General features: G+C 47.6%; 1 protein-coding gene across 3 annotated transcripts; it reads left to right on the top strand.

The window, feature by feature from the left end:
• The first annotated feature begins 9,194 nt into the window (after positions 1-9,194).
• MAP1LC3A (microtubule associated protein 1 light chain 3 alpha) lies at positions 9,195-50,898 on the top strand. Of its 3 annotated transcripts, XM_084645344.1 has the most exons (5): positions 9,195-9,293; positions 10,364-10,532; positions 32,859-32,914; positions 47,772-47,878; positions 49,714-50,898. In XM_084645344.1, exons 2-5 carry the CDS (start codon positions 10,364-10,366, stop codon positions 49,874-49,876), a joined length of 495 nt encoding a protein of 164 aa, XP_084501470.1. In that variant the 5' UTR covers positions 9,195-9,293; the 3' UTR covers positions 49,877-50,898. The 3 variants fall into 3 exon arrangements, with proteins under 3 accessions (XP_084501470.1, XP_084501471.1, XP_084501472.1); XM_084645345.1 differs by lacking the exons at positions 9,195-9,293; positions 10,364-10,532 and adding an exon at positions 14,018-14,081; XM_084645346.1 differs by lacking the exons at positions 9,195-9,293; positions 10,364-10,532 and adding an exon at positions 17,131-17,381.
• The last annotated feature ends 10,050 nt before the right edge of the window (positions 50,899-60,948 follow it).

Here is a 60,948-nt window from a genome sequence, read left to right as displayed (position 1 = left end):
TGGCTGCAAAATGATAGAGTCTGCAGGGCTCTTTGCAGTGAGATGACTCGGGTGGTTCACACCTCTGAGAACCATTTTGGGGGGCTCTTTGCAGACTCAGGCTGGCATCAATTTACAATTTTTGAGATTATCTTTGCAAAGATAAGGGCTAGAAACTTTTTTTTTTTTTTTAAAGACAAGCTGAGATTCTGTAGCTCAACACTGCACGAAGGGGCAGATGCTGCAGCAAATTTCATTATTACAGAATACATGAAACTCTGGTCTTAGTAGTTTGCATTTGACTATACTGAATGTCTCAACTGCCATGTTGTTGTCTTGCCTTGTTTTTCTATGTCCATCAGCTGGTCCCCATGCATCATAATTCTGACCAAACATGTTTAATCTAAATAATTTTTTTAAATCAAATTTTGGGTCAGGTGCGCAACTAGGTGAATGTTGTAAACAAGGGTCTTCTATGTACCCAGTCCTGCCTAGGTAGCTTACCAAATGTGTTGCCTGTTATCTTTGATTCCTACCTCGGATGTGATGGGAGCTCATTTACAATTTGTTAGGAAACCTGGTTGCTAATTATTGTAGAGTATGCCAGTCCTCAAAACTCAGTACCCCTCCTCTTTAATGAGTCTCTGTAGCTTCAACCATGCATCAGGCAGTGGCTTCATAGAAACGGTTACATTACATTTTGCAGCTAGAGCAGCTCCTAATATACAGCAGAGATTACATACTGCATGTAAATGGTCATAACTTATCTGAATTGAATTTTCACTCCATAAAACAATGTTGAACAGACTGGAGTCTCAGTGTTTCAACTGAATGTGGAGACAAGATAGAAGAAAACAATTTAGTACAAGCCTCATGAATATGCGTTATCGTTCATAACCAGATAAATGTTTCTGGCTGGAGATTATGGCCTGTTCTTTGGTTTTCACACATTGTTGGCAATGTTACTGCTGTGCATAGTAAAAAATTTCTTTAATGCAGTATTCAGTAACTTGGTTTTAGTATGTTCCCTTAGGATAATTAGCCTTTCTGATGGTCTTGCATCTGTTTTAAAAAAAAAATACCCAGTAGCTCTGCTGCAGAATTAAGGGCCCAGTCTGACAAAGTGATGCACACTTCTTGTGAGGTGCTGAGCACCAGCAGTGAAATCAATAGGGTCCCTCAAAGGGCTTTTGGTGCCTAACTCTCACTGATTTCAATGGGCGTTAGGTGCCTAAATCTCTTTGAGGATCTAGGCCTCTGTGTTCAAAGGCAGAAAGAAGGTCTCAAAGGCAGGAAAGAATGTTCAGTGCAGGTAAAGAACATCACAGGTTATGGGAGTGACACCTCGTTTCCTGGCTTTGATGATAGTTCTTTCACAAGGGCTGTTTCCTGTGAAAAGTTAGCAGCAGCTGCAAAAGGAGGAAGATAAATATGAAAATAGGTATTGTAGCCCCAGTCCTTGACTCTGGCTGAAAAGTGGTTGATGCATCTTGGGTGGAGGCACAAAGGTAGGATTTACCTTGTACTCCCCTGCACCTACAGTTGGTCTGTGCTAGGCTAGTCCCTGGGGATAAATTGCTGTTCTAATTTGTACCAGCTACAAGAGCCACAAGTGGCAATTATGGCAGCCTGAGATTGCTGAGGTGCAAGGAAGACCTACTCCAGGCCTACACTAGCAAAGTACTCCTAGTACGGACACAGATTATCAGCAAAACTGTACCTTTGCCGTATAGCTGCGTCTGCACTACGGGCTTCTGCAGCCCCAACCATGTTGGTTAGGGACCACATCACCTCACACCCCTGTCCAACGTAGCTTTGCTGATAAATGTTTCTAGTGTAGACCTGGCCTTACTCTCTCCTCCTCTCTTCTGGTTTAAGGAGGTGGCGTACAAGGCCCAAAGGCCTAATCTACACTCAAATTTTAACAGCATAGCTAAATCAGTGAGGGTGTGATTTTATTTTTAAACTGGGATAGCTCTATCAGTAAAAGCCCCCGTCTAGATGCAGTTATACCAGTATATCTGCTTATAACGGTGTCGAAAAATACAGCAGTCCCCTGCACCAGCATAAATAGTACTGGTATAAGCAATTCACAGACAAAACTGCGTCCAAACCAGAAGGTTCGCCCATATATAAACAAAGCCTAAATTGGTTCTAGGTCACCCAAGGATCCTCCTATACTAGCTAGTAGGAATAGCTGGACCCCTCCCTCCTATACTTTTGTGTATTTGTTTTTAATCTAATCTCATTCCCACTGAAGTTGTTGGGAGATTTGCCGGTGGCTTCAATAGGAGCAGAACAAAGCCTTGGATTACTGTACTGCTTTTCAGGAAGGCTGAAGGCTATTGGAATTTAGAGATGCAGAAATCACTAGAAATGTTATACTGTTGTGTTAGCAGTAGAACCTCATTTATCTGAGCCTCTCTTATGCAAAAGCACCCACTATAGGAAGCTGGATTGTCATCTCCTGGCATGCCTGAATAAATATCAGGTCTCCTGATTTATTTGGATGGAGCTTTATAGAATTACTGTCCCAATGCCACAACCAGATCTGCATGGGTGGACTTTGGGGCACTGAAAGGGACTGATTACATAGATTTGACTGCGGGATCAGGGACCAAATCAATAAGCAAGAAAGCTAACTCCTTCCTAATGAAAAGAAGAAAACTCCACACAAAAAAGGAACTTGCCTGTGTATGCAGGGCATACAGCTATTTAGTTTGCTTGGTCAAATTCACTACGACTAGTTTGCTTTTCTGTGTTAAGGTTTAAGGAACCTCCAACTTTAAATCCTATATGGGGGAGGGGAGGTCTTTGCTTGTATTTTTAACATCACCTTAGGTTTAGTCAAACTCAATTCAAAGAGTCAAGCTTACTTTTCACTACTTAAGATTTTTTTTTTTTTTATATTTTATCTTGGACATTGAAAATCAGTTATGTCAGTTTCTTCTGTTTATAATCAATTTCAGTTCATCTAATATAAACACTAGAAGAGATCATTTGTTTTAAAACAGCTGTTCCTTTGGGATTTTTTTTTCTGTTAATGGTAACATTTTTACTATTTTAGGTTTTGCCAGCTTTGAGAAGTGTCCGTTTTAAAAAAGATTGGGATGTTTAATGGAATGGCTTTAGTGTCAATATTTTTATCCTTGAATACTATACACACACACAGAGTTCTTGATGAAGATAGTTTGTAAACAATGATACATTAAAGCAGCATAACATTGCCTTTGCTGCAGCATATGCTTACAAGGAAAATTAAATAGCTTAATTTTTCAGGAAGTAGCATATTTTCCTTTTTAAATGTAGTTATATTATGCTCTTTATAATGTTCAAAACAGAAGTAGCTGTAAACTTACCAGGCAAAATAAAAGCATGACAGACTGATTAGTTCATAAATTGTAGAGACACGAGGCAGGTGAAATAATATCTACTCCTGAGGGAATTCTGCTCCAAAAGAAATTTAAAATTCTGCACCAAAAAAAAAAAATTCTGCACACGATATTTTAAAATTCTGCATATTTTATTTGTCAATAAATAAATGTGGAGGCTCCCGCATGGCAATGGGAAGCACAAGCCACTGGCTGCTCACGAGATCACCCTACAGGCCCCCCCGCCACTTTCCCAGACAGGGACTTGCTGGTGAGACTGCACACAGTGCAAGGGCCAGGCCTCCCCCAGAAACACTGTGGGGCCCTGCCCCTCAGTGCCAGGCACGCTAAGATAAAGAGCGTGAGGGACAGAGTCTCGCATGCACACCAGCCCTGGCACCTGATCCAGCTGTGGGCAGGCAGGCTCAGTCCCGCAGGATCCAAGTGTGGAGGGGCTTAGTGTGAGGGCATCCCAGAATGTGGTGAGAGGGTTCTGTGTGGGGCAGTCAGAGTTTGGGGGTGGATCTGGATGCACAGGGGCTTACTGGCGGGGTGGGGGGGTGTTCTGAGTGCAGGGGGAATGGGACTCTGCAAGGTGAAGGTGGTTGGGGCTCAACAGGGGGGCAAGGGCAGGGTATAGAAGGCTGAGCGGGGAGGGGGTCTGGGTGTTAGGGGAGTGGAGCTTGGTAGGGTGGGGATCTGAATGTACCCAGTTGGGACTCAGGAGGTGGGGGTCCAGGTACAGGGGACTTCTCAGGGTGTTCCAGATGTAGGGGGTGTGGGGCTCATTGGGGTGGTGGTTTGAGTGCAGGGTGGTGGTCTGGGTGCAGGGGGAGGGGCTCAGTAGGGGGTTTGGGTGTGGGGTGTGTGGCTTGGTGGGGATTCTGGGTATGGGGGGGTCTGGATGTACGGTAGTTGGGCAGATGGGAGAGCAGCTCCCCATAGATTGGCTCCTCCACCTGCAGCTGGGGAGTGATGGGGGCAGGAAGCAGGGGAGATATGCAGTGGGGGGGAAGATTCTGGGGGTGGGTCTGACCTTGCCCACATTGCTCCTTGCAGAGGAAGAAGTCCCATCCTCCCCTGCCCCCAGCCCAGCCCAGCCCAGCCGGCCAGAACTAGCAGCTGAGGGGACATGAATTCTGTGCACACGCAGTGGTGCAGAATTCCCCCAGGAGTAAATATCTTTTATATGTTGGACCAATAAAAGATATTACCTTGTCTCTCTAATATCCTGCAACCAACACGGCTATAACCCTGCAAACATAAATTATAGATGAATGCATCCGATGAAGTGAGCTGTAGCTCACGAAAGCTTATGCTCAAATAAATTGGTTAGTCTCTAAGGTGCCACAAGTACTCCTTTTCTTTTTGCGAATACAGACTAACACGGCTGTTACTCTGATATCTGTCATGAATTATAGAGACAGCCATGAAAAGTACAAATATTTGAACAGATCGACAACCCTAGTTCATGTCTTGTTTTATCAAGCTCAGGGGTTCCCATACTTGCTCAGTCTGGACTGCACTGCAATAGATTGTCTCATGGACGTTTCATCTCCCCTCCCCTTCAGAATCACATCCATCCCTGTGCTGACTACAGCAATTACTTAAGTGCAAAAGCAATCTTCTTCTTCTCCTATGAATTTCTTTGGCAAAGTTTGACAGCTGGCTGCCAGCCTGATGTCAACCCCCCTCCTTTTTCAACTGGTGTTGGTACTAGCCATGACGAAGTTAATTGTGTGTGTGGGGCGGGGTGGAAGCAATAACGTTATTAATGTATTTGGGCTTGAATTTTCAAAGGTGAGGGAGGAAGTCAGGTACCCAATTCTCATTGGCACCTTGCTCCTTGCTGATTTCCAGCCCAAATATCTTTAGCTATCCCTACAGAAGAAGCAACGTCAGCTTTCCATAGACTGCAGCTTGGGAACCATTGATCTTCCTGGTCTGTCTTAATAAATAATACAGTGTGGTTGATAGTAAAGAGGCTAGATGAACAATTTACCAATCATATTATTGACTGGAAATGACCTTACTGCCAACTTCAAAGTAGTTATCTATGGTATTTATAGAAGTGCCAGTCACTGTAATATCTAGGCATGGATTAATAACAATACTTCTCTCGTGCTTTCCATCTGGTGAGCTCGAAGCACCCTGTAACTATTAGTGAATTAAAGCCACATCATCAGAAAATGTACCTACTATTGTTACAAGAAGCCTCAAGGTAACTAGAACAGAAAGAGATCAGAGACAAGAATTATTTCACACAAACACCCCCCATTTGACACACTTGATATATAGTCAGTATCACTCTCTTGTTGATGGTCAGTTGCACTTCCTGTCTCTTTTGCTAGCCTGATGACCTTGCTCCCATACTCTGCACTTGGAGTGAGTTCACATTCATACTCTTCTCCGAGAATATTTCCCACTAACAGCAGCAGGCAGCTGTGTGCACAGAGTAAGAGAAGTGGGGAGAAAGGACGAATCAAAGAATGGCCCTGCAGAGAAGGGCCCATCTTTTAAAGTGTTTGCAGGGTTGAGGCCTGTTTTGGTGGTGGTAAGCTCAGGGCCAGCCAGAAGAGCTTCACACTTCAACGGAGGAGGGGAACCCCCCCGGAATTTGTTAAATTACTTTAAAAAATGTTATAAGACTACACTCATTAAAGAAAGCACTATCAGAAAGTAGAATTATTTCAGCTTAGTCTGTAATGATGCCTCTGGGTGGGTCATCTACGAGGATTGAATGCAGGATCTTTGGATCTAAGATCAAAAGCATCCATTGCGTGAGCTGAAGAACTAGGTCTGCTAGCCCAGAGGCAGTCACAGGATCATAAACTGCAGCGTGCTGTCATCCACTAGGAGACAAAGAGCTATGCTGTGTCAGCATGAGTTGCAAGTCCAAAATTCAAGATGACAACGTCCCTTTGAGGTTCACAGTTGTACTGGTGAGGCTCAGAGAAACTGAGGGTTTTGTCCCAGGCCACAGGACAAGAGTGTGGCTGGGCTGGAATGTCATATTGCTCATCCTAAGCATATAAAGAATATGAAATCTAATAATAATAATGATGATGATGAATAATAATTTCCATGGGATCTTTTTTGCCATCCTCCTGAGTTTTGAGTTTATTAAGTGGCAACCACCTGCCCCCAATTTGGGTCTGACCATTTTAGCCTTCAATACGCACAAAATGTGGGCTGCTCAGAGAGGATTCATCCCCTCCCACTAAGGCCATGTCTACGCTACCATTTTTGTCAGTATAACTTATGTCGCTCGGGGGGGGAGGGGGGTGAAAAAAACCACACCCCTGCGGGACATAAGTTCTCCTGACAGAAGCACTGGTGTGGAAGCTCTGCCGCCGACATAGCTACTGCCACTAGTGGAGGTGGTTTATTATGTCGATGGGGGACATAGAGCAGCTACCTGAGTGACCTCACGGTGATGCAGCTGCATCGGGACAGCCGTGCTGCCATAAGCTCACTAGTGTAGACTTGGTCTAAAACCCCTCTCTTTCCCCTTCTGCCCTTCTCCTCCTCAGCCTCCTCTGTGTCACACCCACTTTCCAGCTGCACTCAAATTCTTGCTCCAGTAATCTCCTGTTGCAGACTTGCCCCATTCTCTTCAGTCACCTGCCAGTCCCTGTCCCATTCTACTCCATCTCAACAGCCTGCCTTCTGGGCCCCCACATTTCCTTGCCCCTATTCTCTGCACTTCCTGTCCGACTCCTTCCTGTTCCCCATCTGCCTCGCAGTTTCCAAACCACGGAGTCCAAGGGGCAGCCTGGCTTCAGTCCCACAAGAAGCAGGGAGAAATGGTGGGCAGCTGCAGTAGGATATAAGCCCAGGCCTGCTTGGCAAAGGAGGTATGGAAGCAGCAGCCGCCTTAACTGAGGACACGATGGATGTGAGGTCATCATGCTAGCGAATGCCCTTAATATGAGGGTAGCTTGGGCCTCCAGTCCCCTTGAAAGTAATGGAGCCTGTGGCCATTGTGAATCACCTGTGCAGGGAAGAGATCCCTCCCCCCAAAAAAGAGAGACAAGAGGAGAAACAGAAATCTGTGACCCAGCAGGAGACAGATGGCCAGGAAGAGGAGTAGAGGCCGGGCGGGGGTCTGTGGCCCAGCAGCAGAGGAGATAAGAGTGGGGGAGAAGAGACCTGGGGGGGAGAAGAGACCTGTGGCTCAGCAAGGAAGAAGCACTAGAGTGGAGTAGAGGCCTGGGGTCTCAGGGGGATGGGGAGGGGGGGAAACAAAGGCTGTGGGGGGATTTGGAGGGGGGAAGTAGAGGTCGGGGTGGGATATAGAGGGTGGAAGTAGAGGCCTGGGGAGGTATGGAGGAGGGAAGTAGAGGCATGTGGGAGGGATATGGAGGGGGAGAGTAGAGCTTGTGATTGGGGGTGGGGGGAGAATATAGAGGGGTGAAGTAGAGGCCTGTGGGGGGGAATTTGGAGGGGGGAAGTAGAGCCTGGGGGGCAGGGAATATAGAGGGGGGAAGTAGAGGCATGGGGAATGTCAAGTTTCCTTTCCCACTCTGAACTCTAGGGACCTGCATGAAAACCTCCTAAGCTTATTTTTACCAGCTAAGGTTAAAACTTCCCCAAGGTACAAACTATTTTCCCTTTTGCCCTTGGACTTTATTGCTGCCACCACCAAGCGTCTAACAAATATATAACAGGGAAAGAGCCCTCTTGGAAATGTCTTTCCCCCCAAAATCCTCCCCAAACTCTACACCCCCTTTCCTGGGGAAGGCTTGATAAAAATCCTCACCAATTTGCATAGGTGAACACAGACCCAAACCCTTGGATCTTAAGAACAATGAAAAAGCAATCAGGTTCTTAAAAGAAGAATTTTAATTGAAGTAAAAGAATCACCTCTGTAAAATCAGGATGGTAAATACCTTACAGGGTAATCGGATTCAAAACATAGAGAATCCCTCTAGGCAAAACCTTAAGGTACAAAAAGACACAAAAGCAGGAATATCCATTCCATTCAGTACAGCTTATTTTCTCAGCCATTTAAACAAAACAGAATCTAACGCATATCTAGCTAGATTACTTACTAAGTTCTAAGACTCTATTCCTTTTCTGTTCCCGGCAAAAGCATCACACAGGTAGAGAGAGCCTTTGTTTCTTCCCCCCTCCAGCTTTGAAAGTATCTTGTCTCCTCATTGGTCATTCTGGTCAGGTGCCAGCGAGGTTATCCTAACTTCTTAACCCTTTACAGGTGAAAGGGTTTTTCCTTTGGCCAGGAGGGATTTTAAAGGTGTTTACCCTTCCCTTTATATTTATGACAGGGAGGTATGGAGGAGGGAAATAGAGGCCCGTGGGGGGGATTTGGAGGGAGAAGTAGAGCCTGTCTGAGGGTGGGGGAATATAGAGAGGAGAAGTAGAGACCTATAGGGGGGATTTGGAGGGGGGAAATAGAGCCTATGGTCTGTGGGGGGGAATATAGAGCGGGGAAGTAGAGGACTGGGGAGGGGATATGGAAGGGGGAAGTAGAGACTGTGGGAGGATATGAAGAGGGGGAGTAGAGCCTGTGGTCTGGGAGGGGTGGGAAGTAGGGTCCTGGGGAGGTAGGGAGGAGGAAAGTAGAGGCCTGTGGGGGAGATATAGAAGGGGAAAGTAGAGACTGTAGTCTGGGGTGGGGGGGAGTAGCTCCCTTTGATGGACACCCAGCTGGCCAGTTAGCTCTAAAATCCCTCGTGGTCTTTTCTCTGCTTGCTTTACCTGTAAAGGGTTAACAAGCCCACAGGTAAAAGAAAAGGAGTGGGCACCTGACCAAAAGAGCCAATGGGAAGGTAGAACTTTTTAAAATTGGGAAAGAAACTTTCCTTTTGTCTGTTGCTCTCCTGGCTGAAGAGAGAGGGCAGCAGGAATGCTGTGTAAAGTTTGAACCAGATATGAAAATCATCAGATCATATCTAGAACTACTTTTAACAACCCAAAGGTGTAAGTAGATCAGAATGTTTAGCTAGACGTGATCAGGTTTATTTCTGTGTATTTTTTAAGGCTTGTGGATCTCCTCTGTGCTAACCCCAGATGCTTTTGTTTGCTTGTAACCTTTAAGCTGAACCCCCAAGAAAGCTATTTTGGGTGCTTGCTTTTTGGAATTGCTCTTTTAAAATCTAGGAAAAGCCTAAGTTCCAGATGTATTTTCTTTGTTTTAAAAAAAAATTACTTTTTTTTTAAGAACAGGATTGGATTTTTGGTGTCCTAAGAGGTTTGTGCATATGTTGTTTGATTAGCTGGTAGCCACAGCTAATTTCCTTTGTTTCTTTCTCAGCTCTTCCCTGGAGGGGTGGTGAAAGGGCTTGAGGGTATCCCACAGGGAGGAATTCCCAAGTGCTCTTTCCTGGGTTCAAAGGGTTTTTTTGCCTTTGGGTGGTGGCAGTGTTTACCACAACAAGGTCAGAGAGAAGCTGTAACCTTAGAAGTTTAATACAAGCCTGGAGTGGCAAGTATTAATTTTTAAAATCCTTGTGGGTCCCTACTTCCTGAACTCGGAGTGACAGAGTGGGGATTGAGCCTTGACATGGTGGCAGAGCAGTGGGATCATTTTGAACCAGAAGCACAGACCTCAGGATTTTTTAAGGACACATTTTTCCTTTTGTCTGCTTGAAAGCCAGGGAGGTTTTTGCTTTGCTTTGCTTCCTGTGGGGGAACAGGCACACCAAAGGAGCGAGGGAGTCCAACAAGCAGTTATTTTGTCTGTTTTCCAACTTTGTGGCAACGAAATAATTAGGCTAGAGTAGGGCAGTCTGTGCATGAGGTTGAGGTTAGGCACTGAAACCCTAGAGAAACCAGTCTTCCCAAAGCGGCACGCCACAGAGAAGACAGACCCAGCTCAAGCCCAGACATCCAGCCCCATGTCAGAAATGAAGGGTGGGGATGGGGGACCGGGAACTTCCCATGAGGGAAGGGTCAGCCCTCCCCCGACCAAGATCCAGGTGCCGAGCTGGAGGGATGCCCCTAACCCAGACCAAGTTCTGACTGCGGAAGACCGGGATTTCTTCCTACAGATGATGCGCTTGGAAGCGGAGGACAAAAGAGTGGCGAAGCGCTTGGAGTTGGAAGCGGAGGAGAGGAGAGAGGCAAAACGCTTGGAGGCGGAAATGCAGGCGAAGCGCTTGGAGGTGGAGTTAGAGATGACGCGCTTACAGCTGGAAAAGGCTAAGCTGGGTCCACTAGGTAACTCTAACAGTCCTTCAACAGGTACCGCTCCCCATTCCAAGGTAGGCCATGATACAGAGGCCTTCTTAGAAAATTTAGAAAGGACCTGCCTTGGGTACAACACCCTTATAGACCAGTATATGGTGGAGCTGAGGTCGCAACTCAGTGGCCCCTTAGCAGGACACATGAACGTGTACGAACTTGTTAAACAAGAGGCCAGAATTAGAATGGGGCTAACACCCGAGCATGCCCGTCAGCGGTTTGGAGCCCTAAGGTGGAAACCAGACGTGGCATTTTCCCGACACGCTGACCACATTGTAAAAAATTGGGATGCCTGGATATCAGGAGCAAGCGTTAAATCTTGGGAAGATCTGTCTCTCCTAATGCAAATGGAGCAGTTCTCAGAGGGTGTCCCTGAGGAAATAGAAAGGTACATCCTAGATGGGAAGCCCAAAACTGTAATTGAGGCAGGGGAGATCGGACCCAAATGGGTGGAGGTGGCGGAGAATAAGAAAGCTAGTAGCAGTTGGAGTGGATACCAGAAGGGGCAACCTGAGACAACACCCCACCATTGGGCTCATCCCAAAGCACCACTTCGCAAGGAGGAGGCCTCCACACAGCCATGGAGACCCCAGATGCTCTCTCGTCCCACCACCCCACTCTCCAGCCACCCACCTCGCCACAGTCAGCTGGGCGATGCTTTAAATGTAATGAGCTGGGGCATGTGAAGGCCAACTGCCCCAAGAGCGCCAGCTGACTACAGCTCATTGCCTCGGAGTCCCACCAAGAGCCTTCAGGCCCAGATGTCTCGCAAATACCCCAGAGTGAAGGGAAACTGTGAATGTCGGTAGGAGGGAGATTACTGCTTGGAGAGACATTGGGCACAGGTGTCAGCTATCCACCAATCCCTGGTGGACCCCAAATTCATTGATCCAGAGGCCCAAGTGATGGTGCAACCCGTTAAGTCCAACTCTTTTAATGTGCCTACAGCCAAGTTGCCTGTCCAGTACAGGGGCTGGTCAGGGATATGGACTTTTGCAGTCTATAATGATTATCCCATTCCCATGCTGCTGGGAGAAGACTTAGCCAACCATGTGAGGCTAACAAAAAGGGTGGGGTTGGTCACCTGCAGCCAGGCTAAACAGGCCTCCACACCGAACTCCATTCCTGAGCCTCCTACAGAAACCCAGCCAGAGGTGGTGGAATGAGACTCCACACCAGAGTCTATGGCAGCAGTTGTAGATCCAGTTCCTAGAACCCAGCCAGAACCAGCCCAAGGATCAGAACTGGTGGAGCAGTCAGCACCAGAGCCCATGCTTGCAACTCCACCAGAGTCAAGGGAGCCAGCACCAAAGGGCGCCACAGAGCCTGCACCTGCAGCAGCAGCTAGACTGGTGCAAAAGGCTTAGCTGGAGCCTGAAATACCACCTAGTGTACCAGCGGAGAGTGGTTCACAGTCAACAGAAACAACCCCATCACCTGCATCACTTCCAGTGGGACCAAGCCCAAGTCCACAATCCAACGAGGAACTAATGTCCCCAGCATCGAGGGAGAAGTTCCAGGCAGAGCAGGAAGTGGATGAGAGACTCAAAGGAGCTTGGACGGCAGCACAGAAGGACCCACCACCTCTCAGGTCTTCTAACAGGTCCAGGTTTGTTATAGAAGGAGGACTCTTATACAAGGAGACTCTTTCTGGTGGGCACAAGGAGGACTGGCATCCTCAGAGACACTTGGTAGTTCCAACTAAGTATAGGGAAAAGCTCTTGAGCTTAGCCCACGATCGCCCTAGTGGCCATGCTGGGGTGAACAGGACGAAGGACCGTTTGGGGAAGTCATTCCACTGGGAGGGGATGGGCAAGGACGTTTCTACCTATGTCCTGTGTCCAGTCTATCATTTTTGCCAGGGTAGGTTGGCCCTCCAACATCCTTACAGATTTGGGAACTAAATGCCTGGCAGGGACCATTAAAAGTCTTTGGGAAGCTCATGGGGTGAACCATTTGGTTGCCACCCCTTACCACCATCAAACAAATGGCCTAGTGGAAAAGTTTATTGGGACTTTGAGGGCCATGATATGCAAATTTGTGAATGAGCACTCCAGTGATTGGGACCTAGTGTTGCAGCAGTTGCTCTTTGCCTATGGGGCTGTACCACGTCCCAGTTTGGGATTTTCACCCTTTGAACTCATTTATGGCCACGAAGTTAAGGGGCCATTACAGTTGATGAAGCAGCAATGGGAGGGGGTTACATCTTCTCCAGGAACTAACATTTTGGACTTTGTAACCAACCTGCAAAAAACTCTCTAGCCCTTGCTCGAGAAAACCTACAGGATGCTCAACAAGAGCAAAAGGCCTAGTATGATAAACATGCTAGAGAGCATTCCTTCAGAGTAGGTGACCAAGTCATGGTCCTGAAAGCACTCCAGGCGAATAAGATGGAAGCATTGTGGGAGGGGTCATTTACGGTCCAAGAGCTCCTGGGAGCTGTTAATTACCTCATAGTGTTCCCAGACCCTACCCTCAAATCAAAAGCATACCATGTTAATTCTCTAAAGCAGTGTTTCCCAAACTTGAGACGCCACTTGTTCAAGGAAAGCCCCTGGCAGGTCAGGCCGGTTTGTTTACCTGTCGCATCCGCAGGTTCAGCCGATTGCGGCTCCCACTGGCTGCAGTTCGCCGCTCCTGGCCAATGGGGGCTGTGGGAAGCGGCGGCTGGTACGTCCCTCAGCCCGCACCACTTCCCTCAGCCCCCATTGGCCTGCAGCGGCGAACCGCGGCCAGTGGGAGCCGCGATCGGCCGAACCTGCAGATGCAGCAGGTAAACAAACCGGCCTGGCCCGCCAGGGGCTTTCCCTGAACAAGCGGCATCCCAAGTTTGGGAAACACTGCTCTAAAGCCCTTTTATTCCTGAGAAATCAAAGTTCTCCAGTTTACAGCCCAGGAGAGAGACGACGCTGAGTGGCCTGAAGGGGTCTACTATGATGGAAAAAGCAGTGGTGGCTTGGAAGAGGTGAGCTTTTCCGTGACTCTTGGGTGTAAGCACTGACAGCAAATTCAGGAGCTGTGCACCAGCTTTGCACCAATGTTTCCAGCCACCTCAGGATGGACAGAACAGGCATACCACTCCATTGACACAGGTGATGCTCGCCCAATTAGAGCCCAACCCTACCGGATGGCTCCTCAAGTATGGCAACACCCATTTTTTTCATGTTCTGTTTGTGTGTGTGTGTGTGTATATATCTATATCTATCTATCTTCCTCCTGTATTTTCCACTGCATGCATCCGATGAAGTGGGTTTTAGCTCACAAAAGCTTATGCCCAAATAAATTTGTTTGTCTCTAAGGTGCCACAAGTACTCCTTGTTCTTTTTGCTGATACAGACTAACTAGGCTACCACTCTGAAAAGGGAAGGTAGAACTTTTTAAAACTGGGGAAAAAAAAACTTTCCTTTTGTCTGTCTGTTGCTCTCCTGGCTGAAGAGATAGGGCAGCAGGAATACTGTGTAAAGTTTGAACCAGATATGAATATCATCAGATCATATCTAGAACTACTTTTAACAACCCAAAGGTGTAAGTAGATCAGAATGTTTAGCTAGACGCGATCAGGTTTATTTCTGTGTATTTTTTTAAGGCTTGTGGATCTCCTCTGTGCTAACCCCAGATGCTTTTGTTTGCTTGCAACCTTTAAGCTGATACCCAAGAAAGCTATTTTGGATGCTTGCTTTTTGGAATTGCTCTTTTAAAATCTAGGAAAAGCCTAAGTTCCAGATGTATTTTCTTTGTTTTTAAAAAAAATTACTTTTTTTTTAAGAACAGGATTGGATTTTTGGTGTCCTAAGAGGTTTGTGCATATGTTTGATTAGCAAAAAGAAAAGGAGTACTTGTGGCACCTTAGAGACTAACCAATTTATTTGATCATGAGCTTTCGTGAGCTACAGCTCACTTCATCGGATGCATACCGTGGAAACTGCAGCAGACTTTATATATACACAGAGAATATGAAACAATACCTCCTCCCACCCCACTGTCCTGCTGGTAATCACTTTAGATAAGCTATTACCAGCAGGACAGTGGGGTGGGAGGAGGTATTGTTTCATATTCTCTGTGTATATATAAAGTCTGCTGCAGTTTCCACGGTATGCATCCGATGAAGTGAGCTGTAGCTCACGAAAGCTCATGCTCAAATAAATTGGTTAGTCTCTAAGGTGCCACAAGTACTCCTTTTCTTTTTGCGAATACAGACTAACACGGCTGTTACTCTGAAACATGTTTGCTTAGCTGGTAGCCACAGCTAATTTCCTTTGTTTCTTTCTCAGCTCTTCCCCAGAGGGCGGTTGCAAGGGCTTGAGGGTACCCCACAGGGAGGAATTCCCAAATGCTCTTTCCTGGGTTCAAAGGGGTTTTTTTGCCTTTGGGTGGTGGCAGCATTTACCACGCCAAGGTCAGAAAGAAGCTGTAACCTTGGGAGTTTAATACAAGCCTGGAGTGGTAAGTATTAATTTTTAAAATCCTTGTGGGTCCCTACTTCCTGAACTCAGAGTGACAGAGTGGGGATTCAGCCTCAAGGGGGAGGAATATAGAGGGGGAAAGTAGAGGCCTGGGGAGGCATGGAGGAGGGAAGAAGAGGCCTTGGGTGGGAGGGATATAGAGGGGGGGAAGTAGAGACTGTGGTTTGGGTGGGGATATAGAAGGGGGACATAGAGGACTGGGGAGGTATGGAGAGGGGGAAGTAGAGCTAGAGGGGGGATGTAGAGGCCTGGGGAGGTCTGGATGGGGGGAAGTAGAGCCTGTGGGGGGGAGGGGGATATGGAAGGGGGGAAGTAGAGCCTGTGTTCTGGGGGGGTGACGGGGATGTAGAGGCCTGGGGGGGGGTATGGAGGGGGGGACGTAGAGGCCGGGGGGGATATGGAAGGGGGAAAGCAGAGCCTGTGTTCTGGGGGGCTGACGGGGATGTAGAGGCCTGGGGGGGATATGGAGGGGGGGACGTACAGGCCAGGGGGGATATGGAAGGGGGAAAGCAGAGCCTGTGTTCTGGGGGCTGACGGGGATGTAGAGGCCTGGGGGGGGGATATGGAGGGGGGGACGTAGAGGCCAGGGGGGATATGGAAGGGGGAAAGCAGAGCCTGTGTTCTGGGGGGGTGACGGGGATGTAGAGGCCTGGGGGGGGGGATATGGAGGGGGGGATGTAGAGGCCTGGGGGGGGGATATGGAGGGAGGGACGTAGAGGCCAGGGGGGATATGGAAGGGGGAAAGCAGAGCCTGTGTTCTGGGGGGTGACGGGGATGTAGAGGCCTGGGGGGGGGATATGGAGGGGGGGACGTAGAGGCCAGGGGGGATATGGAAGGGGGAAAGCAGAGCCTGTGTTCTGGGGGGCTGACGGGGATGTAGAGGCCTGGGGGGGATATGGAGGGGGGGACGTAGAGGCCAGGGGGGATATGGAAGGGGGAAAGCAGAGCCTGTGTTCTGGGGGGCTGACGGGGATGTAGAGGCCTGGGGGGGGATATGGAGGGGGGGACGTAGAGGCCAGGGGGGATATGGAAGGGGGAAAGCAGAGCCTGTGTTCTGGGGGGCTGACGGGGATGTAGAGGCCTGGGGGGGATATGGAGGGGGGGACGTAGAGGCCAGGGGGGATATGGAAGGGGGAAAGCAGAGCCTGTGTTCTGGGGGGCTGACGGGGATGTAGAGGCCTGGGGGGGATATGGAGGGGGGGACGTAGAGGCCAGGGGGGATATGGAAGGGGGAAAGCAGAGCCTGTGTTCTGGGGGGTGACGGGGATGTAGAGGCCTGGGGGGGGATATGGAGGGAGGGACGTAGAGGCCGGGGGGGATATGGAAGGGGGAAAGCAGAGCCTGTGTTCTGGGGGGGTGACGGGGATGTAGAGGCCTGGGGGGGGATATGGAGGGAGGGACGTAGAGGCCGGGGGGATATGGAAGGGGGAAAGCAGAGCCTGTGTTCTGGGGGGGTGACGGGGATGTAGAGGCCTGGGGGGGGATATGGAGGGAGGGACGTAGAGGCCGGGGGGATATGGAAGGGGGAAAGCAGAGCCTGTGTTCTGGGGGGGTGATGGGGATGTAGAGGCCTGGGGGGGATATGGAGGGGGGGACGTAGAGGCCAGGGGGGATATGGAAGGGGGAAAGCAGAGCCTGTGTTCTGGGGGGGTGACGGGGATGTAGAGGCCTGGGGGGGGATATGGAGGGAGGGACGTAGAGGCCGGGGGGATATGGAAGGGGGAAAGCAGAGCCTGTGTTCTGGGGGGTGACGGGGATGTAGAGGCCTGGGGGGGGATATGGAGGGGGAAAGCAGAGCCGGGGGGGGGGGGAGATGGAAGGGGAAGCCGAGCCTGTGGTCCAGCAGGGGGAAGCCTTGAGGGGGGAGTAAGGGCCAGGGCTACAGCGGAGGAGGCGAGGGGAAGTGAATCGTGGCCGGTGGCCCAGGTCGAGGGGCCCCTGGGCCAGGAGGGAGGCGCGAGTCGAGGGCCTGTGGCCTTGCAGCGGGAGGGGGAGCAGGGGCCTGGCGGAGACCAGGAGGGGGCGTAGGGGATGAGGAGGGGCGGGGTCACTGCAGGCGAAGGGTGTCGGCCAAACGCGCTTTGCGCCTCCCCTTTAAGGGCCGGCGGTGACGTCACCGCCGCGGGCTCGGGGCGGGCAGTTGCTCCCGGAGCCCGGGTGCCGGACGGCGGCTGAGGTGCTGAACGGGCGCCCCGGGCACCTGCACCAGGAGCCCCCCCCTTCTCCGCGCGCCCCGCTGCCCCTCGCGCCGCGCCCGGGGCTGTCGGGCTCCCGCCCCGAGCGGCTCTCGCTGCAGCGCTGCGCGGAGCCCGGCCGGCCGCGATGCCGTCGGACCGGCCCTTCAAGCAGCGGCGGAGCTTCGGTGAGTGCGGCGGGGGGCGCGGCCGCGGGGGGGACCGAGCCCCGGGGCCCCTCGGTCCGAGCCCCGCGCGGCTGCCCGCGCCGCGCCGCGCCCCGGCCCGCCGGTGGGAGCAGGGGGTGGATGAGGGGGCTCAGCCGCCGCTCGCCCGGGGAGCGACCCGCGCCAGGGGCGCTGGGACAGTTTGTGGGAGGGGCTGAGAGCCACTGACCCAAACTGTACCCCCGGGATAGGCTGGAAACCGCTTCAGCCCCCCAGGCCCAGCACCTGTGCGCCGCGACCCCCGCCCCTGCCGGTCCGGCCTGGGGCAAGATCCGCCCCCCCGGCCATGGGGCCGTCCGTGGGACCCAGAGCAGGGGCCCGAGAGCCAGCCAGCCAAGCTCCTGGGGTGCCCTGCCAGTGCGCGGGGGTGCGGGCGAGACCCTGCGCTGATCTGCCTCTACGGTGCAGCCCTGGTGTCGCTGAGTTTTCCACTTCGAAACCCGTGCAGAGCCGGTGCTCCATGGGCAGCCTGTCGCCTGTCCTAAGGGACCACCCTGTTCTCTCCCCCGCATCCCAGGCAGCTCCTCTCCACCTTTATTGTTATTAGAAGGCCACCTCCGATGAGCAGCCATTTATTTATAATTTTTTCTGGGCTGGTTCCTGCAGTGGTGGTTTAAGACAGGTTTTATTGTCTGTTTATCCTTTAAGAGCGCTGTGCGTTCAGGGGTTCAGCTCTTGGGGGGGCTGGGAGCTTGGCTGCGGCGTGGCTGTAGCAAGGTGGTGTGCCTCTTTGTTTTGTTTTCAAATTGAAGTTCAGTTGTGCAGAGAAGGGGATGAGAAGGGAGGAAGGAAGCCAGAGGTAATTAGCAGCTGCAGCCGTGCCCTAGTGGTGATGTAATCCCTGCAACAACAACAAAAAAAATGTTGATTTGCTCAAGTCACTGCAATGGTGGGGCATGGAGTGCCGGCTCCGAGTGCCAAGTTCATGAAGCAAGGAACCTAGAAGGAGCCAATATTTAATGGGTGGTCTCCAGCACATTTTTTCAGGGGAGGTAGTAATGATGCTATAAGCGGTTTGCTTTTCCTTCAGTGATAATCTTCCTGTTCCTGTTGGATCAGGGGGAGCAAACGTGGTTCCTTTTACTGTTTGTCATTTTTAAAGACTCTATGCTTTCCTTGATGTGCACTTAGAAATCTGTGTGCAGTGTAGGGAGTAATGTTTTTTTTTTTAAAATCCATTGTATTGTGTAGCTATTCCAGTTGTTGCTTCTTTTTAGAGGCTCACAAAAATACCCACAAATCTGCAGCAGTTATCTCTCTTAACAGTCGCTCTTGATGGATAATACTGTTCCTACGTCCTTAATACAGCACACGAGTATTGCTACATGTCCAGTAACTTGTTTTTTTTTTTCTCTGCCACCTCCTTTCAGAAAGAGAGGTTTTCTTAAGCAAAGATGATGTCAAGACCCCAGCCCATCTATTTATGATGTATTCCGAAAGCTTCCTTTCTAATCCCAGAAGGCAATCAGTTAAGGTCTAAAACAAGCTTTCCAAATCATGGAGTCTGTCCTATTCAAAAAAGAAGGGGATTGCTGCCTTGCGGTCTGTTGTGTCACTGATGTGGTTGGCAAAATGCGTGAGAAGCAGTAATACGTTCTTATGTTCCCTTGTGCACCATGTAATAAGTATAGGAAACAAATCTGTGATGTAAATGAGTATGCTGTAAATATATTGACAGTAATGGAAGGCATGCTTGGTTTTACATTTGAGTGAAATTTAACTTCATGTAACTTAGTGTTGTATTGTAAGAAATAAGTGATAGTCCTGATCTTATATTTCCATTCTTTTGAGGAAAATACTGATAAGGCGGGCTTACATTTCATCCTGTTTTCTCTGCTAGGGGATAAAGAATTGCTGATGTCAGATCAGTAATTTTTCTTTTACCTTAAATGTTCTGCTTCAGGGAGGAGAGAGTTAATAATTGCTGTACGTAGAGTTTTCATAAACCTCCATTTATGACCTTGTATTTCCCAATTCTGACAGATAAATGGAACCCAGGAATTTTGATGATGGGCACTTTAAAATGCAAGTAATAAATACAATGAGAGTATATGAAATGTAGGCCATGGTGAATGTACCAGGCCCCAACTGGCATAGTGAACGAGGCTTGAGAACACACTGGCCTGGAAAAATTTAGTTTTAAGATGGGCCTTAGTTGTAATTTTCAGCTCCAGCTCTTACTTAGCTCATGGGAGTTGTTCTGGCTTGGGGCCCATCGCTAATATATAAACAAGCCTTGGAGGACCAGACTTACAAAAATGTTGTGCAGAAATGCATTTTGGTACAATTATGACAGTTACGTGTGCAGAACAGGTATCTGCAAAAACAGATGACAACTGTGTGTTTGAAATTACACACATGCACCTACCTTATGTGTGAATATGGTGGGGGTAATTGCATGTGCAAATTAATCACACCCACATTCTTGTATACATGTTTTAAATGTGTGCCACTATTTTTAAATATCTGTTCCAAAAGGGTAAAGGTGGTTCTCTCTTTATGCAATATCTACGTATATATTTTATTTGAACTTAGCTCTTTGTATTTGTCCTTTTGAAAAACTTTACCATGCAAGTCCCAAATCGGGGGCTTGGGCGTGGTTTACCATGAGCAAAAGAGTCCTGTCTTGAAGTGTGTTCTAGTGGATAAGGCACTGGATTGGGACCTGAGACTTGCATTCTGTATTCAGCTGTACCAGCAACTTGCTGCATGACTTTTTCTTCAGTGCCTCAGTTTCCCAGTTGGCAAAATAGGACTAATGCTGCTTACTCCTCTTTATAAGGTTTTTTGAAATTTTTCCATCACTTTTCATCAATACATTTAGCCTTTATGACCTGGGTGCCTTTTCCAACCGTTCAACCCTAGTGAGATGAACAGAGCCTTCCCTTTACTTTTAGAGATCCTGTTGGTACTGTTCTTCCTGAAAATATTTTTGAAGTTCAGAATGTATATTGCTCAAACCATACAGCTGTTTTTTGTAACAATGCACAGAAGGCGCTGTGATGATGCAGATATTCAATAATAATAAGAAAATTAAAATAAAGCGATAGGCAGACTGAAGGAAGGCAGAAAGCAAGAGAACAGTAAAACTGCTATAAACGTGTAATGTTTGACCAGAATGTTATTTATGGGTATCAGTGGAAGCTGTTGAAACTGTCTCAAACGTCTTTTTCTTCAGCCTTTTTCCATAGGCAGAAATTTGTCATGCTGTAGGTTCACGGAAGTTTTCCATGCTGGCGTGCAATATCGACTGTTTGTTTTTATATTTTTATTATGATAATAGAGGCCTCTGTCAGGAGTCTTGTGCTAGGCACTGCAGAAACATGCATGAGGAGACAGCCCCACCTCATAGTTTACACAATAAACTCCCCCCTGCCCCCAGTCAAAATGCTGATCTGACTCTCAAATCACCAGACTCTTGGGAACTATAATTTTTTAAAAATAGCTTGTTATCACAAAACCTTATGTTCTTGGACACTTGCCTGCTCTTTGTATAATGCAGCTAATCAAAGGTGACTCTAAACAAACAAGAATAGCATACATGATATGTGCTTGGTTGGGCTGTTGCTGTATTTTATACTCTTTCTTTAATTGCATATCAAAAGCTGATAAAGTCCTTCAGAAAAACATGTTGATTCCTTTAGCAAATGCCTGCTTGTAATGTGTTGGGGGCAGCTGCTTATGCTTCAGAAACCATGGACAGACCTGCTAACTATAGTTTGCTCAGCCTTAATGAAGGCCCCCCCAAAAAGGCTCCTTGTGTTTGAAAGAAAACAGGATTAAAATAGCCGGGTAGGGGTAGGGGTGGGGTAGGGAGGTTGGATCAGGCAGCTTCAAGTGCTGCTTGTTTCTGTGTACTTTCCATTTGCCCTTTTGCTCCCTCAGCTGACTGGCTGACTGAGCACTTTGGGAGAGGAGGATCGGGTGGCCCATGCATCTGCATTGGTTCAGGGCTGGAAGTGTCTGTTGGAGAAAGTAAATACAGCATGTTTTCTTCTTGGAATCCTTGCACAACTGGAGCAGGAAGCGATTGTTTACAGTGTAGGGGGGGAGGATGTTATGGAAAACATCTCCACCCAAGCTATATTCCCAGCATGTCTCTCTTCAGAAGACTCAAAGTTACAGAAGTCTACCAGTCTCAAAAAGTGAGGAGCAAAGTTATGAAAATAACTGATTACTAAACACACACACACTGTCCTTCTAATCTAGTGCTTTGCATGTGATTTTGCTTTTTGTGACATATCGCCCTTGCTTGTTGACATTGGTTGTATGATTCCTGGATGCGATCTTGTGGAGTATTCCACCGCCCCTTGGGTCATATACCACTTTTCCTATAATTTATTTTCCCCCTTTTTAGTGTTCTTAAGATTAAGGTTTAATTTTTCCACAAATTTCCTCTTGTTCCTAACAGCTTGCCAGACTGTTTTCAACTATAACCCTGGGAGTGATTCTGCAGTTCTGGACTGATGGATTATGATGGGGAATCTTGAGTGACTGGACAGAGGTCCCCAAAGCCATTTTGGGGTAACCCTGAGAGACTTTTGGAAACTAACAGACGTTACATCTCTGCTATCAACTGGACTTACAAAGGCTGACTCACCTGTTATATACTTTACCTTCTCATATTTTTCTTAGCTAATAAATCTTTAGTTTAGTTTACTAGAGAAATTGGCTGTCAGCATTGTCTTTGGTGTGTGTGATCTGGAGCATCTGTTGATCTGGGGTGAGTGACTGAACCTTTGGGGTTGGAAGAACCTGAGGTGAGGTGATTTTTAGTTTTAGTAACCTTTTATAAAGAAGTCCAGTTTGTCTGAATGGCAAGATGTGCTGGAACGCCAAAGAGGACCCTCTGTGGTAAGGCTAATGTAGTAATCCAGGAGTGCATGCTTTTTACTGGTTTGATAAAATCTAATTATCGAATATACCACCAGTTTGGCTGTCTGCCGTTTTCTGCCAGCCTGACCTGAGTCTGGCATCTCAGTTCTGAGTCACATATCCGACTGCATGACAGAGGTAATGGACTAACTTCTCTTGGTGAGAGAGACAAGCTTTCAAGTTTACACAGAACTCTTCTTCAGGTCTGGAAAATGTACTCAGAGTGTCACAGCTAAATATAAGGTAGAACAGATTGTTTAGCATAAGTAGTTAAAACGTAAAAAGTGAAGTGGCCAGTTAACACCGTTCTAGTCATAGTAGGAGTGGCAGTTCATGGTATATCAGGTCTTTCCTTTAGACTTACTTTTCTTTCCAGCTAGCAAATTCTTTAAGATATACACTCAGCTATTTTAATAAAATAAATTTAGTATTTTCTTTTCTTTCTGCCATTCTGCCTCCCTGCTATTCCTGCCTTCCTCCTGGAAGCTTGAAAACATCACTTTTTCTTATTTAGTTCATCAGTTTCCCTTTGGATGGCTGTGTCTTGAACAGAATGGCTCCCACTTAGAAAAGTGTTGAACTTGTCCCTGTATGCAGGCCTGGTCCTGCATGCCCTTTCACAGACTCCAGCAGGGTGTCTGCAGGTACAGGACTTGCAGAGCCAGGCCCTGAGAATTGTTTGCTTTGCTGGTGAAAGGTATTGGCGTCTGAAGGCCTCCAAGCCAAGGTACAGCAGCTGTGCAAGCTTCTCCCACTCCCACTGGCAGGGCAGCCTCAATCCTGGTCTGGAGGGACTATCCTTTGAATACTTTTGTCATTAATCTCCTTAGCCCATTGACTCCTTGGTACATCTGCTGAAGCAGCCAATGTAGGTGCCCTACAGGACCAGCTCTAGGCACTAGCAAAGCAAGCATGTGCTTGGGGTGGCACGATTCCAGGGGCGGCGTTCTGGCCATCCTTTTTTTTTTTTTTTTTGCTTGGGCAGTTGCGCTCTTGGAGCGGCAAATTTTTTGCTTGGGGTGGCAAAAAACCTAGAGGCGGCCCTGGTGCCATACGTAGGTGAGGTGGACGCTTGGAAGAAGGACCTGAAACTAGTCCGCCAAATTCAGTGTAGTAGTTTGGCCCAAACTTTGGTTACTTTTATTAGTTGTGTGGTTCTCTTATGTATGTAGCGTAGTTGTAGCCTTGTTGGTCCCAGGATATTAGCGACAAGGTGGGTGAAGTAATATATCTTTTATTGGACCAACTTTCAAGCATTCCAGCCGCACAGAGCTCTTCTTCAGGTCTGGAAGAGGTGCTTCCAGTATCACCGCAAAATGCAAGATGGACAGATTGTTTATCACAAGTAGTTAGCACATATTGTAAGGGACCATTCAAGGTAGAGTGGCTCGTTAACGTCTCTGGACACAAAAAACGCATCACAGATAGTGAAATATGATCCCTCTCCCTCCCACCCCCGTAAAATCTACTCTTCTGTGTGTTTTTACCCTATACTGTACAAATTTCATGGGGGAGACCAGGGTTTATCAAATTGGGGGTCCTGACCCAACGGGGAGTTGCAAGGGGGGGTGTCGCAAATTTATTTTAGGGGGGTTGTGGTATTGCAACCCTTACTTCTGTGCTACCTTCAGGCCTGGGCAACTGGAGAGTGGCAGCTGTTGGCTGGGTGCCCAGCTCTGAAGGCAGCGCCCTGCCAGCAGCAGAGCAGAAGTAAGGGTGGCATTGCCATATGATGCCATCCTTACTGCCGCACTGTTACCTTCAGAGCTGGGTAGCTGGAGAGTGTCGGCTGCTGACTGGGCCCAGCTCTGCAGGCAGCAGCACAGAAGTAAAGGTGGCAATACCATACCATGCCATCCATACTTCTGTGCTGCTGGTGGTGGAAGCTCTGCCTTCAGAGCTGGGCTCCTGGCCAGCAGTCGCCGCTCTCCAGTTGCCCAGCTCTGAAGGCAGCGCCGCCGCCAGCAGCAGCCCAGAAGTAAGGGTAGCAGTACCACAAAACTCTCCTACAACAACCTTGCAATGCCCCCCCCCTCTCCCCCACACCTCTTTTTTGGGTCAGGACCCCTACAATTACAACACTGAAATTTCAGATTTAAATACCTATGACCATGAAATTGACCAAAAAGGACTGTGAATTTGGTAGGCCCCTAGTCATAGGACAAAAAGGGGGTGTTTGGGTGACAGATTGTTGAAATGGATTTATGGTTTATTACATCACATCCATTATTGCAACGATCTGTTGGTCTAATAAAAGATATTACCTCACCCACATCCTGCAGGGGGTAACCAGAGCAAGGTGATAGCCACATCAGCAAATCACATCAGACTACCTTAGCCATATTCCAGGCTGTGGGTCACATGTTCCCATCCCAGATCCATTTCTCTGGCTGATCATCAGCCTTTAGCACTGGGAATCCAAACCCTTCTTTTATTTTTGTTTGGTGAAAAGGTAGTTGTTGATACAGAAAACATGTAGGGTCAAATTCTGCCCTGTGTGGAGTGGTAAGGATCCTGCTAACTGGGACAGGTTTTCCCATGGTGAGGTTGAAGGAGGTGGCTGGGAGGAATGGTGAGAACTAAATGTAGCTCCCTGTCTTTGAATTAGCTTTCCCTTGCTTTATATGTTGCACATGCGCGCACACACTGAAAACTCTGCTATAGAGAAATAGCTTGATTAGTTGGAGCAAGGCTCACTGTTATTTTCAGTTTAGGCAGGACTTTAGTTGAGTGCAGAATTTTAAAGCCATGCTTGTTTATATAGATCTGTTAATAGCAATGACGATAGAGGTTATCTCCACCACAGTTTTATGTTGTATGTTGCAAGGTTGATGATTAATGATGCTAAGAAAATACTGAGTACAAGAAAAACTAAACACATCTCTCTCATTCCAGTTAAATCAATATCCATGTTCCAGAAGTCTGTCTGATAACAAGAGCACAGGACACAAACTACAAACTTGACAGACATTCAAGCCTTATTTTTCCTTGCAGTCATTTGTTCTTTGGAGGCGTATGTTGCGGTCAGACAGATCTATTGCTCCAGTGACTCAGCAACAGGAAAAGGGTGATCCAATGAATGGGGCTCCAGGCTAGGAGGCAGGAGACTTGGGAGCTGTTCCTGCCTCTGCTACTGGCTTTGTGTGCCATAGGGGAAGTGGCATCACTTCCTGTCTGTTTCTCCATCTTGGAGACACATTCCCACTTCTGAAAAGCATGGTCCGTGGATGAATGGTGCTGTATAAGGGTACTGATGATCATCAGTTGTGCAGAAATTATTTGATGCCTTTTGTGCTCAGTTAGATGGCTTGGAGATATGTTGGCAAAGGCAAAAAAGAAGAGTAAACTTGAGACTTTAAAGGCTGGATTTTTCAATAGGTTTACCCAGAACAGGCCCTGAAAATGTGAGCATGCAGTCTGGCATGTTTGTGTGCAAAGCAAATAGTTCAGATCCTCTCTAGTAATTACTAAATGTGAGTTTTTGCACATATGGATTTGAGCTGGTCTGTGCTTAAAATATTGCCCTAGAAATGAAACAGTTTCTTTGTCCATTAGGTTAGAAGCTGTCCTGGGCACTGGGCCTCTGTGCTACTGTTTGTTTTGCTCTTGATATTGGTAAGTTTTAAAGCTGTCTGTTTGGAAGTGGTTTTCTGCTTTGAAGAAGTAACCTTTAAGTTTATAAATATCTTGAAAATAAAGAGACAGAGGAGCAGTCCAGCAAAAGCTACAGAGAGGCACTTGCAGATGACAACCTTTTGTCTGTTTTTCAGGGAGGGAACTTGCTCTTCCCCTGTCTTTGAAATAGGAACAATGATATCGACTGAGTTAAAGCCCAGCTAATCTGTATCCAGAGCACTTTTGTAAATTATCCAAACCCAGTTCAAACACTGCAGAGACCATTAGCTCTTGCCATCCCTGCTTAGCAAGATGGGCTGGAGATACTGCGTTCCAACTTTGGTTTTCCACACGTTTGTCGTCTTGTTCCACAGCCCATCCATGTCTTAAACTTCCTTTGCTCCCCACTTTTCATGGGAAAAGTCTGTGTTTGCCACGCAGATTAGTTCCATGCTGTCTCTTGTACTGAGGCATGTGGGGATTTGGTGAGAGGAATGAACATATATATTAGGAAAAATCATTTCTGGTTGAGAATCTAGTGGTTTTTTAATGTATCTGAGCACCACACACCCATCCTTTTCCTAGCATGAGCCTAGATGCTGCCAGCTCCACTTACCTAGAGTGGCTCCAGGGTGGCAGCAGTATGCACCGAGGCCAGGGCAGACTCCCTGCCTGCTCTGGCCATGCTCCGCTCCAGGAAGCAGCCGGAACCAGATCCCAGGGGGAGGGGGCAGAGGGCTCCATGTTGCTCTCACTTCCAGGTACCTCCCCCGAAGCTCCCATTGGCCAAGGTTAACCGTTCCTGGCCAATGGGAGCTGCAGTTGGCGGTGCCTGGAAGCAAGAGCAATGCATGGAGTCCTCTGCACCCCCCACCCCCCGGTTGCAGGGACATGATTCCACACGGGGGTGATCCCATGGCTGGATTCGGCCCGTGGGCTGTAGTTTGCCCACCCCTGGCCTGGAGGTAGGTAGAGGAGCACTGGGAGGGGTGGGGGGCAGAGGGAGCTTGGCGGGCCGCACGAAAGAACCCTTTGGGCCGCATGTTTGAGACCCCTGATTTATTTCATTGCTGAGAATCCGGACTCGTGATGCTCCCACTACCACCACATGCCCTCCTGTTGTCTTCTGCTCTTTTACTCTTTCCTCTCCTTTCTACTTGCAGTCTAATCACTTTCCACTGAGAAAGGTAATAGCTACAAGACGATGATGGATTCAGTTCCAGTCTGTATCTGCTTCCCTTCATTCATCCCTCCTGATTTCAGGCTGCCTGACTCATGTGGCAGCATTTTGTAAATTGCCTTCTGCAAAGAGGCAGGTGAGCGTTTTCCTCTGCTCTCCAGTAACTTATGTAGGTTAAGCTTTTATATGGTCGTGTGAGAAAAATGGAGCAGTAAAGCTTCAACTACATTGAGCAGATGTCACTTAACCACAACTTGGTGCAGAACCCCCGAGGGATAGATTAAGAATCCTTTTCAGAGGTATATTAATAATGACTGATGTTTCTGTAATTCCTCACATCTAAATGGATCCAGAAGTGCTTTTCAGAATGTACTGTCTCGGTTCATATTTTAAAATGCATACTGGAACATACAATATTTATGTGGCTATAAATTAGTTATAGGGGTTCTGTGACACGCATACAGTAGTGTGTAGAGCAACTATGTGAATTGTGTTGGTGTAAAAACACATACATGTATAGTGCCTGTGTGTATTCTCTATATAATGTTAGGGAGAATACGTGATGGAATGGTGTGGTACAATGGTTACAGTGACATGAGTTTGGGTTGCACGACTTATTTGTGAACTGGCTCATTATTTATGAGCAAAGCCACCAATGTAGGTTTGCCAATTCTAAACATTCAAAAATCATGTCTGGCCCCCAAAATAACAAGATTGGCTTAAAGTCCATGAGACTGTAAGACAGGGGTAGGCAACCTATGGCACACGTGCCAAAGGCGGCACGTGAGGTGATTTTCAGTGGCACTCATGCTGCCCGGGTCCTGGCCACCAGTCCAGGGGCTCTGCATTTTAATTGAGTTTTAAATGAAGCTTTTTAAACATTTTAAAAAACCTTATTTACTTTGCATACAACAATAGTTTAGTTATATATTAAAGTCTTATAGAAAGAGACCTTCTAAAAACATTGAAATGTATTACTGGCATGCGAAACCTTAAATTAGAGTGAATAAATGAAGACTCGGCACACCACTTGTGAAAGGTTGCCGACCCCTGCTCTAAGAAAATAATAAATTGGGGGTTCTTTATTTACATTCTGGTTTTTGAGCTCTTGGGGCACACACAAGTCATCTTTTTTTCCTCAGGCTTTTCTCCACAGCCTTGAGGGCTAGAAAGTTACGTATGTGTAAAAATGAAATTGCATGAGAATCTCAGTTCGCTTGACTCCAGGAGCTGATTTGACCAGTAACATGACACCCACTCTCTAAGTGCTTTTGCATTGATTGCGGGTGACAGAGACAGTCTGTGCATCCCATTGTAGCAATAGCTTTAAAATACTCACAGCTTAAAAATATCTGACCTCTTCCCAGTGTTTCTGACAGCCGTCAGCAAATTAAAATGGAAAGAAATTAAACAACCAGATTTGATGCTCCCTATTTCTGGATGGAGTGTTTACTTTTTTATTTTATACCTCAGTCAGTTTAGACAATGGAAGTACAGGTCACTTTAAACATTTGTTTTAGAATCAGTCTCCCTTCCCTTCCGTTAGCACAACGCAGCTGCTTTGGGATTCTCTGCAGAGGGAGCAACCTGCACTTTTTTCACTGAAATACAATCATTCCTTGAAAACTAACGCTTTTGTACTACCCCTGAATTCCAGCCCTGCCCTAAGTTGTCATTGTCCCCTTGCTTGTTCTCTGAATTACTTCATTTTGTGCACTCTGTAAATGCTGCTGTAGTGGCTGTAAACGCCCTAGTAGCTGAAGTGGCAGTTGGAAGAGAAATAAGCCGTTTTCCTTGTTTATGTAATGTTACAAGAATATTCCTGGCTTCCAAAGGGGTTTAGCAATAAAGTCTCACCTGGCAGAACCAATCAGAAGCTTATGTGTTCTTCTTGTTGCCATGTTGAACTCTTACACCATGGAGAGCTATCCGAAGGTCTAATCTCCTAATTATTAATGTATGTGTGAGCAAGGAAACAGGCTGCTTTCACTCAGCCTGTGTGCTCAGGATCTTACTGTTTCACTCAGGAGTCTCAGTGACATCTGAGTTTGGTGCTCCTCTTTGGTGGTCCCAGGAGCATTCCTGAGCTGCTGACATGCCCCTTCAGTGAGCAGGCCTCGGGAAGTGTGTGTAGCTGCAGCTCTGATAATGTAAAGGTTTCTGGTTTTGTGACATGTAGGTCAAGGATAAATTGTCTGGGATCCTTGCATTAATTAACTGCAATTAACAAACACTGCCACCTGTCTACAGAGGTCTGATGGCACTTGCTGCTTTTGCCCAGTAGCTGCTGTCCTTAGCATGCAGATCTTTCCACTATGCCATGTGAAAACTCATCCAAACGCCTATTAAACAGATGTGTTTTATACTGTGCCCTGAAGCCGAGTGAATTTTCAGAAGAAAGGGTGCTGCACTGCACAGACCCTGAAGCGATCGGTCCCAGGAACTGACAGCAGTCAGGACGTGATGGGACACAAAGATAGAGGTGACTTCTTAACTAATCTGCAGCTAGACCTTGCAGACTCTGACCACCAGCCCTTGGAATTTCACCCCAAGGCGAAGGGACATCCAGAAAAGCCCAGCATGAGCGCGACGCAGAAGTCTGCTTGCTTAGTTGGAATGGGCAGCAGCTCCCAGTGCTAGCTGAAGCCTCTGTGTGGTGCCTGATGGGTAGCCCTTGGTATAGTGTATTATAGAGTGACAAAGGCAGGGCTGTGACAGATCTGGATTGGAGAGGAAAGGCTGCAGCCTCTTAGCCAGCTCTGTAATGTAGGTACTTACATGGTCCCCATCACCACAGTAGCTGAGCTTCTCATGGTCTTCGATGTTCTTATCCTCACAATACCCCTGGGAGGGAGGGCAGAGCTGTTGTTCCAATTCTGCAGATAGGATACTAAGGCAAAGAAAGACCCAGTGACTTGGCCAAGGTGCCATGCACAGTCTGTTGCGGAGTGGAGAATTGAACTTGAGTCTCCGATGGCCCAGGTTAGCACCCTAACCACTAGGCCATCCTTCTCTCTGGGCCACATGCAGAGAGAGCATCACTGTGGCATGCTGTTGCTACCTGATAAGAGCAGCAGCTGAGACACATCTTGGCAAAGGAAGGGCACTGCCCCCCTTCCCCGCTGCCAGGTAGAAGGGGCAGCCATAACACCTGCCTGCTTCTAGGGATAGGGTTCTCTGCCAATTAGCATTGCTTCAGGATTGAGTTGGAAGAGACTTTATTGTCCCCAGCCAATAAAGAGGGGGTCTGAAGTGCTCAGAAGACATGGTGTATGTGCTGAAGTTTCTGATGGACTTGGCGGTGGGAGCACCTATGTGCACTAGTCTGACACCATAATGAAATTATTTACATTGCTAGTCCTAAGGAATAATAAAATGCCGGTGTTCAGAATCTGCCGTAACAGAATGTTTCTCCTTCTGATTCTCTGATGATCTCTTAGCAACTGATTTCAAAGGGGGACTTAAGTCTTGCTAAATCGGCATATGCAGCTGCCTGGGGTTGTATGTAATTATCTGAATCTCACATTGAAATAGTGGCGGCTGTGGCACAAATACACTTCGGACTTGATCCTGTATGTTGACTTAGAGTGTGGCCAACAACTCTTGCTGGTGGCTGCTCTGAGAATTTTTCCTAAAATACTTTAGGAAAAACAAACAAATATGCACATATATATACCTGTCCATATCATTTAAATTTATTTAGGTAGGTTTTTTTTGCAGACTCAATAATAAAAATAATGTACAGTTTCTCTATTCATTACTGGACCTAACCAGAATAGAAACAAAAATACGGTGCTTGAATGTTTTGATTTTTTTTTTTTTAGATTGCGAGTTAGTAAGTCTGCTACTGTGAAAAGTGATACTTGTTTAGTATCACTTTTCACAGCAGGCTTACTCGGCCCTGGCATGCTGGGGGACAAATTAAGCCCTGGATGAGAAGGAGGGAGGGGGGGCCAGGGGCAATGGGGGTCTGGAGGAGGCAGCAGGGGTCAAGGTGATGGCTCCCAAAACCTTGCGGCTGGGGGACAGAGCCCTCTGCCACATGGCTAGAGTCTGCCGCCCACCACCCCAGGGCAGAAGCCTGAGCCACGCCACCCCAGGAAGGTGGGGAACTCTCACTGGTTTCCTGCTCCTTTGTGTTTGTTTGTGGCTTCGGAAGGGAGCAGGGACCAACCCCTGAAGGCAGCCCCAGGGGAGGAGCTGCGGCTTTGCCAACACCGCCCCCAGCCCCTCCCCCCAGCTCAGGCGGCTGTGGCTGCAAGAAAAGCCCCTGGTGGCCACATTTGAGAAACACTGCTCTAGGGTCTATGGAATGGGTGTGTTGCTAGGGTTGTGTCTTAGTGTTTGGATAAACATGAATAAACCCAAATATCTTGGTATTAACATTTGGCTTTTATGGATATAAAAGGGCTATTTTCCCCAAGGAGAGGCACTTTTGGGGTGAAATATCATGAGATCTGGTTGTCTTGTGATATTTTCACCATCCAGGAACTGGAATACCACCCTGCTTTATTTGGCCCCATAAATGGCTCTCAGAAGCATTAATAAAAGCTCCAAAAGATGAAAAACATAAAACAAACATTAGAAACATAACTGCTTTATCTTGTGCATACCTGCTGATTGGTATAGGATGGGCTGTTTAGCCTTTCCTAAGAATGGAGCAGGTGGTCACTCTGTTTTCTAAACTGATCGAGAGTCTGTGTTCTCCATTGATTGCTCCCCGCATTGTCCAGCAATGTGTTTGGTGGCTGTGTCTGGGGCATCCATTTTGGTAGTCCCATTGTTTCTAAAGGTACTGAAGGAACGGGGAACGTCCTGAGCCAAAGGCGGCTCTGAAATTCTCAAATAAATATGGAAAATCTGAATTTTTGCATGTTGCTTTCACTGGAATAAGAGCCACGCCTTGTGGGAAATCAGATTTTGAAGAGCACAGAACTGAAATGGAGAAGATGTTTGTGCGAAAATTTCCTCTCCTTCACCTCTTTCTCTCTCTCTGTTATGTCCTGCTTCAGTGGTAAGATTGGGAGTGAATTCTCTCATGGCCAACAGAAGGTGCTCGTAGCTGTAAATTGGTGATGGTGAGCCAAGTGGTTCTTGCCAAGAAGCATCATTTAGGATGCCAGATTGGGCTGTAAGTAGGCTGTGGCATCTAAAACCCTGCTAGCGGGTATCAAAGTTGAGGCCAGTTCTTCATTTGGGGAAGCAACATGGGTGTGTAGATGGAATGTGGGCCTGGGAGCCAGGAAGTTGAGGGTTGAAACCTTCATAAATTAGGACCCAGAAGTTTGGGCTGTTGCCTGACTCGGAAAAGGACTCGATGTTGGGTGCTCAGCACTCTTGGAAATCAGAGTGGTTGCTAGGTCTGGATTTAGGAGACTGACTTTATATTCCTGCTCCTGAAAATCCAGGTGCCCTGTGGAATATTTTAAATCACTTCACCTAGCTGTCTCTCCCCATTTTATGCAATGGGATAATGCGTCCCCATCTCTCAGAGGTGTTCAGTATTGTAGAAAGTTTTGGAGCTATGAAGGGCTGTGGAAGTGCTAAGTGGTCTTCTGTACATTTGGAGCTTGTCTGTCTGCCTGTCTTATGGTTCCGCTTGTTTGATCCCAGTATTAATAAATATTGCTTCCATTTCTGCTTCTGTCTGCAACACGTCCCTCTCTTTCGAGTTCAGCTCTTATGGATATTGTTTTGTTTTGGTCTGAAACACCCATCTGTGCTGGTTCAAACTCCCTTCTCAAAGCTTTGTTCTCTTTCCTTCCCAGCGGATCGTTCGAAAGAGGTGCAGCAGATCCGAGAGCAACATCCAAGCAAAATCCCGGTAAGTGCCAGACCTCCTCTTGTGTTTCTTGTTCAATTATTTTGACTGGGTATCTAAGCAGAGCTGTCTCTTAGACAGTGCTGGGTAGGGCACAGCCCTTGCAGCCAGTAGCTAAGGTTATAATGATTTGGCCCCCAAAGCCAACGCTCAACTGTTTAAATGACTTTTCTCTCGTCTTTTTTGTGTACATGAGCTGCTCAGTGCTAGAGAACCTCATTGTGAACAGAACAAACCAATGGCCATTACTGTTTCTGCTTCCTGCACCAGCCTTACTAAGGGATCTGATCTACAAACTATCTGAGAACAAGACTTTAAAATGCCCTGCTTGATTATTGCAGTAACTGACCCTTTAACCTGTCCTGGGTAATTTGGCCCCTCCTTTCAGCCTGATCAACTGAGGACAGGGGGAGGGTATCTTCTATTTAAGAAGAGTTTTGTCTGGATAATTCTTTGCATCCTCTGCCCCCCATCAATTGCATAATTGGACATAACATGGCCTAATAGAACATACAGATGACACCCAGGATTGAATGGCATCGAAGCGAAGTGCTGGCCAAAAGCCTTGCTATTGACACACCAGAAGGTGTTCAAGAGCCTCCGTTGCTTTTTGACTGTCTAGACTTGTCCCTGTTAGATTATGTCCTGGCTTCCCGCACGTTTCTTAGGATATTGTCAGCAATTGAAGGATTCATGTGCACTCTCACTCCCTCACTTCCTTTTCTCTCTGGCCTGTCTGAACTTGTTCTAGCCCCTCAGTGGGAGGAATAGTCTCTGCTCAGGAGCTGCTTGCTTTTTGAACTCCACTAAAACAGGCCCAGGACTGGCTTGAATTGGCATGCGTGATGCTGGGGCACATGCCACATGAAAGTATAGGGTCTGCTTCTTGTCTGGTTGGCATCTGTCTTTGGACGGCCTCAGACTTGTGGTTCCATCTCATCTGGGTTAAGTTCCCAGCTCAGACTCTTTGTGACCTTAGGCAAAGTCACTGAATCGCTGTCTCGGTTGGGGATACTACTGCTTCCCTCCTCCCACACGTTGTCTGTCTTGTCTACTTGCATGGTAAGCTCTTTAAGGCAGGAACTGCTTCTTGTTCTGTGTCCCATGCCTCCTCCCATGGGCAATTTCACCCCATTATTAATACAGGGATGGTACTTAGCTCATAGGCATAGCACCTTACGCTCAAGGATCTCCAAGTCAAAGCACTTCACAAATACTAATTTGTCCATCCTGCAAATAGGTAACTATCCGTTGTAGTGAGACTGATGTATAGGGAGGTTATGTGACTTGCCCAATGCCACAAAGTGGCAGAGCCAGGAATAGAGTCTGGGAAACCTTAATTGTCAATCTTGTGCTCTTGCCTTGAGTGAAAAAATCCATCTCTACAGTTAGAGTGCTTTGGGACCCATGTTATTGTAATTTGTATTACACTATCAACTGAAATCTTCAGCTGAAATGAGGGTCTCAGTTTCAAGTGGACAGGAGTTACTTGACACGGCAGGAAATCGAAGTACGTTTGCCTCAGCAAAACTTTTTGCTAATGGAAAGAATTAACAATATGATTCTTTATGAAGAGGAGAGTTAGGTTTGTATTAGCGTTGCTCCTGAAGGTCTAACCAAAACTAAAGGTAGGTAACACATCATGCAGATGGTTCCGATTTACCCTATCTAATGAAGTGCTTGTAGGTTACTATGTGTTGTGTTTAGCCCTTGTAGAAGAAACCTTGGCATAGTGAGTGAACAGGCAGGGTACTAGGGTCCCCCCCATCCACATTCAGTCCAAGATCTGGCTAAGACCCTTGTCACAAGTGGAGAGCACTATTTACTGAATGGTCTGCTTCCCCAGAAAAGCATTTGAGATGAGCAAGGAGGATCAAATCCACTACCCTGGGAAATTTTCCTACCTCTTCCCGTGACTGCTTTGAACGACATCCCTCTTGCTGGAGTAGTTAAGATGATGTGATTTTCACTATCTGATAGTTGCTATCCTTCTCTAATTCCCCGTCTGAGATCTCTCTGGTAAAGTCGCCTTGGTATTTCCTTTTGCTTTTTAACAGCACCTGAAGGAGATGATGGAGCGTGTTTGATTTGTGGTTATACTCCTGGGACGATTCTGCACCAAAAAATTAAAAACTCTGCAAATTTTATTTGTCAAAATAGTGCAATATAATCACACCAGTTTTAATTGTTTTGGTAAGTTATTTAAACTACAATACAGAAAAAAGTCACAATAACTGTTCAGCATTTCCTAAACATATGGAAGTTTAGTTACAAACATTTGGTAACTAATACCCTGCATTCCGGTTATAATCCTGGATTTTCATTTAAATTACATTACAGAACAGTGCCAAAAAGAAAAAGAAAAAGTAGAATGTCATTTTAAATTGCTCAGACTTTTAAACATAAGTCATACAGTTTTGCTAATCATTGTCCTGGACCTGGCTGGGTACTTTGGGAAGTGCTTGGTCCTGATTGTCCTGACATTTTATTGACTGCTTGGTAAATGTTTTATTTGCCTTCAGTCTTTTTTTCAAATGGGTTAGTAAAACAAATCCTGAGCTTAATCTAACCCATTGTGCCACTTTGGCACAGAAAAAAAGTGAGAAAGCACATAAATCTTCCTAGTTGATTCCCTTACTGTCATTTTTAAGGCTTTACATCATTCTGACAATGTAGGGGCCTTAAAACTTTTACAGGTTTTATGCTCCTGGGGGAATAGACTGAGAATGGGAACAGTTAACTAACAATAGAAACATTAAAAATGTTACTGTGCAGGCAGGCTGCTACATTTCGGCCTCTGGAATGAGATTAATTAACCATTGACAGCAACGTTAACAAAATGTGGGGGTTATTTTACAAAAGCAATTTTTCTTTAATTTAAAAACAAACAATTTTCAGTAACATGATACTAATATTTAATTAAGTGTGTTTTTGATTCTCAAGAAGTAACAGACGTTACTAGGCAAGCAGGCTGCTATATTTCTGCCTCAGAGAATGATCAATTAGCTAGTAGGCAGGCTGCTACATTTCTGCCTCAGGGACAGAGCATTTCTTGTGCATAATAAATAGACCTCCCACCCTCCATGCCCGGCGAGCTGCAGTAGCAAGCAAGAGTCCCCCTCGCTTGTTGGCCAGCCCCACCCCCTGACAGTGATCAATGTCTCCCCCACAGGCACGCACGCCCAGCCCCTTTCCCCCACAGTGATTTGCCTGTCTTAGGCTGCTCCAGGCACACTGGAACAGACGCGCTGACTGGGCTGCCAGGGAAGAGGCATGTATCCCCCGGCAGCTTTATTTTGCATTTTTCTGTGTTCCCCCCGCAGAAAATATGTAGTACATATGAATTCTGTCAGGAGTAGTGGTTTCAGGAAAGGTATTTCTCTCCTCCACACAGAGACTTCCCTGTGAGATGGGGAGGATTTTAGGTGTGTATTTCACTTGCTCTGCATTGTCTGATTGACGCTACTTCCTAGTTTGCAGGTCTGAGTTTCAAAGAATGCATTTTAATCACGCAGTTAAGGGCAATGACATTCTAAAATGTAGCTCTGCACAGATACTGAAGATCCCTTGGCACTTCTGATAAAAAGAGGCTTGAGCCAGGGTCTTTAGGCAATATTTTTCTTTCCCCTCACTCTTAATGTTGTGCCAGTTGGCTGTCTTGCTCCTCCCCAGAGGACTCTTCAGGTCCGCGACGAAAGTTCCATCTCTGACTATGTGAATGTAAAGGATATATGAATAAAGCAATAGAATTATTCTCAGAAATGCAGTTGGCATACTTAGTAAACTGAAAATAAATCCTAAATTGGCAATCCCAGTTAACTGTCTGATCACTGCTTATCAGATCTGCATGGAAAATGCAGAGTACAAAAGCATTTTGCATCCTTCGGACCTGGGAATCTCTTATCTAGCTCCTGAAGTATATCCTCCTTCAGTATGGAATACAATGACCTTTAAACAGTGTGCACCAGTGCTACACAACTGTTCCTAAAAGGGCAATTAACCCCTGGAACAGGGCTGTGGTGGATTCTCTGGCAATTTTAAAATCAGATTGGATCTTTTGCTATAAGACCTTGCTCTAGTGAGACTGGAATCAATTCAGGGAGGCCTATGATATACAGCAGTTCAAATGCAACCATCCATTCTGGCTTTATAATCTGTGGATGAAGTGTCCTATCGAAATTGCTGGCTGGAATTTAATTCCCTAAACAAAACTTGGTGGGACACTGAGGTTAGCAGTTAAGGTGCTAGGGGATCTTTCTGGGCAATAAGTTGTCAGCATGTCAACTTTTCTCATCCAGGAGCTGGTACCAGCCGCAAAGGCTCTCTCAACAGACCTGTGGAGAAGAGTGCCTGCCCCGAGTCACCAAACCCATTTCTTGCAGCTGCTTTTCTTTGGGCTCCCATCCAAATTCCGATAAGAAAACTCTACAGCCGTGCATCTCTTCATGGCTGAGCCCCAGTTCCATCTCTGACTGTGCTTCCAGGCTGCTTATCTGTCCAAACTCTACTGCCAACCCAAAACATACTTCAGCACTTCTACTGATTGGGTAGAATCTTCTTCCTCTGGTCTCCTCCAATACTTTCCACATCAGGCTGCTCACTTACCCTGTCTTTCCTTTCCTTCTGGTTTTCCATACCCCCAGCGCCATTGCTACTTGCTGAACTGGCCATGGTTGCCGGCTTCCAAATATATAACCACGTGGAATTCTCTTGTGTAAATTCCCTGCAGTCTCATGGAGTCATGGCATGAAGGTAATCAGTGGCGGTTGACTTGAGTCCATCTCCCCTCCCTCCAGCTCCCCTGTGCACAGCTGGGTTCTAGTACCTGATTTATAGGCATAGTGTGGGGTGCTAATGGGATAGGATATCTTTCCTGCCGTTCCCAGAGAAATGTGAGCTGGTCACATGCTGCTTTCTCAGAAACAGCACAGAGAGCCCTTGTGGCTAGTGAACTCCAAAGACGCGTTAATGTGTTTTAACAAAGTACTGCCTGTTCACCGTTCAACTTTATCTGCGTGGCTCTTAGTGCAGTATGCAGGGAAATGACTAGCAAAGCTGAAAGTTGCTCTTGTTGTTTTTGAGGGGTGCTTAACATCAATTGTTCAAGTTTTTTTTAATGCCTGTAGTCACATCACTCTGGGCTGTGATCTTGTCACATCTCAAAAGCAAAGCATACTAAGGTCATTGTTTAGATGGGAAACTCAAGGAAATCCCCGATTTCTAAGCGGCTACCATCCTACTGGGCTCCTGCCCCAGTTTGGTATTAGGCAGTGCTTTTGTTGGGAAGTGCCAGTTCAGATGTAAGACAGAGCTCCTGTTCACACTGAGCCTGATTTTTAACTAGGCCTCAGCCCTTCTGCTATTGCACATGTTTTTTTTGTGCTTGCAAGTAGATTCAGGTGCAGTTATGTCGTCCGGTTTCTAAATGGGAGTGATTGTGGGCCCAGTTGATTCCAGTTTTTCACCTGCATTTAATTGTGGATACAAAATTGCTCCAGTAATGTTGGGGGGGGTCTCTGAAAATTTAGGCATGTATCGATAATACTGCATCAACGCTATTGTAAGGTAGTGTTTGGGACCATTTAACTGATGATTCCTTGTGCCGAGTCCTTTTGCACTGCAGTGAACCTGGTACTTGAGCTTTGTGAGGTTTTGACTTCCTTGCGGGAGTACAACAGGCTTGTTTTCTGTCCAGCCTGAGCAGTAGATGGCTTCTAAGGAGTTGGCCAAGCTACTCTCCCTCTGCTCCAATTCATTGTTTTTCTCCATAGGCTCTTCCCTTGAGTCTGAGTCCATGCTCTTTAGGCAGCCACTCCAGATTCTAAGCCTGTTCATGGGAGGCTTGTGCGGCTTAAAATATCTTCTGAGCGAGCTGCTGTATTCCGCTCAGCATGCAAGTCTGTGGCTACAGTAGGAAACCTGCCTCCCAAAGGAATGTGATGTATATGCCCTGCATAATACACTGTCTTCATACAATGTACCAATTACCTAGCACCAATTTATGTGCTTCTGAGGGGTGCTCAGAGACTTGGGGGAAAAGGGCAATATCTGAACTGGAGTAGAGTGAAATAGGATGTTTACCCCTCTTCAGTACAGAGTGGGCTGGGACAAACCACCGTTAGAACAGAGAGGCCAAGGATTGGATGGGCCATGAAAATATTGGGTTTGTTTAGCCTGGAAAAGAAAAGGCTGAAAGGGGACATAAGTTTTCAAGTTTGTTACAAGGAGGAGGGAGAAAAATCGTTGTTCTTAACCTCTGAGGATAGGACAAGAAGCAATAGGCTTAAATTGCAGCCAGGGAGGTTTAGGTTGGCCATTAGGAAAAACTTCCTAACTGTTGGGCGGGGGTTAAGCACTGGAATAAATTGCCTAGCGTGGTTGTGGAATCTCTTTCATTGGAGATTTTTAAGAGCAGGTTAGACAAACATCTGTCATGGATGGTCCTGCCATGAGTGCAGTGGACTGGACTAGATGACCTCTCGAGGTCCCTTCCAGTCCTATGATTCTATGAAGATGGCAATATCCCCTCTTGCCCCCAAAACCAGGGCGAGGAGGTGTGAGGCTGCACCTGTTATTTGTAGTGTTGGCTCAGGGCTCTGCCCTTCAGGGGCTCTGTTCAGGGCCTTTCACCTGCACTTCATTCCCATTATTTCTAAGGTAACACCCCGATGCCTTGATCAGGATCTGGGCTGCTTTGTGCTAAGCACTATACAGAGTAGACACTGAGAAACGTGAAATCTAAGATGATGAGCAATGTGCAAAAGGAGGAAGGAGGCACTTTTATATGCTTCTTTTGTGGTCCTTTTAGGGTGTAAACTTTGGTTTTATAATTCCATCCGTAGCTGGTAAGGCATGTTCCAGTCGCCTCCCTTGAAACAAAATCCCTAGAAGTTGTTGCTTGTCATGTAAAACGACAGACCATAAGCTGGAGGCACTAACCAGCTGCTGCCCCAGCAGCCAGGCATCTTTCTCAGGCTGGTGTCATTGTAATCGAGATGCCAGTCTGTATCAGATGTAGTGGCTGATAATTAGAGATGTCTGACTCCATTCCAGTTCGACATGATTGAGAACCAAGCCACAGCCAGATGAATGGACCATGTCCATAAAGAAAAGTAATGCAGGCACTAGAGAGTGCAGAGTTGTGCTATTGTTCTCTGGTCTGTAGTCCTAGCATATGAATTACCTATGCCTGCAGGATCTGCTGCTGTTTGCATCTATTTGAATCCCAGACAATAACTAGAGCAGCATCCATACATGCAGATCCTCTTATTTTGGCTGCCACTTTCTAATAGCTTCTTCCCTGCAGTCAAAGAACTTGGCTGCCAAAGTCAAGTGCAGATGGAAAGGAAGGGAGGGAGCAGCCATAAAAAAGGGACCATTCTTTAGAGCCCACCCCCCTTTGCAATTCCAAGATTCTCCCTAAATTCTCTATTGGTTTGTCACAGAAAATCAGCCCATCAGAAAATCTTGTAACCTCAAGGGGACCCCAGGCCTGTCTTATGTAAGGGTCAGTGCTGTCATCAGACCTTGTAATAGAGCAGTCCTCTGCTAGATTCAGCATTCTGTTCAGCACCATAGTTCTGCCCCTCTATCCGTTATGGAGAGGCTCTGTGACGAGGGTGGAAATGGATTGACTTGTCTCAGGGCTCATGTGGGAGGTTAGAGCCTATGACATGCCTGGTGAATAGTCAGTGATTGTCTCATGACCTATAACTTCACTCCCTTGGACACACTGATCTGGGGAATGTTTTCAAAGGTACAGAGGGTAGTCGGGCATGCAACTTCCCCTGGAAGCCTCTGAAAATCATCTCTGTTATTCAGATGTAAGCTCAGTCCACCCAGTGTGTGTCTGAGTGGAAGGTGGTGATGAAGTTCCAGTTGACCTGCTGGAGGGTTGGAGGAGGCCTGGCTGGCCAAGATGCTAGGTAGAAGTTACCAGCATGTTTGTAGTATTATAGTTTCATAATGAATTTGAGATGAGCCAGTTTTAGTGAGAACGGGGAGCAGTGCACCCAGTGGGACCCGAATGCATCCCACGATCATGCATGTGTCCTGTTCAGCTGAGTGTTGGTGGAGCAGGGGCTCTCAACCTTTTTCATATTGGGATCTGCCTAGCACCCTCCTCCCACTCCAGACTACATCTGTCTGGGGTCTGGCCAAGACCACCTCATCCTTTAGCAACCTCAGATGGGCAGGGTGGTTCTGACACCTGTCTGCACCTGCAGGTTCAGGACCCCAATCTAGAGTAACAGCAGGGTACGTGACGAACAGGCACAGGGTGAGAGAATGCCTTGATCTGGAGGCTGTACTGTCCTCTTGCCCAGGTATGGTACAGCTGGAAAAGTCCAGCCAGGATCTAAAGGCTCAGACAAGTCCGGAAGTGTAGAGAGTTCCAGACTCTACTGCCAACCATGTCTTCCATAGAGATGAGCTTGCGTGGGCTGTGCTGTGTGGGGGATTGGAGCCAGGATTGTCTTTTTGTTCTGTGTTTGTACAGTGCCTAACACACTGATCCTGATTCAGATCAGCACTCTTGCATGCTACAATAATGCAGATAACTAATAATCCTCCCACAGGCAGATAAGAACGGACGGACGGCCATACTGGATCAGACCAATGGTCCATCTAGCCCAGTATCCTGTCTCTGGCAGTGACTGGTGATGGATGATTCAGAGGGAATGAACAGATCAAGGCAATTTACTGAGTGATCTATCCTGTCGTCCAGTCCCAGTTTCTGGCAATCAGAGGCTTAGGGACACCCAGAGCATGGGGTTGCGTTGTTAAGTGAGGTGAACAGGAGTATTCCTGTGCACAGCGGTGTTCGGAAAGTTGCAATAAAGCTGTGGGTTAAGCTAAAAAGAGGGAAGCTTCAATCCCAGCTGAATGACTTCTCGGCCCTTGCTGAGGAGAAGTGAGTCGGACTCCGCTCTAGATTATCCAAAGTCCATCCTCTCCCTCTCGACCGGCCGTTCTGACTGACTGGTTTCGAGACTGTAATGCCCTGCACCCTCGTAGGACACTACAGCTGGCTGTCAGTAGGCATTATCTGAAAGATGCACACTGCTCTTTGTAACCTTTCCTCACAAAGCCCCTTAGCTGTTGCTACTGTCTGAATCCCTTCAAACTAAGGGGCACCCCTGAGCTGGGGTGAGTAGTCCTAGCTCCACTGACTTACACAGAGCTGTGACAATCTAGAACATAGTGAATTCCCTGGAGACTTGTCTTGCATGTCATGATCAGGAAGTCCTAGAATCCCACCAGTCAGGGATGGGAAAGACCCCGTTCGCTTCTCGTGTCTCACTTCAGGCCCGGATTTATTCCCTGGTGCAATGACTTGAGTGACAGGGATTCCTTCCATGATGGCCTTTGCGGGATTATTCCCCAGTTGAGTAAATCTCTTTCATGGCAAGTGTTCCCTGCTAGTCTGCTTTTTGCTCCATTTTCATCCCCTCTTGCTCCTAATTACATTTGAACTCCCCCAGGTTTTTGTACCATACATGTTGCTAGCGGGGTGTCTGAGTGCCTTTCTCTCCTGTATCAGCAAGGACAGCACGGGAAGCATGTCTGCTCAGCCCGTGGGAGGGGGGAGCAGAGACCCTTTCTCAGCTTGCTGGATCTTGATCAGAGGTTCCAGGGAGTTTGTCTGCTTCCCTCTTCACTACATGTTAAGCTCAGCCAAAGCCATCCTTCTGAACAGACCGAGAACAGTCACTTCTGCAGCACTAGTGTGTCTCTGTCCCTGTGCAGCTGTTATCTGCCTGTTTCCCTATACTGCTGACCCAATGACAAGAATGATGAAAGAGGGACCAGACCCTTGTGCTCCCCAAACATGGAGTGAGAGCTGATCCCCCCCCTTCATGAGCTAAAGGAACAAATGGCGAGGGGGTCAAACAGTCTTCTGTAAGATGAAACAAGTTAGTGTCTTTCTTTAGTCTTTCTGGATTGATGTTCATATTGAGCTAGTGCCATGCTGTCCTTGCATATTGCAGGATTACACAGATCGTGCAACAAGGGGTAATAACTGTAAATGTTTTATTTCAGATTATTATAATGGGTGGCTTTACAAAAGCAGAATATAGTGTATGAATTAAAGTGCGTGTATCCTGGAGGGTGGGGGCAGAATTAAGGTGGTTGAAATTCTAAGGTGAATGTTAACGTATCAGTATTGTTAACTGAGAGTCTGGAGCTGTAGTGGTAATGGAATATTTATTTAAGTTACCTTGACTGGCTACAGCCATACTTCTTAAGGCCTAGGGTATTTGAATTATAAAGTTCTTGTTATGTGTGTTGTACAAGGGTCATATGTAGCATAGCAATCTCCGTTGTCAGCTAACCTGTATAATAATTAAAACCCCTTTGTTAAACATTTGACGGTAACTTGCAGTAAGTTTTAAAAAATAAACAATAAAATTAAAGGGACAAGATAGGTGAGGTAATATCTTTTATTGGAACAACTTCTGTTGATGAGAGACAAGCTTTCGAGCTACACAGAGCTCTTCAGGTCTGGGAAATGTACTCAGTGTTGCAGCTAAATACAAACTGGAACACATAGTTTAGAATAAGCAGTTAACACATTTCAAGGGATCACTCAAAGGTAAGTGGCCAGTTAACATCCCTCTGGGTGTGTGGTGGGGGAAGGGGAGGGAGATGTCAGTGGGTTATAGATGATTGTAATAAGCCATAAATCCAGTGTCTCTATTCAGTCCATGAGTTTTAGCGTCTAGCAAAATTAAGCTTTCGAGCCTGGGAGCTTAAATTCATTTCTCTCACCAACAGAAGTTGGTCCAATAAAAGATACTGCCTCCCCCACCTTGTGTGTCTAATATCCTGGGACCAACACTGCATGTTTGGTTTGATCGCCATTAATTTTATTACAAGTTTGGGCTAGATGAGAACTTTTCCAAAATCGGGGTCTGTTGCATCCTGAGGGCTCGATAGGTTTGGACTCCTGTCTCAGTCATGCTATTATGAAGTAATTTCCTATCATGCAAAGGGAGTGGTTACTGAATGAACAAGCACTCTGCAAAACTGTCGTTGGGTTTTTGTGGAGGAATCTCTGCTAGGCAGCATGTTCTGTTTGTTGCATTTGTAATTAGCCAGAGGAATCTACCCCTAAACATTCATGACAACTTTTGTGGAGAACAAGAGTCTTCAGTTAAATTCAAAACTAATTTTTACTGCACAGACTATAAACATCTCATAAGAGATTTATAGCAGTAAGTAAAAACCGTGCTGTGGACACAACCCTAAGTAAGTTCTCCTGCACCCTCTAAATCTAGCCTTTCCCCCTGTGGCATGCCCCAGGAGCTTCAGAAGTGTCTCTTCAGAGCCCTCCTTGACACTATTTTGTGTGGCCCCAGTGGCCTAATGGATAAAGCATTGGCCTCCTAAGCCAGAGATTGTTGGTTTAAGTCCCATGTGGGGTGAACAGCTACTTTCTTTCTCTTTATTGCCACTCATCTTCCCTTTCATTTTTCTCTCTTCCTCAGAAGTGGGGATAAAGACTTATCCAGCCACACATTCATTTCCCCTTTGGATTGGGGATGAATGGGGAGGAGGGAATGACCAGCTCCTATCTGCCCAGGGGACTTAAGGAAGAATCTCCAGCTTCATTTTTGCTTTCGTTTGAGATACTGTGATGTGATTTTATTTTGAAATGCATGCAAAAAATTACTACTACAAAACAGCCTCTTACCACCAGCACCCTCCCCTTGCTTGCATCCTGTATCTGATCCCAGTTTTCCTCATCATTTCTCTTTCTACAGTATTCATTTTCTTCCATGGTTTTATTTTTAAAGACATTTTGAAGTTGCTATTCTTGTGGATTTTTAAGTACATTTTTTTTTCTGGTGTGTGTTTCTGGCTACCTCATTTTAATTTATTTTTTCCTCAAAAGTCCTGGAATTCTTACAAGAGAGAGATTTTGAGACTAAAACATTTTTGTGCCTAGATGGAAAGATGCCCATTGGTTTGTAATTTTGTTGTTGTTTTGTTTTCTCTAATGTGCCCCACCTTCACATTCTCACTGTGCCTCTCCATTGGGGCTTGAGGATCCAACTGTGATTCTGCAATTTTATTCCTCTAGCACAAACGTATAACATGTGAGAATCCATACTGAGGATTGAGGTATTGAAATGCATGTTCAGTTTCATATAATATATGTAATCTAATATGCAAATATTCCCCTCTCGTTCCCAAATCACCTTTATGCATCCGATGAAGTGAGCTGTAGCTCACGAAAGCTTATGCTCAAATAAATTGGTTAGTCTCTAAGGTGCCACAAGTACTCTTTTTCTTTTTGCGGATACAGACTAACACGGCTGCTACTCTGAAACCTACAATAAAAGGTTACTGTGTGAGGCTTCCTGTTTGTAAGTGGGGAGAGGAGCAGAGGCCTGAGGCTGCAATGTGAAGGGGAGGAAACTGAAATTCTTCTCTTACCTCTGTTCTGTCAGTAAAATGGAGCTGGTTCTTTAGATTTCTTTAATTATTTTAAAGAGGAAGAATAAGTGATGAAGTTTTAAAGAAACAAATCTTGGCCTTTTTTCTTTACTGTTTTTTTTTTTTGTTTGTTTATTTCAAAAATCTCTGTCTATAGTCTGTGATGCTTTAGAGGAAGCAGCTTTCATATAACTCTCTAAACTGAAATTAAGGTTTGTAGCATGACAGGGTGGAGGGAAATCGATGAATACTAACAGGGAAATACCCTGACGCTAGTTGCTGGGAAGAGGATCCATGAAAATATCAGCATGAACTTCCAAATACTTTCCTTCTTTTTAATAAACACCCTGCATGGTCCTAGCACTGAAAGGTGGGAGGAGACCTCAAGAAGGCAGCCAGTGCAGCCCCCTGTGCTGAAGCAGGATTTGGGAATTGCTGCAACATCAACAGGCATCAAAGACTCTTGGTGGCCTCTGCATCTTCTGGCCTTGGGAGATGGTACTAGGCTGGGGCAGTAGAAGGGAAGGGTCGCTTATATACACACTCTACTCTCAGACCACTGGGAAAAATTCCTGCTTCTCCTGGCTGCCTAAGCTACTTCCGGCTTTCCATCCTGGCCTTCTCCACCTCAGACGCTCTCCTCTGTGCTGCCATTTGCTGACTAGTTGGAATCCAGTGGCCCACTTCCAGTTTGCGGATGGAAATACTGAAACCAGGCCAGAAGGGAAAGAGTCCAGATGGCTGTACAAGGAGTGAGGAGACTATTGCAGAGATTTTGTGCCTGGAACGCTCTTGTATTGTGCCCTTGCGGGGTCAGAAACCGTGACTCGCCCTTCAGGGTTTCAGCAGCATGGGCCCTGGTCCTAAATGCAGTGCTGGACAGAGCAACTCCCCACTGCCCATTTCTTAGTGCTCTCTGAACATCGCTGATCACTTGCATCTCAAACCACTCTTCTTCTGTGCACTGCATCCCTACTCTGTTCTCTTCCCATTGCCTGGCAGTTGTGGCTGGTGTCATCTGAAAGCGGGCAGGCACCCTACAGGTGGCTAGTCCTAGATCCTACTGTCTGCCTTGATAGAGGGTAAGCTAAAATCCCCACTCTGGCCCGGGGAGGCGTTTCTAGTGGGATATTTAATGCAGAGTTTGGTTGCTCCACGCCCATTTGCTTGTTTTGCCCCATTGGGATGTGGGTACTGCTCTGTTCAGTAGGGAGTGAGGCTCCATGGGAAACGATACAAGTTGGGGCCTTCAGTCAGTTTTCCGTCTGCCCCAAGCCCCTTCCAGCTGCGTGCTGTAATATTTTACCTGTGCTCTTCCTGCCTGCTGACTGCAGGCTGCTGAACTCCGGTGTTCCCCATGGCTCTGCCAGGTGTGATGCTTGCTCTGCTCCCATGGAGGGGCCAAGAATGCCCCTCTGGGATTTGCAAAACAAAGTAACCTCATCAGAGAGTCAGGAAACTGATAGCAGGGATCAGACCAGAAAATAACGGGGTAGTACTTGATCTCTTCCTAAATCCCAGGCCCTGCCCTCAGGCCCAGAGTAGCTGTGTATTCTGCTAAAACAGTCAGTGAAATAGTTGTGTGGTGACATGTAGTCATTAGTAGCTTTCAGTATCAACCACACCCCATTTGTATAACTAGGGTAGCCAATGTCTGGTGTGCAGCTGTTTTTCCAGGCTATTTGCAGAGTCAGGAAAACAGCACTGCATTGCTTCACATTAGGGAGGGTTCCTTCACAGCCCTGTGAGCTAAAATCTTGCCTAACAGAAGCTCAGATTCTTCAGAAACTCTGGATCCTCCTTGAGCTGAGTGCTGGTTGCCCTAGAGCCAGTCCAGTCCAGCCCAGCCTGGGCTGCAGTGTGCTCTTTAGGGGAGAGATTTTTGTCTGAGCGTGATGGTAGACGGTCATCAGTCCATTGCATGGTTTGTATGCAGTGGGAAGGGCATGCCACAGATTCCCTGTAACTGGATTGTGTGATAAGAGACTAATAAGTTTCTAAATGGGGGGGCGTGTCCAGCTCTGTGCCTGGTGTGCCTTTTCTGCATCTCTTTGATTTCTAAGCTCTCTTCCATCTGCAGAACCGACAGCTGGTTGTGTTCATTCCAGTGCACACTCAACTGGGAGCCCCATCACATGCTCTCAGAGCAAATGTAAAGTTGCCACTTCTTGGTATTGATCTAAAATAAGTCATTCAGTGGAGGGGCGCTGGGGGGAGATTCTCAGTACCGTGGGGCTCAGGGACAAAACGTTCAGGAGGGAAACTTGCTGAAAAACTTTGTTGCTGGAGGAGCTGCTGCTCTTCTCCGGCTTTCAGAGGGTTAATGCAGGCACTTACCTTCATGGAGATGGTGGCACCCGTTATAGTGGCCTTTTGGCAGCTGCAGGTTGGGCCTGACTCTGCCCTTTTCTCTCACCAGGTCATCATTGAAAGATACAAGGGGGAAAAGCAGCTGCCTGTGCTGGATAAGACCAAATTTCTAGTCCCCGACCACGTCAATATGAGTGAATTGGTAAAAATTATCCGGTAAGTGAAACAGCCCAAAGTGAATGTGCCATGAACCCTCCTGTCCCGCCTTGGCAGTGTGACCTGCGCAGGATGGGGCGGCTGTGCTGGGTGGGGAAAACAGGTACTGGCTAGTAATGTTGGGGAAGGGAGCAATGGACAAGCTGGCTGGCTGTCACTAAGTGGTGGATGGATTCTAGGGCCTGGGAGGGGTTCAGAACCGAGGCCCTGCAGCCATCTCCTTACAAAAGGAAGCAATGTGTCTGCTGCCTGGTGTGATGGGCTTGGGCTATACTAAAGCACCAGCATCCTCCTCCCTCCATCCCCATCCTCCTGCTATGGGTGCCTGTGCTGAGCTTCCAATAGCTGAGCTAGGAGCAAAGCCACCTCCTCCTCTCCAATTCCTTGCCCTTTGCCGTGCACTGGGAGGCCAGAGTGTGATAGTCGTCATTCTTCTGGCTGGCAAGAGAGGGGTTCTTGGGAGGGCAGCATGGGGGTGGGAGAGCCTTATTCTGCAGCATGCCCTGCATTGATGGCACATGAGTTGGCTCCCTGGTAACGGAGGTGGGAGCAGAAAGGGAGGGCTGTGCCCCAGGCCACAGAGCGGGTTGATTTCCAAGCCAGGATTGGAGCTCGGGAGTTGCCGATTCCCCTTCCAGCGCTCAGATCCCTTGATGCTGCCTTGCTTGGAAAGCCCATTCAGCGAGCGTAGCTCTGAGGCCATAAGCATTGTGTGAGGATGCTGCTAGTCTCGTGGAGCTGCCCAGGGGAAGGGGTACAATGGGAGAGGGTGCAGCAGGCTGGGATGGAGAGTCTTTCAGGAGGCAGTAAGGGCTGGCACCACAAAAGGACTTAGGCACCTAAGTTCCACTTTAGTGGGCAGGGAGTGCTCTGACCACGAGCTCAGCGTTGCTCTCTCTGGCCCAGGAATTGTATCCGCAGTGGAACAGCTTCAACACGGGGCCACAGAGAGAGTGAGCAGGAGAGTGACTGAATAGTCTGGTGGTTAGAGCCCTCACCTGGGAAGTGGGAGATCCCGGATCCACTTCCCCTGCTCCAGTAATTCTTTTCATGATCCACCATGAAGTGATTGAGGGAGTCCACATCACAATAGCCCAGGTGGCAGATCCCGCTTCAAATCCTTCCTGCCGTCCGGTGGAGGGGAGACTTGAACCAGACCTCTCCCACAGGCCAGGTCTGTGCCTGAACCACTGGGCTGAAAGGGAGATGTTCCTTTCAGAGCAGGGCGGGACACCCCCTTGATTTGGCATCTCCCATTGGCTAGCTGAGGTGAGGCACCCTGTTGCTCCCCGTTAGTTGTACTGGGAGGCCGGGCACCCGGCTCAGGCTTCGGGGATCCTTTGTGAATGCTGCCCTAAATACTGCATTACCAGGAGCCCTGGGAACGCGAGGGGGCTGAGCGTGATGGCTCAAACCTGGAGAGAGCTCGGCCTGAGAGGGCAGCTGGTACCTTCCTGCCCCATGCCCTGCCAGAAGCTGTGGTGCTTGGGGGACCATGGCAGAAGGGGTCCCGAGTCCCTCGGTTGCACCAGCACCAGAGCAGCTCAGCCCTTCTCCCCCAGAAGCACGGGGAGCGCCATGTATCTGAGCAAGAGCCTTAGTAGAAGGTGGCCCTGGCTGGGCAAGCTGGAATGGGCCCAGCTTAGTGGGAAAAGGTTCCCTTCCCACAAGGGCAGTTCTGGGTCACACCAGGGAGGCTGAGTGCCCGGGCCTGGCCTTGTTGAACAGATGGGGGGCCTCCAGCCCGCCAGCTCCCCTGGGAGGTCACTGCTCCGTTGCCTTCCCTGCCATTCCTCGTTTGGTCTAACCACCCCTCCCTTGTCTGTCGCCCTCAGGCGCCGCCTGCAGCTGAACCCTACCCAGGCCTTCTTCCTGCTGGTGAACCAGCACAGCATGGTGAGTGTCTCCACCCCCATCTCGGAGATCTACGAGCAGGAGAAGGACGAGGACGGTTTCCTCTACATGGTCTATGCCTCGCAGGAGACCTTCGGCTACTGAGACAGATGCACAGCACGCGGGGACAAACTGAAACTGTTGCACATGGCCCCCACCCCTTCACCCTGGGAAGATGACGTGGCCAGAGGCTCACGGCGCAGGAGCTGTGCAGACACCCCTCTCCCCGCCCCCATTAACTTCACCCCTGTAGAGGCACAGACAAAGCTAGTGCGGTGTGTTTGACTCATGCCTCCCCTCCCTTTGTGTAGTTTGGCCCTATCCCCCTGCCCCATGTACAGCACTAATCCCTCACCTCCCCATCCCACCTCCTCCTCAGCAGGAACTTCAGCTGCTCTCACTGTGCTGTGTGTGTAATTGTTCTTAGTCTAATGCCAAATCAGCTGGGGCTGGTGATGGGGAGTCGAAGGAGGGGGCCCATCTCCTTGACCTGTAGTGCGGGGAGGGGCTTGTCCTCTGAAAATCTAATAAAGGACAGGAAGTCTGCAAAAAAAACAAGCCAACAAACAAACAAAATCATTGCTCTTGAGTTTTGATTGATTTTAATTACACGCATATCAAATTCTTGGTGCTACCGAGTAGGTGTAGGCGTCTGTAGGACTGTGGATAATGTATATCTGTTAGATTTATTTTATTATTGTTTTTTATTTTTTAACCAGGGGGTGGGAGGGAATAATTTGCCTGTATTCTGTAGATAAATAAACTGAGCTTCTTTGCACTTTAAAATGTAGCAGAGTGGAGTTAGCCTAATTTATACAGCTCTGACACATACAGCACTGCTTCTCTGGCAACTTTTGGACCTTGATTTCCTTTGTTCTTCTTTGAATTGTTCAAAAAAAAAAAAAAAAAAAAACCCTTCCCCTTCTCTCCATTGCATGGGGTGTTTTGGTCCCGTTGTGGCAGAGACCCTTTACTTGAGGAATGTACTGATTTACATTTTTTTCCTTTTTTCATGTATTCTTCCAAAAGAAATGTATATGAAAAAACCCCACCCAGTTAAAGCGATACAAAAGTCTATATACATATACATACAAATAAATATGAATTCAAGTTGTGTCTTGCAGGAATGTTCTTTTCCCGTCTCATTCATTTTCACTGTGAGCATCCCCCAGCAGTTGGGGAGGGGGAGATCCAAAGCCCATGGTGATAGCTGAGCCATGCCAGCTGCACCTGGGTTTAAACAAGGCCTGTGTGGCCAAGGGTGGCAGTGTTGCCTAGGGGACAGAACACAGTGCTGGCACGCAGGAGTCCTGGATTCTATTCCTGACTCTGCCACTGCCATGCTGGATGACCTTGGACCAGACACTTCACCGGCTTGTGCCTCTGTTTCCCCATATATAAAATGGGATAATGATCCTGCCCTACTTTGTAAAGTGCCGACTTCTATTGCTGAAAAGTGCTCTGTAAACACTAAGGATTACATACTTCTCCTGTGCTCAGTTCTAGGGAGTCCACTTCTGAACCAAGCCATTAAGCTGCATTGGCGTCTGCAGACCAGAGAAGGCCTGTGTGCAGTGGGGGAGGGAAATGAGGCTGCTCGCTTGCTAACTCATACTTTGTTTAAACCTGCTGGCAGATTCATGTAGGATCCCTGCTAATGACCTGACTTCCTCTACAACAAAGGGGCCTGATTCTTCTCTCCCACTGGTCTCAGGCAGAAGTAACCCCCCTGAATTCACTGGAATTACCCTAGTGCCAGAGGAAGATTGGGCCTAGGGGAGGAAGCCATTAGAATCCCCCACTTTTCTCCCAGGCAGGATTGGTCCTTATTCATATTCTTGTGCTCAATCACATGCTAGTTTTAGATGGGTCCCCCAAGCCAAGGGGTTTGCGTCCCTTGGCCAGCAGTTTCAGGTCGTGCTGCAGCTCACTGCTCAGAAGCCTCGCTTAATGCTGAGCCTAACTTATCCCCCTTTTTAAAAAATCTTCATCCAACCCCTGCTACTCCTCCCACTCCAAAGTCTGTGCTTGGAAAAGTTACCAGGTGTCTCCTCACTCCAAGCCAATAGGGAAGCTAAGGGCCAGGGAGAAGCTGGGGTAAGAATCTCCCATCCCCGGGGGGCTAAAATTCCTCTGAAGATGCTTCCCCTTGCTGCCATTCAGTCGCTTTGATGTAAGCTATTGGCTAGTGGGTGTCTGGTACGTTTGAAGCCTTACTCAGTCCTGGCTTCTGGAACAGAGAAGGCGCTTTATTCATGGCTCTTCCTTCAGAGCAGCTGTAAGGAGGAACAGGGGTGGAGGGGATCACACTGCTTTACTGGAGCTGTTCCCCCAACCTTTAATTTCTGGTCCCCTTTCCCTGTGACTAACGCCTGCCTTCCGTTGCTGCTGCTCCTACCTTCCATTGCAATGTCAGAGTAAAACCAACCCACGTCTTGTTCCTTTCACTGCTGGCTACAGCATTGCCTCAGTGCACTAAGTGGCGTTTTGTCCCAAAGCTCCAGGAGTCATATGATTATGTGAGCATCTCAATGGAAAATCAAAGTGTGTTTCTAGCCCTTGGGGCAGTGGAGAAAAACTTGGGGGGGGGGGGGATGTGAGTTAGGCCCAAAGCAGAAGGCCAAGAACAGATGTGAGGTTCTGTCTGGCTTAGAAATCATGAGATTTTAAAGAACAATCTCATGCTTGTTCAGTGCTCAGGCCTGGCAACATTCACCTGGGGTCCTGCATGGTGGCACAGAGTGGCTGGGTGAGGGGGTGACTCTTACAATTGCACTGTGCTGTTAAGGGAAGCCCTGAGCAGGAGCAGTTGCCTTGTATCGGGGTTGTAGTTTGGAAAGTTTCCTCAAAACCACGTGGGCTAGCCACTTAAAACTGGAAGCTTAAATGCTGCCTACGCCACTGCTCTGGGCATGATTTCTCACCCGTTTGACCCCTCTCCTCCAGTGTTTTTCAAGCCCTGGCTTATATCAACCTAAATAATTCCTCTCCTGCCATCCTACTGTTAATATATTTGTAGAGACTGTCCTCACTGTCACTGCTTCACCCTGCTATACAGTCTTTTAAAAGGCACAGCCAGGCCCACGGCCACTTGAAAATACTGCAGCCGCACTGACCTTTTCACCGAGCCCTCAGCCCGCCCGCCCACCCACTCTGTGTCTTGCTGAGAACCAGCAGCTCGTGATGGAGCATAGCATTGCAGCATAGGCCACTCTGCCTGTGCAACCCCAAACTGTACTGGCCTCTTGCCACCATCTTGCATTACGGTGTCACGTAGGAGTTACCAGCAGACCCCCCCATGGGCTAGGTCTCACAACGCTGGTTATTCTTCCCCTCACATGTGGACCTGCAGCTTCCCAAACCAAATCATAGTTGTCTCTTGCTCCCTTGTGTTCTGTCTCTCCTCACGGGCACGTTGAGCCCTCTGCAGTCCATGTGGGCTTAGTGGTTCATTACCTTGCTGCTTATGCTCGCTGCCACATCTTTAATGATGACGTTAAAAAATCCTGGTCCTAACACCAATCCCTGCCATTCATATACGCACCTACTTTCCCCTCCCGCTCGCTCCCAGCCCCCGGGCCAATAGATCCACTGGCTTGCTTGTGCCCTGCTGTTTTATGGCCTTCAGCCTCTTTTCAATTTATACCGGACTATGAGCCATACCAAACCCATCTGAACTGGCGTAAGGTTGCAATCTGGTGTAGCGTATGACTGCTCTACTGAGTTTAGAGTTTAGAGTTGTTGTAGCCATGGCCCCAAGGTATGAGGGACTGTTTATTGCACCAGCTGCTGTTGGTGCCAGGTCCAAGTGTTCAAACTCACAATGATGGGCAGCAGAGTGCTGTGTAAGCTTGAAAGGTGGGCCAATAACAATTATTACCTCACCCAGCCGCTCTCTGCTCCAGCAGGGGCATTTACAGGCGACCCATCACCAGGCTCAGGCCGCGGTAGACCCGGCCGGTCCATTATCGCTGACCCTTTCATGGCCCTCGTCTTAATCAGTTCATGCACCAACCCCTAAAAGCAGCTTATTTGTTGGGCAAGCTGGTTACCCACCATCATGCACAGTTCAAGCTGCCATGCACGAGTAAATCGCGCTGGGTGAAAAATTTGTATAGGGCCTTGTACATTTGCCTCCCTTGCCCCCTACAAAAAAAATGTGTGTGTGTGTGGGGGGGTGTGTGTGCGTGCGGGCGTGCGTGCACAACTATTTGCATGATTGGGTCAAATTTGGTGACAAAGTTTGAAACAAAAATTTCAGAAGTGGCAAAAAAAAACGGTTGCGTGACTGTTACTTTGCTGATGTAGCAGTCACACAAAAAATTGTTGGCTCATAGTCATGCAGCTCAATTGTCACACTTGCGCTCTCACAGACACCCCCCCACCCTGCCATTTGTTACCAAAGGGGTCGGCCTTGCCAGGCGCATGTTGTGTGCCACTTTGACACAGCCCTACCCATTTGCTGGCCTCTTTTCCTGTGCATGTCTGTCATTCTTCGTGAGCTCATTCTGGTAGCCCTCAAGGGTGCGCCGGGGATACCCTGCTTGCTTCAGTCCCATTTCCGTATGCTGGACATAGCAGGCGGGTGAGCCCTTGGAGCATGGCTCCTGCTGGATAAGGGCTGAGCTCACGTTTTGTGGGAGGCGGGGGACAGGACGACACACACACACTTTGTGGCAGGTGCATGAGGCGAGTGCGGGCCCCGGAATTGGAAACCTGCTTGTGCCCATTGTGCTAAGCCATTGGGTCACACAGTACAGCCTGATCTGCAAGTTCAGCTCTGGCAGCCACCAGCCACAAAGCCCCGCCCGACCCCCGGCCCAACTCGCCATCTGAGGGCACTGGGGGTGCAGCTCCGTGCACCACAGCCAGGGAACTGGCCAGCCAGGTGTGGTAGGGCGCTGCCCTTGTCCTGACACAGCCCCATCCACGACTCCCTGGCATAGTACAATCGCCCCTGCCTTGCTCTCCCCCGCCTGGCCAAGGAGCTTCCTGAGGGATTTTCCCACACTCTTACTTTTTGTTGTGTAGATTATTTTAGTGGTTTACTGTGACATTTAGTATTTTCTGCCCAATTGGCACCATTGAGTAAAATGGCTGGCCAGGGCCTCACCCTGCCTCATGCTTGGGCATCCGCCTTGGTGCTCTGCATCATGCCTGGCATGTGTGAAGGCCTGAGTGGCTCCTGCTAGCAGCCACCTCTGCCCCCAGGCCTGCCCCTTGAGTTGCCAGCACTTCTCCCATCCGACTCCCTGTGCCAGGGCAGTTGCTTCACACTTCTTTTTTTTTTTTTTTTTTTTTTTTTTGGGCAGGGGGCGGCAAGTTCCAGTAAAGCTCTATATTGTGAAAGCATCCAAAGGGCCCAGTCAGAGCCCTCCCCCAAGAGTGTCAGGTGCTGTATAAATACAGCACGGCACACAATCCCTGCTGTGACGGGCTCCACAGTCTAAAGCAGGGGTCGGCAACCTTTGAGAAGTGGCGTGCCAAGTCTTCATTTATTTACTGTAATTTAAGGTTTCGCGTGCCTGTAATACATTTACAGGGGGTGGCGGACGGAACCCCAGCCTGGCTGCTTTTATGAAGGGAGTTTGTCACTTTAGACCAGGGGTCAGCAACCTGCGGCACACGTGCGGCCCTCTGCCGGTCTCGGGTTCCATGTGCCGGCCCCTGCCAACCGGGGTCCCGGCCGCCGGCCCCGCTCAGCCCGCTGCCAGGCTGGGGTTCTGTCCACTGGCCCCTGCCAGCCGGGGTCCCGGCCGCCGGCCCCGCTCAGCCCGCTGCCAGGCTGGGGTTCTGTCCACTGGCCCCTGCCAGCCGGGGTCCCGGCCGCCGGCCCCGCTCAGCCCGCTGCCAGGCTGGGGTTCTGTCCACTGGCCCCTGCCAGCCGGGGTCCCGCCCGCCGGCCCCGCTCAGCCCGCTGCCAGGCTGGGGTTCTGTCCACTGGCCCCTGCCAGCCGGGGTCCCGGCCGCCGGCCCCGCTCAGCCCGCTGCCAGGCTGGGGTTCTGTCCACTGGCCCCTGCCAGCCGGGGTCCCGCCCGCCGGCCCCGCTCAGCCTGGGGTTCCGTTCATCGCAGTGGGCTGAGCGGGGCCGGCGGCCGGGACCCCAGCTGGCAGCAGAGAGCCACTAAAAATCAGCTCACGTGCTGCCTTGCGCAAGTGTGCCGTAGGTTGCCGACCCCTGCTCTAAAGTGACAAACTCCCTTCATGGGAGCAGCCGATGGAGGCACCCTTCACCCAGGCCTGCGCCTCACTGAGCCTGAATGAGCTGCCAGGCAGCCCACATGGGGCATGCTTCTGGCCCCGCTAGGTTTCAGTGGAGGAAGAGCTCCTAGTGGGCGAGTAAAAGTCCCTGCCCCGAGCGGCCTGGGAAGCTGTGAAGGGAAATAAGCTTTAAGAACAGCAAGCCCCACGCGACCCTAGGAGCATTTAGACCACCCCCCGATAATGCACCTCTTTATTCCCAGCTGCCTAATGCTGCCCAGCTGACCTTTTCGCAGGGCCTAGTCCCCCTACGAGCTGTTTCGATGTGCCCCCCCTGCTGTCTCCTCATTAAAACAACACAGTCCCACTAGTTAAGGGGTGCTGGGGGGAGAGGCAGAGAGTTTTACAGCAGTTTTTACAAAGGAGCATGTGTAGACCCTAAATGAGGGGGATTTACAGACTCTAATAGGAATAATGCTTTCATGCATTATTCCTATTAGAAACATACAGGTGTCAGCTAGGCAATCGCTTTCTTGTTCAGACTCTCCCAGAAGAGCTGGAAACCTGAACATAAGAACAGCCATGCTGGGTCAGACCCAAGGTCCATTTAGCCCAGCGTCCTGTCTTCCGCCAGTGACCAATGTTAGGTGCTTCAGAAGAAACGAACAGAACAGGTAATCACTCAGTGTCCCATCCTGTCGGCCATGCCCTGCTTCTGGCAATCAGAGGCTAGAGACACTAGGGTTGCATCCCTGACCATCTTGGCAACAGCCAGTCATGGACCCATCCTCCGTTAACTGACCTAGTTCTTTTTTTAACCCAGTTATAGGTTTGGCCTTTACAGCATGCCCTGGCAACAAGTTCCACAGGTTGACTGCAGTGTGTGAAGAAATACTTCTTTTTGTGTATTTTAAATCTGCTGTCTATGAATTTTATCAGGTGACCCATGGCTCTTGTATTATGTGAACAAATAAACACCACTTCCCTAGTCACTTTTTTGTCACCAATCACAATTTTATAGCTCTCTATCATACACCCCCTTAGTTGTCTCTTTTCCCAGCTGAAAAGTCCCCATCTTTTTAATCTCTCTTCCGACAGAAGCTGGTCCACACTCTTAATAATTTTTGTTGCCCTTCTATGATGCATGGCTAGAAAGGGTTAAACATCCTGAAAAATAAAGAACCTTCAAAAGACATGGGGGAAGATGATGTTTGTGGTTTTGTGTATTTAAATATGTATGAGTAGGGTCAACAGTGTAATTAACAGTTCCTGCCTATGCTGTATTCTGATCATTCAGAGATCAAAAGAACATCCTAGCATTTAAATGAATTGTAAACACGGGATATCTCTGTGTTCATCTCTCTTTGAGATGTATAGCAAATAATCTGTGAATGGTGGAGGAACAAGCAAATTGCCTTATGTTAATTCTATAGCTAAGTACTGGTGATGGACCTCCTTCAAAGTCATCCTAATTACCTTTTGTTCCAAATGGAACTCCCAACTTGTCAAAGAGGACATGAAATTGTATAAAAGATCCTGGGGCCCTGATTCTGTCATCTCAAATCTGCTTAAGCTTCATCAGGGGAAGTCTGAGTGGCAAGGCTGAGGTCCCAGTTATGCTGTTACACCCTTGTCATAAATATAAAGGGAAGGGTAAACACCTTTAAAATCTCTCCTGGCCCGAGGAAAAACCCTTTCACTTGTAAAGGGTTAAGAAGCTAGGATAACCTCGCTGGCACCTGACCAAAATGACCAATGAGGAGACAAGATATTTTAAAAGCTGGAGGGGGGAGAAACGAAGGCTCTCTCTGTCTGTGTGATGCTTTTTGAGGATGATACTAAACTGGGAGGAGTGGTAGATACGCTGGAGGGCAGGGATAGGATACAGAGGGACCTAGACAAATTGGAGGATTGGGCCAAAAGAAATCTGATGAGGTTCAATAAGGATAAGTGCAGGGTCCTGCACTTAGGACGCAAGAACCCAATGCACAGCTACAGACTAGGGACCGAATGGCTAGGCAGCAGTTCTGTGGAAAAGGACCTAGGAGTGACAGTGGACGAGAGGCTGGATATGAGTCAGCAGTGTGCCCTTGTTGCCAAGAAGGCCAACGGCATTTTGGGATGTATAAGTAGGGGCATAGTGAGCAGATCGAGGGACGTGATCGTCCCCCTCTATTCGACATTGGTGAGGCCTCATCTGGAGTACTGTGTCCAGTTTTGGGCCCCGCACTACAAGAAGGATGTGGATAAATTGGAGAGAGTCCAGCGAAGGGCAACAAAAATGATTAGGGGTCTGGAACACATGACTTATGAGGAGAGGCTGAGGGAACTGGGATTGTTTAGTCTGCAGAAGAGAAGAATGAGGGGGGATTTGATAGCTGCTTTCAACTACCTGAGAGGTGGTTCCAGAGAGGATGGTTCTAGACTATTCTCAGTGGTAGAAGAGGACAGGACAAGGAGTAATGGTCTCAAGTTGCAGTGGGGGAGGTTTAGGTTGGATATTAGGAAAAACTTTTTCACTAGGAGGGTGGTGAAACACTGGAATGCGTTGCCTAGGGAGGTGGTGGAATCTCCTTCCTTAGAAGTTTTTAAGGTCAGGCTTGACAAAGCCCTGGCTGGGATGATTTAATTGGGGATTGGTCCTGCTTTTGAGCAGGGGATTGGACTAGATGACCTCCTGAGGTCCCTTCCAACCCTGATATTCTAGGATTCTATGATTTTGCTGGGAACAGAAAAGGAATGGAGTCTTAGAACTTAGTAAGTAATCTAGCTAGATATGCGTTAGATTCTGTTTTGTTTAAATGGCTGATAAAATAGCTGTGCTGAATGGAATGGATATTCCTGTTTTTGTGTCTTTTTGTAACTTAAGGTTTTGCCTAGAGGGATTCTCTATGTTTTGAATCCGATTACCCTGTAAGATATTTACCATCCTGCTTTTACAGAGGTGATTCTTTTACTTTTTCTTCTATTAAAATTCTTCTTTTAAGAACCTGATTGCTTTTTCATTGTTCTTAAGATCCAAGGGTTTGGGTCTGTGTTCACCTATGCAAATTGGTGAGGATTTTTATCAAGCCTTCCCCAGGAAAGGGGGTGTAGGGTTTGGGGAGGATTTTTCGGGGGAAGGACGTTTCCAAGTGGGCTCTCTCCCTGTTATATATTTGTTGGACTTTATTGCTGCCACCACCAAGTGTCTAAGGGGAAAAGGTAAAATAGTTTGTACCTTGGGGAAGTTTTAACCTAAGCTGGTAAAAATAAGCTTAGGGGGTTTTCATGCAGATCCCCCCCCCACATCTGTACCCTAGAGTTCAGAGAGGTGAAGGAACCTTGACAGCCATGAATATGATATTTGGACATTGGACTATAACCTATGAACTGAATTCTAAAGGCACTCTTTGCAACTACAAAGCTCACCATCTCTATGAATCTAAACCTCAATTAACTGAACTCTTGTCTGTATGTATATTGATCTTTTAACCATTCTCTCTCTCTTTTGTTGTTTAATAAATTTTAGTTTAGTTAATAAGAATTGGCTGCAGTGTGGTATTTTGGGTAAGATCCAAACCTATACTGATCTGGTGACATGGCTGACCCTTTGGGGTCAGAAGAACATTTTGTAGATGTGAGCAGAGTTTAAAATAACTTCTCAGTGTACTGGACCTAGGTGCTGATTGGGAGCCAGAGACTGGAAGGCAATAAAGGGGACTAGGTGGGTTTTTTTTTTTTTTTTTTTTGCTTTTGGATAACCAGTGTGGGGGATCAGAAGCAGTTTGTGACTGATTGGGAGGTTTAACTTCAGTGTTACCCACCAGCCTTGGGAGTATCTGCTCCCCCTTTTGCAGCCTGCCCTGACCTTGACATTACCAGTAAGGGCTGCCCAGGGCACCCCCAGTCACATTGGCATAGTCGGCAGGATCTACAAAACCAGATCACTTGGGTTTTGGATCAGAACCCCAAGTTATTCCAAATTTTAAATTTAAAACAGAGAGGGTTAAAGGTTAAAGTTAGTCACAATGAGTGATCCACAATCATATGAAGCTATGAATACAAAAGACCTTAAAACAACTGCAAGCCCCAGAAGATTTGTGCTCACAGAAGGCTTTATCCTTTAAGAAGAAAGCCACTGATCAAGAACTGAAAAATCTGCTAATGGACCTTGACCAGAAAGAGGTCAACCAAATATACCCCAACACTGCCACCTTTTATGTAAATGCTGTTACTGTGAGCTCAGGAGGAGGTAACCCCATAAATGGTGCCAATCCTATGTATGGGGGCGGTAATAGGAAATTCCTAAAGAGTGTAAAAATCAATGGTAAAAGCTTCTAACATCACTCTAGTTAAAGCAGATTTTGTCAGAGAGGACGATTATTTACCAGATAAGAGTGTGAATATTGTAATCCTCTACGAGTTTACTGCGAGTGTGCCTTTAGCCGAAATCCACATTGAATGGAATGGAATTAGTTATAGTTGGTGTAAGGAAGCTATTGCCTACAGATCTTTTTATTGGGAATGACATTAAAGTGATGTTTAATCAGAGTAAGGTCATAACCGAGTCCCAGAAAAAGTATAAATGTGAATCCTCTGTATTGTCTGTAACAGACAGGGAAATTTGTGAAAGGGGCGGGGGGAGGGGGGGTTTGACTCTAAGAAGTTGCATATGTTTAACCAGGTATGCTATAACTAGGAAGAGTTTCTCTAGCCTTGGGATTGTGGAAAATAGCTGTTTGTCCAGTCAGAAAAGCAGTTTATATGGTGAAGAAATTTCTGAATGTCTGTCTAGTGTCTCAGAAGTGAGTCTAGGACTAGATGATGCGCAGAAAGAATCTCCGGGAAACACTTCTTTGGAGCACATTAATGTTGATGGTCAGTTTGAAGCCCTAACTGAGGAAGGTAAGGGTAGATTTCTGGCAGGTGATGGATTGCTGGCAAGTGAAGTTTGTAAAAGTGAGCCTGAACCAGGTAAAAGTGATGTACTTAA

Source organism: Lepidochelys olivacea, assembly GCF_965140295.1.
Source record: "Lepidochelys olivacea isolate rLepOli2 genome assembly, chromosome: 13".
Lineage (NCBI taxonomy): Eukaryota > Metazoa > Chordata > Testudines > Cheloniidae > Lepidochelys > Lepidochelys olivacea.
This window is presented reverse-complemented; position numbering and strand designations above follow the sequence as displayed.

Bases quoted from the DNA above. Each gene is read 5' to 3' on its own strand.
- MAP1LC3A (XM_084645344.1), top strand. From the start codon at position 10,364: ATGATGCGCTTGGAAGCGGAGGACAAAAGAGTGGCGAAGCGCTTGGAG. The intron at 10,533-32,858 runs GTAACTCTAACA...TTTCCTTCCCAG, and splicing joins GGCTAAGCTGGGTCCACTAG to CGGATCGTTCGAAAGAGGTG. The intron at 47,879-49,713 runs GTAAGTGAAACA...TGTCGCCCTCAG, and splicing joins GAATTGGTAAAAATTATCCG to GCGCCGCCTGCAGCTGAACC.